Source organism: Myotis daubentonii, chromosome 6 (genome assembly GCF_963259705.1).
Source record: "Myotis daubentonii chromosome 6, mMyoDau2.1, whole genome shotgun sequence".
NCBI classification, from domain to species: Eukaryota; Metazoa; Chordata; class Mammalia; order Chiroptera; family Vespertilionidae; genus Myotis; species Myotis daubentonii.
Window position 1 is genome coordinate 59,766,126 of NC_081845.1, and position 62,876 is coordinate 59,829,001.

Below are 62,876 nucleotides of genomic sequence, written 5' to 3' on the forward strand. Positions count from 1 at the left end.
AGTAAAAAAACAAAATGGGAACAAATACAATATTTTTATTTGCATGTGGCCCGCGGACCGTAGTTTGAGGACCCCTGCACTAGACTTACCATCGCCTGCTTATATATGACCTTGAAGGGCTGTTGCCCTTCACCAATCAAAAGTAGTAAATATTTCTTTGTTAATCAGCTTAACAATAACCCACAACCGTCGGACCAACTGTAAATATTTCTTTGTTACAGACTATGCTCCTATCATAGAACTGCCCCTGCTTCACCTTCTCCCACCCTCCTTATCTGTAGCCAATGTAAATTCTTTCAAAACAACTTACATCTTTCTTCTCCAAAACATCTACACTAATAAAAGAGTAATATGCTAATTAGACCGGGAGACCTTCCAAGAGACCTTCTGGATGTCCTTCCGGACAAAGCCATGGTGGCAGGGCCAAGGCAGAGGTGGTTAGGGGCGATCAGGCCAGGAGGGGAGGGCAGTTGGGGGTGATCAGGCCTGTGGAGGGGGGGGCAGTTAGGGGCGATCAGACTGGCGGGGGGGGGGGGTAGTTGGGGATGAGCAGTTGGGTGCTAGCAGACCAGCAGCAGGGGGCAGTTGGGGGCGATCAGGCTGCCAGGCAGAGTAGTTAGGGGCAATCAGGCAGGAAGGCAGGTGAACAGTTATGAGCCAGCGGTCCCAGATTGTGAGAGGGATGTCTGATTGCCAGGTTAGGCCCGTCCCACAGGGGTCCCAGGGGTCCCAGATTGGAGAGGGTGCAGGCCAAGCTGAGGACAACCCCCCTGTGCACGAATTTCATGCACCGGGCCACTAGTCATGTGTAAAAGCACTTGCCAACTCCAGGATGGTGGATATCTTGCCTGCTCCATGTAGCCTTGCTGCTGGTGGTTTAGACGTCATGCCAAAGGATCTAGCCCTTTTCTGGCTAGCATATGGTTTAATAAAGTCTTTCTTTAAAGAGTTTTTCAGCCTGGCTGGTGTGGCTCAGTGGTTGAGCATTAACCCAGGCACCAAGAGGCTGCTGGTTCAATTCCCTGTCAGGGCATATGCCCCAGGTTGCCAGCCGTGGTGGGAGGCATGCAGCCAATCAATGTTAAAATTTCTCTCTCATTGATATTTCTATCACTCTCTCCCTATTCCTTCCTCTCTCTCTAAAATCAATAAAAACATTTTTTTTAATAAAGCTCACTTATAAAAAGGTTTTCAGCCATAGAAGTTATGCTTTTTGTTTAACATTTTCTTTTGTATTGGTCATTCATATGCTCTGATTCAACTTGGATTTTTTTGTGTGACCTACATTTGCAAAATGGTTGATCAGAAATAGGAGTTAGGGATTTAAAACATTGAACTTGACAAAATAAATCAACTAGCCAGTGATGTTTTCAGTAGTTTTGTGCATTACCAGTCCCAGGTGATCGCTATCTTGATGGTAACCAGCACAGACACCAATGCAGCACAGCACACTGCCATTCAGAACGGCTGGACCCAAGCTCAGCAGCCCCAGCTTCCAACTCAAGCAATGTCGCCACGTCCAAGGACCTACGTGTGAAAATCCTAGCCTGACCAAAGAAACATGATCCACTTTCCTGCTGTCCGATTAGGAGTACAGTTTAAAGTAGTGTTTTCAGGATCTTGACTTTAAATCATCATAAAACTGACTTTAACTTTCAAACATAGTCTAGGAACCATGCCAGAGTCGCCGGATAGTCAAGGCAACTCAGAGTGTGAAAGGCCTTGTTCTTAGTATGCCAGATGGCCAAGGCCACTCTGAACATGGGAATCTTAATCAGAATGTTCAAGGCTAAGATACCATAAGCAGGTGCAAGGACAACAATCTCACGGTACCCTGCCAACAAGCGCCTTTCTGTAGCCAAATGATTGATGTCACTGTTGGCTACTGGCCTCTTTGGTCTAAGTCATCTAATGCACGGTACTGACAAGCCAGTGTACCTGTGCTGCTGTGATGTGAAGCAAGGAGTGCAGGAAAGGCTGAGGAGAAAAGGCAGGCCCAGAGGATGTAGCTACCATGTGTGCAGGAGAAGCTAGAAAGGCTGGAGAAGCTTACTAAGGCAGAGAGCTCAGGTGCCGCTGCTATGTGAGGCTGTGAGTACAGAGGCAGCATGCAACTGCTCAGATAACAGCTGTGGGTACAGAGACTACTACTGCTTTATAGGGAGGATGTATTGGTTTATCAGCCGGTGTGCGGCTACCTGTATGGAACTTTGCTATGAAGGACTGTTTTGTCTGATGGCTACATGGTTTCTACAATAAAGGCTTTCTTATATACACCCACAACTTCTCATGGCTTCTCCGTCCACCACCTGGCAGAAGGTCCAGCCCCTGGCAGAGGGGCTCAGACCCTACAGTTAGTGCAATGGGCGAGGTCTGAGAAGGAACCTGCCCTGACGGTTGGCGTGGTCGAGCAGAATTCAGAAGAATATATGGACTCAGAGCAGCTGTGCTCTGGCTGTTTCTGACACACAGCTATTCCCAAGAGATAGTTACTTTTACATCTGGCTCCTTAGTTCACGCTGATCTCCTGTGTTCCTTATTCCTGTAAATCCTGCCCAAGCTGGAAACCTACAATTGCCCTTTTCCTTTTCCACCTTCCCCAATGAAAGTAACCATTTTATTGATTTACCTCTTAGCTATTGAATCCATTCTCTGCATCCCTAGTCCACTGTCATAGTTTAAGCCCTCACTATCCCACACCTAGCCTTTAACAATAATCTATTTGCTTGTGTTCCCACAATTCCATTTCTCTCAAAGAATGAAAGAGACATTTTAAAGAGGAGAGAGAGAGAGAGAGAGAGAGAGAGAGAGAGAGAGAGAGAGAGAGAGAGAGAAAGAGAGAGAGAGGAGAGTGTCTCTATCCTCTTTAAAACCTTCATGATTCCCAGTTGGTGGTAGGGTGGTAGAAAAAGAACCAGCGTCTTAGCATGATGTGCACAGTCCTGCCCATCCAGCCCTCCCTCCCCACTCCTGCTTCAGCTCCTGCTGTGCCCCGACCAGCTTGTCGGAGACAGGAACTGTCTCATTTATTTTTGCATTCCAGCACTTATCCCACTTCTGGATTTGATAAATGTGTGCACAATGAAGGATGCCTACATGCATAATAACAAGCATGAACTTTACTTTTTAAAAGTTTTAAGCTTTAGGTTTTCTATGAACGGTTCAAATTTATTTCAGATTGTGAGAGTGAAACTTCAACGTCCATTCAAAGCTCAATTTGGACACTTAGGAACTGAACATAGAAACCATCCTATCTAATAAAGAGGGGATATGCTAATTGACCCTCACACTGTCGCAAAGATGGCGATGCCCACAGCCAATAAGGAGGGAATATGCTAATTGACTGCCACGCCCTCAAAGATGGCGGTGCCCACAGCCACAAGATGGCAGCATCCAGTCTCTGCAACCTCACTGGGGCAGCAGTCACGCGGCAAGGCTGGGCCCACCCCAAGGCAGGCCAGGCTGCTATGTGTACCTGCCTCCAGAGTTCCCCAGTCCTCTCAGCCCCCCAGCCGCCCAGGGCCGGTCTGAGGTGCAGGCAAGCCTCGGATGGCAGCCGCCCAGCCACCCAGGGCCTCCCGAGGCTCAGGTAACCAGGGCCAGCCGAGGCCTGTGCTGCTGGCAGTGGCAGCAGCAGAGGTGTGATGAGGGTGTCGCCTTCCCCTGATCGCTGGGTCACCGCCCACCCCTGAGGGCTCCCGGACTGTGAGATGGGGCAGGCTGGGATGAGGGACCCCCCCATCCAGTGCATTAATTTTCATGCACCAGGCCTCTAGTATTTTATAATACATGTGTATACTAATATCGGTATACATATACCTGAATATATATGTCAGCATGTACACACACAGACATATTCCACAAAATATGAATATGTTTGTTTTAAAAATATAAGTATTTTAGTATGATAAATATGTTGATATTACATCTTTTTGTCAGATTTTTAAAAAGGTATGTTTTTTATTAAATGGTGGCAATTAAATGAACTTTTAAAGCAGGCATCTAGGCTTTGAGATCAGATAAGTTTCATCGTTAGGAAAATTGAGAATAAAGAGATCCAAAGTCAGATAAAAAAGAAAGTCAAGGAGCTGTTGCAACTGGCAGCCCAAAGAATAGGGATCTGGCCAAAAGATGTCACACATGATCAAGGTGTGGCTGTGACCTGGTGTAATGTCTTGTTGACCTATGCATGTGGCAACATATTGGACATCATTTCAACCAGCTGCACTGATTTTCATAGCTAAACTGAGTACCTACCATGTGCCAAGCACTGTTCTAGGCCACAGGAAGGCCTAGATAACCATGAAATAGATCTTGACTTAAGGAATTACCAATCTAGCAGGAGAGACAAATAAATAAGCCATTATTACAATGTGGTGGCATCCTCAAAATGCTATGAAACATTGGGAAGAAGCTCCTGATTGAGTGATGGGACCAACAAAGAGCCCAAATCAAGGGAAGTTTTTTAAAAGAGGTGACATAAACTGGACCTTTAAGGAGAAATAGTACGGGCGAATCCATCGGAGGACCCAGTGTGAGTATCAGCAAGAGAGTTTGTGACTGGTAGCATATAAGGTGCCAGGTGAGAAGTGGGGGTAATAGGAAATGAAGCTAGAGAAGTAAGTTGAGGACAGATGATCCAATGTGAAGGGCAATCTAAATAATGAATGGAGGACAGAAGTCACAAACATAAATGCTATTGTGCTCCAGAGTTTATTCTGTTTCTTCACTGCTCTGGAGATCTCAGCATGGTGGCCCATGGACAATCGGTCTATATCACTGACAGCACTTCTGGCACTTACTTCCCCATTTCCCCTTGCTGGACACCCAGATTGCCTCCAATTCCTTGCCCATAAATGTGTTGTCATCAACATTCTTAAATGTTACTGTGATTGTTTAGTCTCATAAGCCTTAGCAATAGTAATTATAATTATCAAGGAAAAATTTAAGTGAGAAATTCTCCTTGTAACAAAATAGATGGACTATGACCTTTACTATCTAAGATAGGAAGTAAGAGTAAAGAAAAAGTCAAAATTGTACACCTGAAACCTATGTAATTTTAGTAACCAGTGTCACCCCAATAAATTCAATGAAAAAGTTTTTAAAAAGGAAGATAATAGAAGAATTATCAATATACATGTGTGTCTGGAGAGTATAAGACAGGAAAGGGTATGGGGGGAAGTGCCTGAATTATAGGAATACCCATTTTTCTTTTTATATTTCTGAGGTATGGGTAGTGGGAAGTAAGGAAAATGAAAGATTGGCAAGATCCATGGTTGACTTCTGAAACTGATTTCTTAACTAAAGTATAAACCCTGTTTTATTTTCTCATACACTTGGCTCACCTACATCATTGGGTATCACAACTCACTCATACAGCAGTGACAGCCTTTCCTTTTCTCTTGCAACTAAGTATGTCAACAGCCAAGACTCCTACTTCTGCTCTGGGAACCCAGGACCTACTGGGCTTCCTTCCCCACTCTAGCAATGATTGGCCTCATGATATAATGTTCATGTCCTGATTTCTGAGTTTAGGAACATATTCAGCCTCCTCAAAAAGGGACATCTACTGTGCTAAATACGAGGCAAATTAACACAACTACAATATAATCATTACTTCCTCTGCATATCCATTTACACTTTGATTGAAAAGGAGCAGTGATTGCTCTTCTGAGCAAATTTCAATAGTTTGATGAATTTGAGCAAGTTGAGAGTCCTGTGGGATGCTGGTGTTTGGTTTAAGGTTTAGTGGTGACCAAGGCATTTCACACTTATTTTTCTTGCTTCCACAATTCCTCTTGCATTTATTGTGATTTTTCAAATAACAAGGAAAAAGTATGATTTAGAGAGCAAAGCCATTTACAGACGAGGAAAATAAGATTAGTCAAATTGTTGAGGTTATAACATCTACCCTACTGTCAAAAGTAGAATAGAGATGCCCCTCATTTCCCTTAGTCTTCGCTTTGGTTAATAGTTCGCATTCCCAGTGTTGATGCTGTGTCTCTCAAGTACGATGATGTGAAACTTTCTTGTAGATCCCCCTGGCAGGTACTCTCTTACCCGATTTTACTTGGGTTGGTCTTGAAAGTATTTCATATTGATATCTCCCTCTTTGTCACCTGATTCAAATCTCAGTGCAAGCAGAAGGAAAAAAGTAGGGGGATAGATGTATCCTCATCATTGAAATGACACATTCTGGGGTGAGAAGCTCACTTGTGTACATAAAAGTGCATCAAAGAGCAATAAAACTTTGGGTGAATCTTAGAATATTTCTGGGCTCCCGTTTACTCATTTGTACAATGAAAATATCAGTGAGATGTGTTTTTCAGATGGTGTGCAATAAATTGGGAATGTCTTGCATTGAGAGAGAGAGAGAGAGAGAGAGAGAGAGAGAGAGAGAGAGAGAGAGAGAGAGAGAGAGAGAGAACCAAAAATAAGTGAATAAAATAGTTCTTCTAAGTTGGGACTTTCTGGCCAGCTTCACAGAGGTAGTAGAACTGAAGGTAGGAGGTCTAGAGAAATGTTTTTCTCTAATTAGAATGAGGGTTTTTATATTATTTAGGATGCTTCCAACTACATATAAGACATGAGATGACATACAACTCAGCTTGGCTTAAATACAGGAGTGGGCAGAAAGTAGGTTTTCAGTTTTGAGCATGTGAAACACAGAGTTTATTCTTGTATTATTTACTAATTACTATATTATTTATTTGTATTACAACTGTAAATCTACTTTTGCCCACCTCTGTATTAAGGGAATCTCATGATCTCATATAACAAGAATTCCCAAGGTAAGATGGCTTCAGGATTAACCTCATGCTGGAGCATCACCAAGGACCCATGGTTATTTCGTCTCTACTGTCTGCCCTCCTAATCCTAGTTTACCTCATGGATGCAGGAAAGCTGTCGCAGTTGATGACATTAAATGCAGACATGACCATACCCAGAAGAATAGGCACTGATTTTTCCCATGAATTTATTTTTAAGAACAAGGATACATTTCCTAGAAGTCCCCAGCAGAGTTCCCTTCATGTTTCATTTGCCAGAATTAAGATGTGTGCCCAGGCCTAACCCAATCATTGGCAGACAATGAGAACACCAAGTTGGGCTTTGGCCAGTCAGGATTGATGCCCAGAGCTGGGAATGCAGCCCTTCTTTTCTGGGTTCCTTGGAGGAGGTGTGAACACCTCTGTAAAACCAGAGCCCTGCCATGAGGCAGAACTGGGGAAGGGTTGTGAGCAGAGCAAGCAGTTAGTGTGGCTGCAGTGCACACAAAGATAGGGAGGTGGAAATGCTGCACAAACTTGACACAGAGAGTACTAACGCGAACAGGATGGGATCAGTAGGTACATACACCAAATTGAGAATTTTTAGAAGTAATTGTTGAAAATACAGACGGTAGAAAGGAACAAATAAAAGAACTTATCTTTGGCAAACAGAAAGATATATTTTTGGCTATATTATTTTTTATACCAGGAAAATTGGGCTAATTTCAAGGGATTTTAGCATAGTTTCTATTTTGTCTAGAATTAACTAATTTTTTAATATCTCCTAAAATTTCCTCTAGTTTTTTTTCAGACTTGCTCTAAACATCTAACATATTGCCAGCTTCTTATTGTTCCTTTACTATTGATCATTTCCTTCATGCATAATTGGTTAATTTCTGATTATTGGGCAAAGGGCTCTTACAACCCTAAGAAGAAGAAAGGAAGAGATGAAATGACAGACTCAGAGGTATAGGCCAATAAAAATACACAGAAATAGACAAAAAGGAAAGTTCAGCCTTGGCCAGAGAAAAGGACCTTCTCTTCAAAATCAGAAAAATCTCAAGGTCAATAAGTACAGAAATATTTATATTAATATGTTAAGCTAATATTTATTGAGTATTTATGCTGTGCCATGCACTGTTACCAAACACTTTTCATGTATAAACTCATTCATTCCCCACAATGACCCTGCAAATCAGGTAGAGCATCTTCATCCATCATACGGGAGTAAGACCTGAAGCATGGAACAGTTCAATAACATTTCCAAGACCACACAAGTAGTTAAGTGCTGGGTCCAAGATTCAAACTCCAGCAGTTGGCTCAGATGCCACTCTCTTTCCATTACTGCCCCTTTAGGAGAGGGGGCAGATCAGACTAAAATTTTCTTGCAAATCAATAATAAAAATAACAAAATCACTAAGTACTTACTAAATAAATGTCTGGCATTGTGCTAAACACTTTCAAACACTGGTATGTTAACTCTTCACAACAATCATGCAAAGTATTATTCTTCCCATTTTATAGGTAGAGAAACTGAGGCTTAGAGAGATTAAACAATTTTGAACAAAATCACATAGTGCATGGCAGAGCCAAGATTCAAATTCAGATCTGAATAACTCCAAAGTCAATACACTTAATTATGCAACAATGGAAATGGATGAACTTTCAGGTGAGGATCTGAATTATAATTCAAAGACTAGAAGAATAGACAAGCATGAAAGGCCAGTCACTGTGACAGTTGCTTTTACATCATTATTTCAGTTTATCTCCGTTATTAACCTTTTGTTAAGGATTAGATCTCACTTCTGAAAATTTTGGATCAAATTAGGTATTATTCTTGTCTAGGAAAAATGAGACTTAGTGACTCTTAAAAATCAATACAATTATTTTTAAAAAGAGGCCTAGGATGATTGAGTCAGAAGGCCTACATCCTAGTTTCCACTCTGAAAATAAAAAGCAATACATTATTGGTCAAGTTGTTTACATTCTGGGATCAGTTTTTTCATCTAGAAAGTGACACAGATTGGCCTGAATGATATTCTAAAAAAGATCAACTTCTTGGCGATTCCTGGAATGTATGGTTCAAGGGGAAAGCAATTCCTGGCTTCTGGTGGTTCGCAAATGTCAAAATCACTCAGCTCACAGAGTGAGACACCATAAAAGGAACTTCTATTTGTTTTTTATCATTTTCTCCCTTTTATTTTGACTCACATGCCCACTTTCCCACTTGGAGTCCTACTCACCAGCTGGCACAGGGGTGGCACACTCCTTCCAAGAGAAGCAGGGTGTCATTTAAATCAGGCCGTTCAGTCCTGACCAGTGTGGCTCCGTTGACTGAGCATCGTCTAATGCCTGAAAGGTTGCTGGTTCAATTCCCGGTCAGAGCACATGCCCAGGTTGGACTCCATCCCTGGTCGGGGTGTGTGCAGGAGGCAGCCGATCAATGTTTCTCCCTCTCTTTCCTTCTCCCTCCCTCTCTATAAAAGAATAAAATCATATTTTTATAAATAAACAAACATATTTTTATAAATAAATAAATAGATCAGACTGTCCACTGGCACTGTTTTCCAGACTTTCCGCTTTCCCCTTGCTCGTATCTGACCCCCATTCGCCTTCCTTGATTGTCCCTCCAGTTTCCTCTGTAGATTCAGGCATTCAGCAAGTACTTATGTGCTCACAGGGTGTGTCTAACAAAGGCTCTTCCTTTCCTGTTTGTTTCTTTTAATCAATGAACAAAATAAACAAACAAATTGAAAGGGACTCATAGACACAGAGAGCAAACTGGTGGTTGCCAGAAGGGAGCGGGTTTGAGGGACTGAGTGAAAGAGGTGAAGGGATTAGGAATTACAAATTGGTAGTTGCAGAATAGTTCTGGGATGTAAAGTGCAGCATAGGGAATACAGTCAATAATATTGCGATAATTCTGTATGGTGCCAGGTGGGCACTAGAAATATCAGGGGGAACACTTTGTAAAGTATATGATTGTCTAACCACCATGTTGTACACCTGAAACCAATACAAAAGAACATTGTAAGTAAGTTATAATTGCAAAAGAAAAAAACGCAATAAAAATCATGTTTAAACATGTATTCAATCTATGGGTCCTCAGGACTCTCCCGTTTTCCAATCCAGAAGGTCTATGGTGAGGCTTTGAGAATCCTTTTGTTTTGTTTTCACAAATGCAATAGTGTTCTTATTACCAGACCATTTTTGGAAAGACTGATGTAAAGCATATAGAAAAAAATCAGGCATTGTGAATATGATGCCAGGAGGTTTAATATTATAAAACCTTAAGAAGCTTAAAATCTATTTGGGGAAACTGGATCCATGCATGTAAAACAATGGTTGTCAATACAAGGTGGGATAAATAAGTGCTAAATGAGCGCATTGGATGATGTAAGTGCACAAGAGCAGAATAAGTTTAGGAAGAAGCAGCTCTGGGCAGGCTCAGAAGACTTGGATTATGCCGCTGAAGACACAAAGGATCTGAGCACGTGTGGAGAGCGTGGAGAGAGGAGAGTGGACATGATGAATTGAACACAACAGAGTGAGGTGGGGATGGCTGAGGGCCACGGCAATGGTTTAAAAATAGGAGTGAAAGAATAGGCAGGAATCATGAAAGCAATTGCTGTGTAGTTGGAATATGTATGGGAAAAGAAGCAAAAAAGGGAGACAAAATTAGAGTTCAAATCTGTAGTGGACTGAAATGGCAAAAAGGGGAAAAAAGGAGCATGTCGCATGTAGAGCCATCTTAATTATCGGAAGGCCAAAATCGGTCTTCATCCTTATGAGTTGCTGCCTGAGTTGAATCATTCTTGCTTTGTTCCACATTGCCTCTAGTCCTAGAAGGTCAAGCAGTGAGGACAAGCTGGTGAGGACAAATGAATGCAGAGATTTACAGCAGTTCGAGGAAAGTGCTCTAAGCACTCGCCGGGTAGATTGGGTAAGTAGTGATGCACAATGTCTTCCAACCTGACCTGACCCATTTAGCAAGCCTGTCCCTGGCTGAGTCCCGTAGCTTTTTCAAATCAGTCATTTCTACAGACAGACACCCAAACCAGAAATTCCTGCTTAAAAAACTGGAACCAGTTTTGTCCCTGGCACTCTACACACAGCTGGAGGCAGTGAACCTTGACTCACTAGGCCTCCAGCTGCCAAGCTTCTGGGATAGGCAGCACCCTCAGTACTTCTCACTCTTACCACCAGAGGGCGCCTTCCAGACCTCTGAAGAATTTGGGCCAGTAAGAGAGTGTGGAAGGGGAGTCTCCAGCCTGAGATGGGGAGAATGTCTGGTTATGACAGTCAGACCTTGGGAAATCCCTGCCAGAGAAAGGAGCCAGCAACAGAGTGGGGAAGGACAGCACTCCTTGCATCCCACCCTCACTGGCCTCCCAAAGCTGTGGGCATGCACAGGCGCAATGCTTGTCCCTCCTGACTTGTCAACACTTCCATGCATTTGCTCTACCATGCATGGTATCAGCAAGAACTAGAAAGTCAATGCCAGGACATCTGGGCTAGAGCCAAGAATATGAAACTTCCCCCTCATCACATAGGAAGAGAAGAAACAGAAATAAGCACCTGGAGGGCAGGGGCTTCCATTTACTTCCTTTACTTGAACACAGAAATACTTCTGGGACCATGTATCATGTTATGCCTCTGTACAAAGGCAAAGCCCTCATTCTATATGTAACCCTCCCTGTCAGTCAAGAGCATGTCTGGAAAAGGTCTTCCTCTGTGAACACCCTCCATTCCTAAAATCCCAGTGCTGCAAGCTAGGTCACTTAAAACGGTGATACCCGTAACAGACATCTCGTTTTGTCCAGCACTCTATGGGCTTCATCAGTCTGCTGGGCTAGCAGTTTGTTAATATGCTAATATTGTTTCTCTGTAAGAAATACTTTATAATGCTCTTTCCAGCAAAAAATAAGCACTTTGTATTCATGTATTCAAGTGCTAACTATAAACTAGACATTATATTAGGCACTGGGAATAGTGAACAAAACCCATAAAAAGGTTTCCATTCTGGCAACTGGTAGTAAAACATAAAGTATAGATTGTTATAAGGATAAATCCTATAAAAATAAGCCAAAGGAGAGTATGGAGTACAGGGAGTAGTGGGAATATGATTTTAAATATGCTAAGGCCTCATTAGGAAAATGACATTTGAACAAACACAAGATGAGGAAACAAGCCTAATGACTATTCGGAAAAGATTCTGGAAGAGGGAACGGTAACCCCAAGGGCCATAAGGCAGGAGTGTGCCTAACATGTGCAAGAGATGGCAGCATTCAGCAGGAAAGGCCCGTGGGCAGGGACTCGAGCATTTAATCTCCATCTGATGGGACTCAGTTGGAAGGCACTGAGCAGAGGAGCGAAGTGCTTCTGAGATTCTTCTCCAGGGTAAAGCCATCTAGTCCACCACTGCTCCATGAACAATTATTACCCATACACTTTTTTAAAAGAGGATATTATATCCTTGGACTAAGTGGAGACTCTGCAACAGAGTTTGAGCTGGAGCCTCTGTTCCACATAATTGAATGCCAACTGTGTTCCTGCCTCACTTCGTTCTTGCAGTGAGAAGGCAAACAACCATCTACCATCTCCTACTCCTCACCTCACCGGTGCCCGCCGGGACCTTTCTGACCTAATTGCCAAATATGCTAATTTAATGTATTTCTAGTAACATAGCATGCAAAATAATTCCACATATATATATGTGTGTGTGTGTGTGTGTGTGTGTATGCCTCTACAAACACTGTAACACAAAAAACATTATGTATTACTTTATTAGCAACTAATTAATGTAATTACTAATACATTTTCCTCTTCAATGCAATACAGGTTCTTTGTAGAGGTCAAAGTGGAAAAGTTGAGCCAAAAGGAAGAAAAGAAACAGGAAGGGAGAATAATCATCGAGAGCATCCCACGGTTTTAACTATTTTAGGAAAGTAGCATTAAAAACCACTAAAATGGCATGGCAAGAAAAAAAAGCATATGTACTTTTATTCTCTCTACTCAGTATTCCTAGGGGGCTTGAACTATAGGGTTAGAACCCTTGATTGAAGCAATGTTAAGAAAGCAGTATCTTCTTTCTAATTTTAATTAGTGCTGTTCACCTTATACTTTGAGCTCTCTTCTCTAGACACAAGAGCATTACATAAAAACCATGTACCTTATTTAACCAATGAATTGTGAGAAGAGTGTTACTCTCAAACAGTAATTTTAAGTGATGGTGTATAATTTATCATGCTTCCCCTTTCTGTCTGCCAGGACAAGCAGATAGTGGGACACCAGGTAGCCTGGATTCAAGAGTGAGGTCAACCCAGAGCAGCTGTACTTCTCCCTCCCCCATACACATTAGTGAAAAATAGTATTTTGTTGTTTAAAGCTTTAGATGTCTTTTAGGCTTGCTTGTTACTATGGCTGGAGTCTGGGAAAGAAGAAATAAAACTCTTGTGTGCAGATAACATAAATATATATGTAGAAAATCCAACAGAATTTACTAAATTCTCCCATAATCCAATTTTTATTAAGAATTTTGTGTAAGACCAATACATTTGCTTGAAGAAAATAATTTGACAACTTTAACATTTTAGTGTCATTTTATACTACAAAGCTTTATTTACACAGTTCTTCAGAATATATTTCAGTTGTCCAACCATCGTTCCAAGTGTGAAATGATATCAAATAGGTTAGATTTATAGAAAAGCATAACACAGAAAACAATTCTATAATTAAATATATAGTGCCACTAGTGGTTATTATCTTTAGTTTTCTTTTGAAAATAATCCACTGAATTTTTCTGCCAATAACATTTCACACTGAAGCTGTCTTCAAGAGCAGATTTCCACAGAATCAAAAATATGACAGTCCAATGTACTGTGCAGGTGATATTTGACAGTTTCTGAGTAGCTGCAAATCACTGCTTTTCCCCCTTTTTTTCAAAAGTCTTGGATGATGAAGAGGAATCATGACTTTGATCACTACTATAGTGCTCATACAAAGTCTGAAATTAAAAACACAAATCTGTTTTATAACTTAAAAGTCAACATATTATCAGATTAATAGAGACAACTCGTCTTTTTAATATGTAATAAATTTCTCTCTTGTTCTTATAATTAGGAAATTATTTTACAAATGGTTGGAAATAATTAAGAATTTTAACACCTAGCTTGGCCTAAATATCAGCTATGAGATGCAGCTCAATTTCTCTATATGAGAAGTGAACCATACTATTAATAAGCATATTTGTGCATCTTCAAGGCCATCTTGATATTACTTTTTCTCAAATAAAGACAGTCTTAGATAAATTCCTATATTTTAAAATACATTCAACAGGAAACATACTTTCCAATAATATTTAAACTAATAAACAGAAGACATTTAAAAAATCATATAAATTAACTTAAGTATAATTAGCTATGTTAAAATCTATTATTTTTTAAAAGTGTTTAAGGCCAAGCCAACATCTAATTTATGAAGATGGTATCTTTACCATCAAGGAACACATAACCTTTTTGATAAAGGTAACTAATCCACCTCAATTTCATTTATAGAAGGCTTTAGACAACACAATGGTCGAAATTTAATATGGAGATATGAAATATAGAACAAAATTACAAAACAAACTTTGTCTAATGTTAATTTCTAAAGCCACTGATTAAGCCATCAGCACTTGAGAAAATTTAAGAAAAAATTTACCTTATATCATACAAATGCAAAGTAGTGAGTAAATAGTTAATTCTTCCAGTAATGTGTCCAACTTCTTAACATCTTTGATTGGCTTTACCATAGCCTAGAGCAAAAAGCTCCCATAATTGTATAATAATATTATAACTGAAATATGTAATTAGTAATTGCTTGGTAACTAAACAAGTTGGTCAATAAGCGCACATAAGGTTCTAGAAATGATCAGGTGTTTGATGGCAGTGAGATAAAAAATGATGGTATAGATATAAGCAGGCCTTGGGAAACGGAAAGGTTTGAGACATTTTTTCTGAGAAATGTACTGACTGCTACATGCATCTTCACATAAGTCATTATATGTGACAGATACTGTGATTATTCTGAGATTATTTAAGAAAGACATTGGGTAGAAGAAATGAATTCAAAAGCTGTTAAGAATTGTGTTGGTTTAAGACAAATTCCTCATTAAATTTATTCCAGTTGAGACTTGACAACAATCATTTGATTGCACTTTATATGACAATCCACTTTCAGTTATGCTATCTACACAATAAGAATGTAAACCAAATAAATCTATACGTCAAAAGCACATGTTAAGTATCTAAATATAGATAAATACTATTTCATAGTTGATCTGATGACTGGACTTTTATTTGAATTACCCATTTAAGTACTTAACACACTAAACTATATAAAACAATTAACATTAATGTAGATAGAAAATAGAAATATTTACTTTAGCAGCTTTCAAAATAGAATTAGGAGAATTCAGACTAACAAGTTGGCCCAGAACATGTTTCATTTCTTCAGAGGCTTTCTTATGGCTACCTGTAAAAACATATAATTGATAATACACTGGTACCAATAAGGAAAATATAACTTCATATATAAACACATTTGTTAAATAGTATAATAACTGGCATTCTTGTAATTTATCACTGATCATAGCCCCTTACCTAGGATAAGTAAAAATATATGCCAGCAAGTAAAGAAAGGCGATTTCATTTATTTTAGTATTTAGCTTAAAAAAAGAAGTTTTCTTGCCCTGGCCAGTCTGGCTCAGATGGTTGGAGTTTCGTTCAGTACACAGAAAGGTTGCGGGTTTGATTCCTGGTCAGGGCACATATCCAGGCTATGGGTTCAACCCCATTTGGGGCATGAGGAGGTAACTGATTGATGTTTCTCTCTCATAGTGATGTTTTTTCCTCTCTCTCTCTCTCTCCCTCTCCCTTCCTCTCTCTAAAATCAATAAAAACATATCCTTGAGTGAGGATTAGAAAGAAAAGAAAAAAGAATCAGGTAATACATTGATTTTTAAAGAAGTACCTGGATGAGTTTGAATATCAACATATGGGTGCGCCAGAAGCTCAGCAATGGATATCCTCTTTTTAGGGTCCCTTATTAAACAACACTATAAAAATAGACTATTATTATTTTTTTAAACAAAGCAAGTTCTCTTACATAATATTGATAAAATATTTTTTTCAGATTGAATCGTATTGCAGAGGTTGCTTTCGAGATAGCCTACTCAGAAATGAGATTATTTCACATCACATTTTGCAAAATCCCCAAGTATTTATTTTAAAACTAACACCCTCAAAGTGTACATAACATGCCTTATAAAGCAAATTCAGTCAGCAATTTTTTTCAATGGACCAGTTATAGCTAAGTCACTTAGATAATTCCAATAATTTCAGGAAACAATTAAGTCCAATTAACCATTGAACAGCATGGGTTTCAACTGTGTGGTCCACTTTTTCAATAAAAACTATAAATGTATTTTATTCCTTGATTTTCTTAATAACATTTTCTTTTTTCTAGCTTACTTTATTGTAAGAATACAGCATATAATACATATAGCATACAAAACATGTTAACCAACTCTTTATGTTATCATTAAGGCTTCTGGTCAAAGTAGGCTATTACTTGTTACGTTTTGGGGAAGTCAAAACTTATATGCAATTTTTGACTAGGGGGGATGGGCACTCCTACCCTCCAGGTTGTTTAGGGTTAACTATATATAATATATTGTTCTTCTATATCCATATATTATTAATGTTACCTTTAACACATCTTGAAGATCTTTCTCTGGAATATCAGGAAATTCGATTTCATGATTAGGGTCAATTATGGCATGTAATTTAGAAATCTGATTAATTATATGCTGAAATGGTGTTTTCCCATAAGTCATATAGTACAAAATGCATCCCAAAGACCAAACATCACTTTTGGGGCTTATCTAAGTAAAGAAACAAACAAAACAAAACAAAACAAAACAAAACAAAACAACAGAAATAAGTTGCCATTATTCTAATATAAAATTAAATGTAGAATATTATACTCACACATATATATCCAAATGCTCAAAATCATAACTTAAACTAAATTAAAGTTTAAGTACTATATTTTGTTTACATGACAAAACAGGTTTTTCTAGTTTTAATTATAATTGGTTATTTTACCAAGAGATGAGCTCCACTTTAAATCTTTCAACAAACTCATAATTAAAATATTTCAACTAAAACAAAATACTACAATCTTGTCAGTTTATGAAAATACAAAACTAAAAAATTTAACTGAAAAATTTAAATTTACTTGTTTTTCCCAAAGTTATTGAGTTGTAATAAATTATTTATAATACATTTTTGTATAAACTTATAATACATATAGATTTTTAAAAGGTTATTTAAGTTGAGCTATCTTAAACTCAAGACAAACTATAGAGCCACGCTGAGCTGAGCTTGAATCACTAGCTGGTAATTCTATGCATCTCTGTTTCCTCACTTCTTAAAATAAAAATAATAAAAGTACCCTGTTGGGCATTAAACAATATAGCTATGAGATATGAATAAGCAAGCATACAGAATAGTTTCTAGTTATAAGTACTTAATAAATATTACTTATTAAATGTTCTTTGTAAAATATCTCATTAGAAATAATGTGATATTATAACATAATTATCCTTTCTACATTACTAAAAATATAAATAACAATCTATACTAATAATAGACAAATATGTAAATTGACTATCCCTCTGCAATGCAAATTGACCCGACAAAGATGACGGGCCTGTTAGCAGCGCGCACGCGCACAGGCACCAAGTGGCCGGGGACAGGGTGGGACGCCTGCCCGCTCCGAGCCTGTGGGCAGCGTGCACACATGCCGGCATCGAGCAGCCGGGGTCCCGGGGACACCACTGGAGTGTCTGGTCCTGTCAGCCCGGCCTGGGGGGGTGGCTGAAGTTCCCAGTCCTTTTGGTTTCTGCAGCCCCTGGACCGGAAGCAGAAACCAAGAGTGCAGGGAGCACCAGGAATTCTGGGAATCGTAGTTCTGGTGGCACATGGATCTCCTAGACCCGTGGTCGGCAAACTGCGGTTCACAAGCCACATGCGACTCTTTGGCCCCTTGAGTGTGGCTCTTCCACAAAATACCACGTGCGGGTGCGCACTTACAGTGCGATTGAAACTTCATGGCCCATGTGCAGAAGTTGGTATTTTGTGGAAGAGCCACATTCAAGGGGCCAAAGAGCTGCATGTGGCTCGCGAGCCGCAGTTTGCCGAGCCGTAGTTTGCCGACCACTGTCCTAGACAGTAGAGCAAAGTGAGCCTGGAGCAAGTTACTGTTGCGGGTGGGGGATGGAGGGAAAGCAAAGGTGAGAGACATAAGTCAGAGTGTTGAGGAAAAATTAAAAGGAAGATATCCTGCAACTTCTAGGAAATCTCTACCAATGGAGCAAAGAAAAAAAAAAAAGACCTCTGTTATTCTGTGAGCACAAAACCAAACTGGGCTGGGGTCTCAGACAATTCGCTCATATGATTGCAAAGACAGACAGAAACTCCCGAATTGGAGAGGGCTCCCCTGAAGGCTCCCAGATTGGAGAGGGTGCAGGTCAGGCTAAGGGACCCACCCCCCTTGCACGAATTTCATGCACGGGGCCCCTGGTGGATATAATAAATGAGAATGGATAAATTCCTCTTTTAAAAATATATACTCAAATATACATGAAAACAAAATATATGCTCTCCACAAAAGATTGATCTAAACCAAATGACACAGAAAGATGAAAGGAAAAATGGCTAGAAATTGACATATATAACCAAATGCAAAACAGGTGAAAAAACAAAAACAGAAGAAAGCAGACAGCAATGTTAATATTAGAATAAGAGAACATGGCAAAATGTCTTTAACAGAAGAAACACTTTCTATAGTCATAAAAAGCACAACCAACTAAGAAGACATGATAGTTATGAGCTTCTATGCAGTGAAACCACATTTAATAGAACCAAATTAAGCAGAAACTATTAAATTATTTTGGGGAGGGGCAGAGATATTAATATGCCTTTCAGAAGATGACAGATAAAACAGACCACCTTATCTGAATAAACATTCAGAAAACTAAGTATTAACTAAAAAATAACCTCCTTTTCCTCTAACCACCTGGAAATTAATTCAACTTCTAATTTAATCACAGATTTAAAAGGATATCAGATAATGGGAAAATGGCAGTGGCAGCATAGTTTTTCAGTCTCTCCAAATCCCCAGCTAAGGTGGACAAAGTAGCAGCAAAACCATGAACATAGAAACTATTTATAACAAAACCAGGTGAAAAACTATACCCAGGAATGCCAGAATATAAGTGAACAGAGACAAACCACCAATAGCCACAAGTCCTGCACAGCAATATACCTGAGATCTTAAAACAGAAGCCTCCATATAGACAACAGATGTTCACTGGAAAGCAATGTGAGACAGAGCTACATTGGGAGGAGTTTTGAGCTCTTCAATAGCAGGAATAAACTCACATGTTGGGATAAAAATTTATCTTCTTTACAGAATCACTAAGGCCATTGGAAAACAGCAGGTGATTCAACTGAATTGATATTTACCAATATATATTAAAGCACTGGGTTGACAACTGAAAAATTCTGAATTTTGAATGTAATTCAAAATAAATTTTATTCTAAAGTGAAAAAGAATAAAATCATTTTAAAATTAAAATTACAAATTTTAGGAATTAATGAAAATAAGAAACACCAAAGTAAAACCTATAAATAGAAGCAAAAGTAAAACTCAGTGAAATTCAGTTTTAATATTTTAATTATAAGCAAGAATACTAAGATTAAATGAGCAATTATTTAAATCCAGAAGCTAGAAAAAAATAAACCTAAAGGGATACAAATAAAGATCAAAGTAGAAATTAGAGAGTACATGAGAAAAGTATTAATAAATGAAATCAAGACCTGTTTCTTTAAAGATATTTAGAAGCCACAATTTTTGGGGGGAGAAGGAAAATATAGTTTAGTAAATAAAAGCACATTTATTGATCAATTATTTTGAACTGGATAATGTACTAAGTGTTTTATATTCTTTCTCATTTAATTCTCAATTATTTTTAAAACAGGTACTGTTTGTAAGCCTAAGTTATAGATGAAGAAACAAGGCAAACTGAGTCGCAAAGACAGTTACTGAAGAGGCAGATCTATGACTTGAATGCAGTCCCTGGACAACAGCGTGAGCTTCCATCCAGTTGGTTACGCTGTCACGGAGAGCCGGTTAGCTTGGCAGCAGAGGCACCGTGGCAGGCGAAATGGGCCCAACAAAGGGCACTAGTGAGCGAGCACAAAGCTCCCTGAGGTGGTCAAATAAGATAAGTGGGAAAGTAGCCAGTGGCAGGCCAGGAAAAATCATATACTAGAGTTGTATTTGAAATTGTAGAATTCACAAATGAATAGTTGGTTAAGAAATAAAATGTAAGAATCAAAGAGGAAACAACAAAGATTTCAAAGGTTATCAATTCAATGTTATTTAAGGTGTCCAAAGCAGTGCTAATTTAGTCTTTATTTTTTTTCTTTAATGTTAAAACTTAAAAATACCCTAAGTGCATTTCTTGCAGGAGCACAATGTGTGGCATCACCGTATTAAAAGCACAATACTAAAGAACAATCTCAAATCAATGAATAAGGGTGAAATTAAATTCCATGACAACCTACTTAAAAAGGCAAGGTCTCTGCAATGGCCTAAAAAGTTTTAGAACTTAAACAAATAACTTTCAGTTATCTGTGTTAAGTTTATTCAGAGAATAGAACATTACCCATTAATGTTAGACAAATGACAGATAATGTTTATAGTACCTTTGATTTGGATTTCCCATTCTCTCTTGAGGAAGACATATCTTTGATGGCTTCTGGGGGCATATAATTAACCGTACCAACCTATTTGCCAAATCATAGAAAACACAAATCAATGAAAATACTACATTCTGCTTTCAATTTTTAAAAACATGAATGCCAAATTCATGGAAACTTAGGTAATTAAATTTCAGTAATATATCTGAAAAGCTTAAACAACCAACAACAATAATAAGACATAAATTTCTTCACAACTCCAGCAAAATAAATGGGGTTCATAATCAGCAAATTGACTCCTTTCAGAATGCTGAGCTTTTTCTATGATTATGGTGGGCAACTACCATAAAACTGTCCAGGCTAAAATTATATTAATGGCCATAAACTTAGAAGGAACTGATCAATCACACATTTCTGTGCTGAAATAGACTGAGAATGTTGTTTTATGCTTTTTTGTATTTTTTTAAATAAACCAACCAACAATGTAGCTTTTCTCCTAGCACTCCCTGGGCCTATGTCCAAACTGAGATTGGATGGGTATCTAAATCATGCAAGAATTTTCACAGTTGGATTATGCCAACCTTACACAGCATTCATTTTATTCTAAAATAAATGATTCTGCTTTCAAACATGGAATACTGTATATTTTTAGGGCATTGGCATAGAAGATATCTTCAAAGCGATTTATAACTAAACCGGTTTCGGCAAATGTTCAGTCATATTTTTAATATAAAATATTAAGGGAAGTGACTGTTCCAAAAAATGTTTGAAGGGAACACTGCTCATCTACTCTACCTACTAGGCTACAAAAGTCTAGTTTTACTCCTAGAATTAAAGCAGATCCACATCAGAAATCTGTGTAGTACATAGAACACATCATCTTGGCTCCAAGCAGGATTGTTTTTAGTTATTCTTTGCTGTCATCACTTTAGTTTTTATGGCAAGAATTTCTTTAAGTTTGCTATTGCATACCCTATTATAAAAACGCAGTTGAGAACAATATTTACTGTGGTGTTTCCAAAATACACGCTCCCTTAAGAATTTTCTTCTTTTTCAAATGTAAGTGATAAAAGCTTTATTTCTCTGGAATAAAATTAAATTATCTTGCTTCATGGACAATAAAAAACATGTAACTGCAACCCTTCTTTGGTTGCTAGCAGGAAATTTTGAGACCAAGTTTCAGGTGAATTTTAGATCATGACCAAGATGATTTCCAAGATAGGTATTACTGCCTTTCTACCGTGACTATAGGAAAATCACCCAAAATGGATGGATATACTTCTACCAGATTTTGACTTTCTATACAAAATTGTATTAGTCATGGCTTTGATTTGTTTTTTATAGTAATAGTATCTATTCTTATAAAAAGCCTTCAAATCCTTTTTATAAAAATAAAATTCCCATTAGCAAAATAACACTTCACAAGTGAAAAGGAATTGGACTCTACTGGGTGGTAACCAACCACTTATTAAGTCTTACCTGAGAGTCTTTAACAATACTTGTTGTATCTGGTTGCATTTGGTTTGCAATCCCAAAATCAATTAGCTTTAGCATTCCATCAACTATCAGAAAGTTAGCAGGTTTCAGATCACTGTGAACAATGCCTTCAAAATAAAAATCCTTTGTAATATCAGACAATGTAAAACATACTAAGTATAAAAAAAATTCAAATCTACTGGTTGTGTTGATTCCTTTAATTACTCAATCAAAATAAATATTCATTTTTAATATATTTTACCAACATATAGCGCCTGCTATGTGCCAGGCACTATTATTAGTTTATTGCTTGTATGGAATCATTTAATACATCCATGCTGAGGTAAGTATTATTATTAACCCCATTTTTAGGTGAGTAAACTAAGGCAAAGAGTTTAAATGATTTGTTTGATGTCACAGGCCTAAGTGACAGTGCCATGAGTTGAACCCAGGTGCTCTGGCTTCAGAGTTAATGCTTAACCAGTGTAATTCACCGCCCACTAGGAAGCATTGTAAATTACACTGCCATACAGTCAGACCCCTAATGCTACTGATGCCTCCATCCCTACAGCTTGATCTTGATCACTGATGAATTATCTTTAACTTACAGGAAGGAAGACATGAAGAGACAAATTACAATTATCTGGGTTAACAGTTTTGTGTGTTTCTTAAAGGATACAGTAAAGGCAGAGAAGCCCTAACAAGAACCAAGTCTAAGTAAAGTAAAAACCAACCAGAAGGTAGGGCTAAGAGCTAAAAAACAAAACAACAACAAACTAATTCCCACACAAGGCACACAATACAAAATGACTAGAATGAGTGAAATAAACATCTCAGATTTTTAGGATGCCTGAACCCAAAGATCTGCTATAATCCAAGTATTTGGAGACCTATGGTTATGACTATGTTGATACTGATAAAGATACATTTAGTATTTATTGATGCTATGTGGGACTTGAGTTCATGCCCTATATTATTTGGTTGACAGTGTTTTAGATAAATGGTTTTGTCCCTTCATCTTTAAGTAAACTTCCAAAATCTTTATTTTATCTAGTCTAAAGCTGCCAATAACAATAATTTAAAATTAAAGGAGTATGTCTCTAAGAAGACATTATTAATGGATATTTTAACTTTACATAATAAGAGATTTTAAAATACCATGTTGATGAATTGTGTTAACTGCCTCCAACATATTTTTCCAGTAACTCTTGCGTTCCCATGGATCAATGCATTTTTTCTTTTTAAGCCAACTATTAAGATCAATATTTCCACACTCCATTACCATGTAGATGTGCTGGTCTGTGATTTCACTGTCATTAAAAACAAACAAATAAAAACAACAAAACAATAAATGCTTAGGTTATACTATTAAGATCTACTAGGTACTGATCTCAAGAAGTATAGCAAAAAAAGGTTTTTTTTTCCTTTTTATTGTTTAAAGTATTACAAATAGTAGTATGTATGTCTCCTTTTTTCCCCCATTGACCTTCCCCTAGCCTCCCCTACCCCCCCAGCACATGCCCTCATTCCCCCCCACCCCCACCCCCCACCCCCGCTCAGTGCCTTGCATCCATTAGTTATGCTTATATGCATGTATACTAGTCCTTCGGTTGATCTCTTTTTAAATAAAAAATACTCTTACTAATCATAAAGTCGAATGATCTTATCACTGTGTTGTTGTAGTTTATTCAGATAAGCGATTTCATTCCGGTAACTATCAACTGTTTGGTGATCTGCTTCTTCTAAGTTAACATACTTTATAGCATGTATCTGTTTCTTTTCACTCAACACCTGAAATACCTAAATAATAGAACAAAGGGGAAAGTTTAGAATGTACTAACACAATCCTAAACTTATTAGACAGGTTAAGGAATACTGATATGAATAATTAAGTATTTGGCCTTGTTCTGAATACAGAAGAAAAAAAAAAACACATGTTAGGAGAGTAACAGTCCATTCTCAACTACCTATAACAACGGGCATTCAGTAACCCAAAGGCATAAACCCTAACAAGTTTCTATATCAACATGTAAGAAAAGTAATTTAAATTTCACATATGTCGTAAGACTCTGTTGAATGCCTTAAACTAGGGAAACAACCTAAGAAAGAAGATATTCAGAAATGTTTAGGAAGACTAAGGGTTATACTAAAGAGTCAATTCATTTCATGTATGGTGTTTTTTCCATTGTGCCTGGAGTTGACAATTTCATTCATGAGGTATAAAATATCTAAAAATATGAGAACAAAGGAAATACATACAAAAAAAGAAACTAATATTATTGAACAATTGCTACTTATGGTACTAATTGTTATCTATCAGTATATTCAGTTGTTAAAAGTGATTAGCTCTAATTTTCAAAGTCAAGTTTACAGAAACAAGATCCTGTAAACATGTTGTCAGGATTTCTGAGATCTAGGTGCTCCAGCTATGACAGTCAATTTCTAAGCAACATTGATAAGGCAGATAATACATTTCAAAAAGTACAAACACTACTCATGTGTCTAATCTGCAGCAGACATGCAACAGGAATGGGGCTTCTAAAACTCAATAACTCAAATATAAAGTGCCAGTGTAAGCAAGGAAGAATTATATTCATTTGCCCCTTTTGACACATTGAAGTAAACATCACTATTTAAAAGTCATTTAACCTTGTTTTCCAGTAGAAACTGGCAAGGAAGTGGCTGTCAGGTACAGATTAGTTACTTACAAAGTATTACTGGGTTTACTTGTGCGCACACAGCAAATTAGAGGGGGGAGGGGGCATAAATAGTGATAGGGCCAGAGGCAACAGAAAATAGCAAGAAAAAAGATAAAGGGAATTTTAAAAGAGCATAAAGCCATTTTGTATAAAGTAAACAGCCTTACAAATCTCAGAAAATTGAGTTATCTACTATTCTGGGTTTTCTTTTAAATATATTTTTACTAGAGGCCCAATGCACGAAATTCGTGCAAGAGTAGGCCTTCCTTCCCTTTGGCACCTGGGACCAGGGCTTCCCTCTGGTACCCGGGACCCAGGCTTCCCTCGTAGCCCCAGCTGTGTCTGGAAGGTAGTCCAAAAGGACATCCAGTCTAATTAGCATATTATGCTTTTATTATTATAGATTGATTTTGAGAATCATTGATGGGCTGCCTCTTGCACGCCCCACTCTGAGGATCGAGCCCACAACCCGGATATGTGCCCTGACCGGGAATCGAATTGTGATCTCCTGGTTCATAAGTCGATGCTCACCCACTGAGCCACTCTGGCTGGGCATCTACTATTCTGTTTTAACACAATGAATATGTTTTCAGTAGTTCCTACCACACAGGGTTCAAAGGATGACTGAGATGATGTGTTTGGAGTATAGCAAATGTTAGCTACCACCATTAAAGATCATTAGGACAGAATAAAATGGGCATTTTAAAACATTAAAGTTATCAGGTATATCAGAAAAAAGATTTGCAGGATATTAAAACTATATAATAAGTTCTCAAAAATTTTGAGCAAACAAAAACTTTTAAAACAATTTTTTGCACATATGTGGTTTTTACTCCCTCTATTGTCCCTGCTCTGGCAAAACTCTTGCCATAACTGATGAACTGGATTACATAGCCCTTATTTCTATTTCATAGTGTTCGAGTTATAACTTGTCAGTTTTAAGGAAAGTTAATGAAAGAATTAGAAAGGTCAGTGTCTTGACCATTCTGTTTAGCTCCATAACTTTTCTAAATGCTCTTAATAAGGTGGTCACTGTCTAAACTCTAGAATAAAAATCGCATAAACAGTATTAGTTTCATAAAGCATGTCTTTTTTCCTGAGGCATGTTGATTTTGCCAACTCTATAATTAAATAACAATATTTAATTGCACTAAGAAAATATGGGCCAGTCATGGCTTATCACTCTGTCCTTGACTTACCAAAGCTTACATCTTCATTAAACTCCAAGGAAAAACTGTTTAAACATTGTTAAGCTTATTCTACATCTTCTAAAAACATGCCACTAAATACATACTTCACTTTGACACTCTTAAAATATAGCTTAATAAGTAATAAATATTAACCAAAAAATTTCTATTAAAGCAACTAAATCAGGTAATTCAAATACTAGTATATTGATAAAAATCCACTGTATTATCCCTTAACTCCCATGCCTGAAATTTGAGGCAAAGGAAAGAACAAAGACAATGCATACAGAAGAGAAATAAATATTCCTGAACAATTGCTACTTATGGTAATGTACACACACAGTCGTAACCACATCTAATTATTATTAGTCGTTTTAGAAAATTACAGAAAAATTTAAGTTAAACTCAGGCTTTGCTTCATATATCATCCTTAACAACTTACATTAGCAAAACAGCTGAGAAGGGACAGTTCATTCACTCAACAAATACTTCTGTCCTGTTATGTTCTAGGTACTGCATAAATCAAACATCCCTGCGTTGATGGAAGCCACATTCAAGTGAGGACACATAAACAACAAACCAAGTAAATCACAGAACATGCTAGAAGATGAGCTACAGGGGAAAATAAAGCGGAAAGGGGGATTGGAGCTCACCAGCGATTGGAAGTGGGAGTTGCCGTTTTAAAGGATGTGACCAAGGGAGGCCTGAGTGAGAAGACACTTGAGCAAAGACGTGAGGATATCTGGAGGAAAATTTACTTACGTTAAAATAGACCAGGCGAGCAAGGGCTGAGTCAGTGACACTGGTTAGAGGCCACTGTAAGAATCCAGGTGAAAAGATGGAAGTTGCTTAGACCAAAGGGATAATAGTGGAGGTAGTGAGAAACAGTCAGATTCTGGAAATGCTTTGAGATAGAACCAACAAGATTTGCTGATTCGCTGGATGTATGCTCGAGAGTAAGTAGAGCCAATGATGACTCCAGGTTTTTGGCCTAGCAATTGGAAGAATGGAGTTGCCATTTACTGAAACAGGAAAGACTGTGAATCAAGAGTTATCTTTGGAATATATTAAGGTTTAAATATCTAGTAACCTTATCTAGCACGAAGAGGTGCTGAGCAGTCAAACTGAATATACAAGTCTAGAATTTAAGGAAGAAATCTGAGCTAGAAATAAAAATTTTGGAATTGTCAGCATATACCTAGTATTTAAAACCATGAGCCTGAATGAGAACACTAAGGGAGTGAGTCCCAGGACATTGCATCACTGAGATCAGGGACATGAGGAAGACAGAAAAGGAACAGCCAGTTGGAGAGGAAGAAAAACTGAGAGGCCACGTGAAAAAATAAAGAAGTTTCAATGAAAAAAGAAAAAGCAACTATCCCAAATAACGCCAAATCAGAGCTAAGAATTAGATTTGGCATAAATATGGAGCTCATTGGTAATTTTGATAATTATTTTGGTGGAGTAATAAAAGTAAAAACCTGACTTATGTGAATTTAAGAGAACAGAATGAGAAAAATTAAGGAAGTAAGTTAAAGACAACTCTTTTGAGATACCCTCCATCCAGATAATTAGAATTATAGAAATTCAGAACTAAGATAAATTTAGGAAACGATCTATCAATTCCAGAAATTCATTAGTTAACTAAACTCTGTTTCTAAAACGAAAAACTCAAAACAAAGCAAGATCCATTAGTCAAAAACCTTGAACCATCCTAAGCATATTAGTCATTTATATCAGGGTATTGACTGATTTCTAAAAACATTCTTTTGTGTTAATACATAGCTGTTGTTTGCCACCCCTAAGTCAATGTTAATGTTATTTAGAGAAGAAAACTGGAGGGAAGAGCAGGGTATTGGAATTAAGAGATGGGTTTAAAGAGATATGTCATTTGTTGGGAGGAGGAAATGGGAGCCGGGGATGGGAAGAATTTTTTGGCTCAAGGGTAATATGGGGCCCCAGAAGTGAAGAAACAGAGAGACCAAAAACGTAAGAAGCCAAAGAAAGGAAAATTTAAAATATTACATTTATCTTTGCAATTAAATGTTTTCAAATATTGGGGGCAGATACTTACCTTACTTGAACCTCCACTTCCTATCTGCTTCAAAATGGAATAAATTCTTCCTTTAACTGAAATACAATCGCTTGCAGAAGAAGATGCTGAAATCTAAATTAAAATACGTAAAGATGTGAAGGTTAAAAGAATATGCCTGAGAAACTAGCTTTCATTTAATGTAGTGAAATGCTTCTAATTTTGAAATGATTTTAAATCTTAAGTAATTAGATATTAGTAACAATTATTTTAAAGAGGAAATTTACATACTTTAGTCAAAAAAATAAACTTACTAAATTAATATACAAACTTCCAAGGTCCATCTTGCCTTTACTTCTTAACATAAGTAGAAGGTTTAAAGGGGGGAATGGGGAGTGGAGAACCACTTAATGTTCAACACACAAACTCATAAGCTATCACTTTCTTCTTTCTTACCTATTCTTTTTTCTTACACAAACCTCTTTACTTACATACATATACATATAAATGCACAAATTTTCCCATTTGGCATTACACTGTAAAGAAGCAATATGCTAAAGTGCTAAGAGTCAATCTGACAAATGCAAAGATCAGCAATGTCTCCTTTTTGCTGAAGAATGCTCAAGTTATTTAATTTTAACATCAGCACCGTCCTCAGCAAACTTTCAACTGATCTACTCTACAACTGGCCCTTCTTCCCTTCTCTTATACCAGAGCTCTCTGGGGGCCTATAAATGCTTTGAACAGTTGGAGTGGTGAGAGGACTTAGTCTGAGCTGACAAGGAAGCTGAAGACACAGAGCACCTGATTAGCTGGTTAAACAAGTTGAAACAAGGTCTAAATAAATCTCAATTTAACTAAGTCCTGCTTTAGATCACAAATGGTAGAATCTCTCTCGTATAACATCCTTCTACATTAATATAAAATACTAGAGGCCCAGTACATGAAATTCATGCATTTGGGGGGTGGGGCGAGTCCCTCAGCCTGGCCTGCACCCTCTCGCAGTCGGACATCTTTAGCACAGCCGTGGAGGTGGGAAGCTCCTGCCACTGCCGCTGCACTCGCCAGCCGTCAGTCCAGTTCAGGAATTCTGGCTGAGCAGCACTCCCCCTGTGGGAGTGCACTGACCACCAGGGGGCAGCTCCTGCGTTGAGTGTCTGCCCCTGGTGGTCAGTGCGCATCACAGCGACCTGTCATTCCACTGCTGGGTTGATTTGCATATTAGCCTTTTGTTATATAGGAGGATTAGGATTCTAATTTCTTTATCCTCTAGTGTTGAAAGACACTGATGAGCCATGATTTATGTTTTCTGTAAGAAAGTATTAGGCTTTGAAATATATATCTATCATCTTTCATTAAGTTGTGATTTTATACAGATACTTCACTATGGCCAACCCCCTTTTCTTCTGGAGCTTCCTCTCATACTTAAACTGAACATTTCTGAGAGGGAAGAAAGCAGTTCAATTCATTTTCTCCTAACAGCTGACAATTTTATTTTGTTATTGTTTTTTATAATAAAGTATTTCTGACTTATTTCTAATTCAATACTAATGTGAAGTTCAGTTTCCTACACAGGACATTCCACATTCCCCTTAGTTTTTCCTCCTCACTGTCACCAAAGTAGTTGTTTCAAAATGCAAATAAATTCACTTCCCTGCTCCAACCAGTTCCAACTGCTTCCTATCCTTCATGGGGTAAAACTTCAAGGGCCCAACAGGACACTAAGGATCACCCATCGCTCCTGTTCCTTCCTGAACGCCAGCCACATTCTGGCCTCTTTTCAGTTTCCTCCTGAAACGGAACTCTTCTAGAAGCCTCCCAGCCCCTTCACTTGAGCATGTTTGACAAGCCCTTAAGACTTTCCCTAACTACTAGATGCTGTAAAAATAAAATCTTTGAAAAATGAAATAAACTAGAATCTTTGAAATGGATCATACCTTAACATATACCATCATAGATAAAGCTTATCAAACCTGTAAATTCTGAAGTGGAGTAACAGGTATTTGTTGCTGGTGCTGCTGGAAATAGGCAGGTGGGCCATAGGGTGTTGACCACTGACAAGCAGGTGGAAAGTCATTCTTTATAACTGGAGTCCTAAAACTAAGAAAGATAAATTTTAGAAAACAAGATTCTGACTCAGTTTTTGTGTGTGATTTTAAAGGTGAATATAAACGTAAATGTGTTACATCAAACAGAATCAAAGTCAGTTTTCATAATATAGCTGAATTATTTATCCTAGACACATGAGAAATTTTATTTTGGGGAATTCTTTCTGAATTGCAAAATAAATAAGATGGCATTTAAAATATGGAGTTGGGTTTATTCCATAAGAATTTAGCCAAGGTAAAGGTCAGCCTATAGCTGATCATAGAGTTTATGAGTGCTTTTTAACATTAATGTTCTACAACAGCCTGCCACAAACAACTGAAAGCCAATTACATCAGAGAAGTTTGGCTTTTGAGCTGAAAGCCATTCAGTTTGCATTTGCGCTTTGCTTGTCTTATTCACTATTGCATCCTCAGTACCTAGAATGGTGTTTGGCACAAAGAGGTCTGCAAATATTTGTTGACTACTAAATAATCTAATTTCACAAGAAATAACCAAATCACTATCATAGTTAACAACAATTCTTTAAAATATACTAAGTATAATAAAATGAGATAATATATAGCAGAACTGTATTAAATAAGTAGGAGACTAGGTTCTAAGTACTCTAAGGCCAGCTCTAATTAACATCAAAGATGATATTATGCACATGAAAAGCAAAGGTACCATTAAGTTATCCTGTAATAAGACATTAAAAATATAGCCACTAATTTAAGAATATGATGTGTCACATCCTTTTATTTCCTTTCTTTGAATGCCATTAATTTGCTTTTGTAATATCTCCATGTTTCCTAACAGCACTGACTATCCAATTTCTTTACTCATCCCTCATTCCTATCCACTAAAGTCTTAACCTTCGAACACTCCCAGAACCATGTGACCTGTAAAACCAACCCCTCTCAGAAACTATCACATTCCAATTAACACCTCCTTTGCTATAAAGTGTATCCACCCTTTATCCACTCTAAGAATGTGACCTTTAAATATCTCTCTCAATTAGAGAGGTATCCATGTGGCAATGCATGATTATCAAGTTCTGCATACTTAGAGTAGTTATAGGTTGCAGGTACAGACTACAATATGACAGGGACCTTCACAACAATCCTTAAAAATATATTATAGCCATCTTTCCCTCCCCTTTTACAGGTGGGAAAAAAAAATGATGCTGAAAAAAATAATATGAATTTTAAAAGTCTTAAAGTAAGACAGCAGGATTCAACTCCAGATCTATTTGGCCCCAAAGCTCATGTTATTTCTACTATACCAAGCTAAGAGTCAAAAGTAATTACCAGCTCATGTAATCCTCCAAGGCCCTGCTACTGGGTGTCTGACAAACAGATTTTCGGTCAGTCCATTTTGGTACTGTTATTGGCGGTGACTGCTTTGAAACTAAAGAGGCAGGTTGCTCAAAAGTGGTTTGTTTCTGTTAAACCGAAAGAAAAAAAAAATCATTTCTAAAATAAAATAAAATCATACAAAAAGCATGCTAAAATAGGTAGACATATGTATGACAGCCTTTCGATAACTTTTTAATATGGTGTTTTCCAATCTAAATTCTGAAGCCTGTTATATTTTGCTCAAAGGTATTATAAGTCAAGGGAAGGTACACAGTTTTGTTTAACAAAACAAGATCTAATATCCTCTACCATCAGGTGTATTGTAACAAGTATTGAAATTTTATAATCTAAATAAGTACCCTGCCGTTCTCCTAAAAACTACTCTTTCTCTAATCAATAAAATCATACTCCCCACTTTATGTCTGGGGGCAAAATAGCCAAATAGTAATTATTTATCAAATTCTGAAAGAGCACACACACACTTACCTTCTCCCTCATAAGAGACATGTATTAACCTCCTACAAATCCCAAAGCAATGATAAATGACCATCCTCTACAGCAGAGATGGGCAAATTATAACCTGCAGACTGAATGTGCCTGCAGCCTGTTTTTGTAAATAAAGTTTTATTGGAACACAGCTATGCCCACTTGTTTACATATTGCCTAAGGTTGTTTTCATGCTACAGAGGCAGACTTGAGTAATTACAAGTGACCATCTGGTCTACAAAGCCTACTAACCTTTTACAGAAATTTGCCAACCCCTGTTCAACAGCATCTCAACCAAATAGAAAATCACATTTTGTTTGAACATTATTAACTGTGTACTCACTACTGTCTAAAGCAGTGATGGTGAACCTTTTGAGCTCGGCGTGTCAGCATTTTGAAAAACCCTAACTTAACTCTGGTGTCGTGTCACATATAGAAATTTTTTGATATTTGCAACCGTAGTAAAACAAAGACTTATATTTTTGATATTTATTTTATATATTTAAATGCCATTTAACAAAGAAAAATCAACAAAAAAATGAGTTCACCTGTCACCTCTGACATGCATGTCATAGGTTCGCCATCACTGGTCTAAAGAGATTCACTTCAATTTGGGGACAGACTTATAGTTATTAGGAAGCCTTCACAGATGTTTAGATTAAGTCAGCTTCTCTATTATAATTTTTAACCTACTGGTTCACATTATGCTCTTGAGAGCCACAATGCATAAATCTCTTCTACTCTCTATCCTTTAAGTTTGAAAATAGCTAGCATGGCCACTGTATCTCTTTTCCTGGATAAATTTTCCATTTCATTTAAGATTTTCTAAAATATATATTTGAATTAGTGGTCAGGGTGGTAGTGAGAAACTGATGGTACTGGAAAGGAGAATGTAAATATAGTCATAGAGTGGGATGTTTGCATTTCAGATTTTGGAGATCAGAACTAAGGATATAGGGAAGGGGTAGCTAATTAAAATTAAGACAATGGTCATGAAGGAGGAAGAAGTTATGAATTTGAAAGCCAGCTGTAGAACTAGTGACATAAAGTTATAGAAACCAACAACAAAAAGATGACAGTTGTTGGGTTTGAAGTAAATAAAAGTGATCCACAGCCTAATCTGTTTAAGGAATGATGGGGAATCCCCAGATTGTTCAGAGATGACAGCAATCAGCAAGGAACAGGATGGTATATCCAGAAGGCAGAGCCTCAAAAGGGCAAGACAGAGAAGAAATGACGTGGACATAGCAACAAGTAATTTGTAGTTCTCAGGTAAACTGCCTATTTTCTTTTTTTTTCCTATGTGGTTCAGTGGGGGTTTTTGTGTGTTTTTCTAAATCTTCACCGAGGACATATTTACTGAGAAAGAGAAACATCAATTGGTTACCTCTTACATGCATCCTGGTCAGGGATCGAACCTGCAACCTAGGTATGTGCCCTGACAAGTAATCAAACCTGCAGCCTTTTTGGTGTACGGGACGATGCTCAACCAACTGAGCTGGGGCAGCTCAATGGTTTTTAATATATTCACAAGAGTGTGCAATCATCACCACTTTAATCACATACCATTTTTAGTGTCCTAAGAAGAAACTCAGTATCCATTAGCATTCACACCCATTCTCCACACTTCCCAGTCTTAATGTCCAATCTACTAACCTATTTTCTATCTCTATGGATTTGCCTATTCTGAACATTTCTTATAAATGGGATCACGTAATATAAGGGTTCTTACACTTAGCATATTTTCAAGGTTCATCCACGTTATAGCATTTTTCAGTATTTCATTATTTTTTATTAATGAATAATAAAAAATTAACAAAATTAGAATATCACATTTTGTTTACCAATCTCTAGTTCATGGATATTTGGGTTATTTCCACTTTTTGGTAATTATGACTAAAGCTGCTATGAACACTCATGTACAAGTTTTTCTGTGATTACATATTTTCCGTTTTCTTAAGTATATACCTAGGAGTAGTACTGTTGGATCATACGGTAACTTTATGTTTAACGATGAGGAACCGCCATACCATTTTCCAAGTGACTGTACCATTTTATATTCTCACCAGTAGTATAGGAGGGTTCCATATCTTCATCAACACTTATCACTGTCTCTTTTTAATTATAGCCACCTTAGTGGTATACAGTGGTATCTCATTGTGGTTTTAATTTTTATTTCCCTAATGACAAATAAATGGTTTTGAGTTCCTTTACCAAACTAGAAGTTGTGGGTTCAATCCCCGAACAGGATGCACATGGGAGGCAGCCAATCAATATTTTTCTCTCACATAGATGTTCTTTTCTCTCTCTAAAATCAATAAAAACAAAAACATATCCTTGGGTGAGGATTAAGCAAAAATAAGTGGAACAACAAATAGATGCTCCCCCCCCCCCCCAATGGCCCTGCCTCTCTCTTCCTCCCTTCCTCTCTAAAAATCAGAAAATAAAAAATATGTATATATTGGAAGTCCTAGCCAGAGCAACTAGGCAAAAAATAAAATGCATCAAATCAGAAAGGAAAAAGTAAAACTGTCACTACTTGAAAGTGACGTATTAAATATAGAAAACCCTAAAGACTCTACCAAAAGACTGTTAGAACTAACAAATTCAGTAAAGTTTCAAAATACAAAATCTATATACAAAAATCTGTTGTGTTTCTACACACTAATAATGACCTATCAGAAAAAAATTAATAAAGCAATTCCATTTATAATTTTATCAAAAATAAAATAGCTAGGAATAAATTTAACCAAGGAGGTAAAAAAAACCTGTAAACTGAAAACAGGAAGACACTAATGAAAAAACTGAAAAAGACACAAATAAATGGAAAGATGATCCATGCATATAGATCATCTTAAAAAAAATAGTATTGTTGCCGAAGCCGGTTTGGCTCAGTGGATAGAGCGTTGGCCTGCGGACTGAGGGGCCCCGGGTTCGATTCTGGTCAAGGGCATGTACCTTGGTTGCGGGCACATCTCCAGTGGGAGGTGTGCAGGAGGCAGCTGATCGATGTTTCTCTCTCATCGATGTTTCTGGCTCTCTATCTCTCTCCCTTCCTCTCTGTAAAAAATCAATAAAATATATTTTAAAAAAAATAGTATTGTTGCCCAGCTGGTGTGGCTCAATGGTTGACCATTGAGCTATGAACCAGGAGGTCAAGGTTTAATTCCAAATCAGGACACATGCCCGGGTTGTAGAGTCGATCCCCTGTAGGGAGTGTGCAGGAGGCAGCCGATCAATGCTTCTCTCTCATCAATGATGCTTCTATCCTCCCTCTCCCTTCCTCTATGAAATCAATAAAAATAAATTAAGATATATATTGGTAAAATATCCATAATACACAAAGGGATTACATTCAAAGTAATCCCTATCAAACTTCCAATGACATTTTCCACAGAAATAGAACAATCCTAAAATTTTTATGGAACTAAAAAAGACCCCAAATGGCTAACACAATCTTGAGAGAGAAGAACAAAGCTGGAGGTATTACAAACATGATTTCAAACTATATTATAAAGCTATAGTAATCAAAACAGTATGGCATTAATGTAAAAACATACACCAATCACTGAAACACAACAGAGAGTATAGAAATAAACCCACAATATATGATCAATTAATTTAACGAAGGAGCCAAGAATGTACAATAAGGAAAGGACAGTCTTCAATAAATGGTCTTCTATAAATTCAATGCACTTCCCATTAAAATACCAACAGCATACTTCACAGATCTAGAACGAACTCTCCAAAAATTCATCTGGAATAAAAAAAGACCCTGAATAGCTGCAGCAATCCTGAAAAAGAACAAAGTAGGTGGGATCTCAATACCAGATATCAAGATGTATTACAAAGCCACTGTTCTCAAAACTGCCTGGTACTGGCATAAGAACAGGCATATAGATCAATGGAATAGAATAGAGAGCCCAGAAATCGGCCCGAACCAATATGCTCAATTAATATTTGACAAAGGAGGCAAGAACATACAATGGAGTCAAGATAGTCTCTTCAATAAATGGTGTTGGGAAAATTGGACAGATGCATGCAAAAAAATGAAACTAGACCACCAACTTACACCATACACAAAAATAAACTCAAAATGGATAAAGGACTTAAATGTACGACAGGAAACCATAAAAATTCTAGAAGAAGCCAAAGGTAACAAAATCTCAGACATATGCCAAAGCAATTTCTTCACTGATACAGCTCCTAGGGCACTTAAAACTAAAGAGAAAATGAACAAATGGGACTACATCAAAATAAAAAGCTTCTGCACAGAAAAAGAAACCATCAACAAAACAACAAGAAAACCCACTGCGTGGGAAAACATATTTGCCAATGTCATATCTGATAAGGGCCTAATCTCCAAAATTTATAGGGAACTCATACAACTTAACAAAAGGAAGATAAACAATCCAATCAAAAAATGGGCAAAGGACCTAAATAGACACCTTTCAAAAGAGGACATCCAGAAAGCCAAGAGACATATGAAAACATGCTCAAAGTCACTAATCATCCGAGAGATGCAAATCAAAACAGCAATGAGGTACCATCTCACACCTGTCAGACTGGCTATCATCAACAAATCAACAAACGACAAGTGCTGGAGAGGATGTGGAGAAAAAGGAACACTCGTGCACTGCTGGTGGGAATGCAGACTGGTGCAGCCACTATGGAAGACAGTATGGAGTTTCCTCAAAAAACTGAAAATGGAACTCCCATTTGACCCTGTGATTCCACTTCTAGGAATAGATCCCAAGAAACCAGAAACACCAATCAGAAAGGATATATGCACCCCTATGTTCATAGCAGCACAATTCACCAAAGCTAAGATCTGGAAACAGCCTAAGTGCCCATCAGTAGATGAACGGATTAGAAAACCGTGGTACATCTACAGGATGGAATACTATGCTGCTGTAAAAAGGAAGGAATTCTTACCATTTGCAACGGCATGGATGGAACTGGAGAGCATTATGCTAAGTGAAATAAGCCAGTCAATGAAGGAAAAATACCACATGATCTCACTCATTCATGGATAATAGAGACCATTATAAACTTTTGAACAATAATAGATACAGAGGCAGAGCTGCCTCAAACAGATTGTCAAACTGCAGCAGGAAGGCTGGGGAGGGTTGGGGGGCAGGAGGGAGGAGGGGGTAAGAGATCAACCGAAGGACTTGTATGCATGCATATAAGCATAACCAATGGACATAAGACACTGGGGGGTAGGGAGGCTAGGGGACTGTCAAGGGCAGGGGGAAAAAAAGGACACATATGTAATACCCTTTGTAATACTTTAAGCAATAAAAAAAAAGAAGAAGAAGAAGAAGACAGAAGCATAGAGAAGTTAAGTTGCCCAAGGTCACATAGCTAATATGTGGTAGAGCTGGGATTTGAACCCAGTGAAGCATAGTGAGAGACTTAACAAAGAGAGACTCTCCACTCCAGACAGTGGGACAATGGCAAAGGACTTCAACTTCCGGGGACTTTGCCAGTAGGACCTTAAAAGGGAGGGAAGCTTATTGGATAATTAGTTTGAACATGTTGGGGTATAAACTCCTGAAATGTGGTTTGCTGATTGCTTTTAAGATTCATTGCTCAAGGAATAAAAAACAACAACAACAACAAAAAAACCAAAAAAACTTCTGCACAGCAAAGAAAACCAGCAACTAAATGAAAAGGCAGCCTGAAGAATGGGGAAAATATTTGCAAATCATATTCTGGCAAGGGGTTAATATCCAAAATATATAAAGAACTCATAACTCAATAGCAAAAATAAAACAAAACAAAAAAACAATATGGTTAAAAAAATGGGCAAAAGATCTGAACAAATATTTTTCCAAAGAGGATATACAGATGCCCAACATATGAAAAGGTGCTCAACATCACTAATCATCAAGGAAAAGCAATAAAAACCACAATGAATTATCACCTCACACCTGTTAAATGGCTATTATCAAAAAGACAGGAAACACAAGTGTTGGCAAGGATTGTGGAGAAAAGAGAACCTTTGTGCCCTGTTAGTGAGAATGTAAACTGGTGCAGCCCCTATGGAAAAGAATATAGAAAAATTAAAACCAGAATTTCCATATAACCCAGCAATTCCATTCTGGGTATTTATTTGAAGAAAATGAAAACACTAACCCAAAAAGGTAATATGCACCCTTATGTTTATACTCATTGCAGCATTATTTACAATAGCCAAGATATGGAAACAACGTAAGTGTCCACTGATGGATGAATTCATTTTTAAAATGTGATATATATACACAACAAAATATTATTCAGCCTAAAGAATAAAATCTTGCCATTTGTCACAACATGGATGGACTTAAGGACATTATGCTAAGTGAAATATATCAGACAAAGAAAGACAATACTGCATAGTATCACTTATATGTAAAATCTTAACTTAAAAAAAAGTTACAGATTGGTGTCTGCCAGAGGTGGGGAGTGGGGTGTGAGAGTAACCATGGTAAAAAAGGGTTAGGGTTAGGGTCAAAAGGTACAAACTTCCAGTTATAAAATAAGTAAGTTCTGGGGATATAATGGACAGCATGGTGACTATAGTTAACACGACTGTACTGCATATGTGAAAGTTGTTTAAGTGAGTAGATCTTAAAATTCTCATCACGAGACAAAAAATTTTGTAGCTATGTATGGTGACAGATGTTAACTAGATTTATTGTGGTAGTCATTTCACGATATATACAAATATTGAATCGTTATATTGTACACCTGAGACTAATATAATGTTATATGTCATTGATACTGCAATAAAGCAAAACAAAATACTTATTTCTCATAAATGTGTATCTATATTCACATGTAATGGGTATATTGTTATTTTCAATATATTAACATTTTTTAAATTCTTGGTTTTACATTTAATACAGTAAATACAGGTAAATATAACCTATGTAAACAAAAGCTCTTTAGGTGTCTCAATAATTAAGAGAGTAAAAGGGGGGTCCTAAGACCAAAATATTCGAGAACCACTGAGTTAGACTATAACTGATAAGAAATGGTGAGTATGACCATGGACTAAAATAGGTATGGCTCTCAAGCAGTTTACCAGATCATTCCTTCTGAAATGGCCCCTAGCCACTGTTATAAATTCACATACATTTTCTATTTCATCCATTAGGATGACAACAGTAAACTGTCAAGTGCTTTTTGCACTGCACAAGTGCAAGGAGCAACATACTGTTTTCTGTAAAGGGCAAGGCCATAAACATTTTAGGATTTATTGACCAGATGACCTCTGTGGTAAACTATTCAACTCTGCTGTTATAGTTTCAAAGCAGCCATAGATAGTAAGTAAATGAGTGGGTGTGGCAGTGTTCCAATAAAACATTATTTGCACACACAGGCTGAGAAACAGCTTTGACTCATAGACTATAGTTTGCTGATCCTGCACCAGCCTACCAGCAATCTAGAAACACTACTGAAAATAGAAAAGAGTTCATCTTGACATATACTTTCACGGAACCTAAGACTTCTTAATTATTTTTTGAATAATGAAAACATTCTTTAAGTAAACTATTCTACTAAATATGGTACATAGGATTTAATAAAATAAGAAAACATTTAACACGGTCATCACATTTTCAACAATGGCCATGTTCACAAGGGGAAAAGAAAGTTACCTCTGTATCAACTTTTCGGGTTATCTCTGGAATCTGCCATTGATGTGAAGATGCATCAGGATTCTGGTTTACATATTGTGACTTTTTCTTAGATTGCCACTGTTTCTGGTTACTTTCCGGAACCTTTGGTTCTTGATCTTCTTTAGGTTCTGAAATGGTTTTTGTTATTATCATTAAAATGCAAGAATATTTCACTAGAACATGCTACAAACTATATTAGCATTTTGCTCTTAAAAGCAAAGAGAGAAACTAAAAACTTTAGGCCAGTTGTTGACAATTTGCTTTTTTAGCAAGTCAATTTTATAAACTTGTAATATGGCTATCTTATTAAGTAGTTAATTAGGGTTTTACATCAGACACCATTTTAAATTTAAATTCTTCTGGTCTTTACCAAAAAGCAAGCAAATAAATAAGTAAAAAATTATAAAAACATGTATATGCCATAAATTTTTACTAATAAAAAGAAACTAATTCACCACTTTTCACAGACTTCTACTTTTTAACAAAAATTTTACCTTAAAACTACCCTGCAATTTACTTTAAGGGTTTTTGAACAAGAGCCTTAACAACGTATTTTCTATTCTATGAATATCAATATTCCATTCCTATCATAATAGATGCAAAAATTCTAAACAAAATATTTGCAATTGATATACAAAAGGATAGCAAATTATGACCAAGTTGTATATGTTCCAAAATGCAAAGTTTGCTTAACATTTGTAAATCAATTTATCATAACAGAAAAAAGAAGAAAAAATATGACCAACTCAATAAACACAGAAGAGTTTAATAAAAAATCAGCACCCATGCCAGGCCAGCTTGGCTCATGACTCAGTGGTTGAGCGTCGACCTATGAACCAGAAGAAGGTCATTGGTTCAATTCCTGGTCAGGGCACATGCCCAGGTTGTGGGCTCGATCTGCAGTAGGGGATGTGCAAGAGGCAGCCAATCAATGATTCTCTCTCATCATTGATGTTTCTGTCTCTCTCTCTCCCTTTCCCTTCCACTCTGAAATCAATAAAAATATATATTTAAAAAAAAATCAACACCCAGTCACTTACAAAAAACTAATGATAATCCAGGTGTAAAGCAAAACCCACTGATTTGATACTTGGTAAAGAGTAGCTACAAAAAATCTACAGTAATTATCATACGAGGGTAACATTGAAAGCTTTTCCCTAAAATATAGAATGAGTCCGACTGGCATGGCTCAGTGGTTGATCGTTGGTCTATGAACCAGGAGGTCACTGATTCAATTCAGAGTCAGGGCACATGCCTGGGTTGCCCAGGCTCGATACCCAGTATGAGGCATGCAGGAGGCAGCCGATCAATAATTCTCTCTCATCATTGATGTTTCTAGCTCTCTCTCTTTCCCTTTCTCTCTGAAATCAATAAAATATATTTTAAAAAAATAAATAAAATATGCAATGAGACAATGCCACCTGTCATGCCTTCTATTCATCATTATACTGAAGGTGTTAAGTGCACACCTTAGAAAAGAAAGTTAAAAGATTTGGAAGGAAAAAAAATGTTACATGTTTTTCAAACAACAAGAATCCATAAGAAAATATTAAAATTATTCAGTGAATTTAGCAATGTCACTGTATCTAAGATCAATAATTAAAAATCAGTTGTATTTTTTATATACCAGCAACAAAGAATTAAAGGATACAAATTTCTTAAAGATCCCATTTATTTTAGTATTAAAAAATAGCAAATATTTAGGAATAATTCTATCAAGATAAGCAAAATGTCTATTCAGAAAAACGGTGCTCTCAATATTTTATTTTATTTATTTATTTTTTTAAATATATTTTATTGATTTCCCACAGAGAGGAAAGGAGAGGGACAGAGAGCTAGAAACATCGATGAGAGAGAAACATCGATCAGCTGCCTCCTGCACATTCCCCACTGGGGATGTGCCCGCAACCAAGGTACATGCCCTTGACCAGAATCGAACCTGGGACCCTTGACTCCGCAGGGCGATGTCAATATTTTAAAGACCACTTACATGAATGCGTCAGTAGACTAGAAAATTTATCTGTTAAGATCTGAGTTTTTCCCATTAGATCTCAATCAAAATCCCATTTAAAAAATGTAGTCCGATAGATTCTAATACCTATGTGGAAATCCAAAGACCCTGAACAGCTAAAATAGCCTTTAAGAAGAACAAAGTTGGAAGATTAATACAGATATGAAGGAGAACAAAGTTGGAAGACTTTCTGACAGATCTAAAGACTTATTGTAATAAATAAGATAGTACTGAATTAGCATGAAGATAAAAAGAACTACAGAACAGAAAAGAATCTAAAACCACACATCACACACATGATCACCTAATTTACAACAATTCAGTGAGAGAAAAGAGGGCCTTTTCAATAAACACTGATAGATCAACTAGATAAACATATTGGAAAATAGGATCTTGACACTTGATTGTACATAAAATATATAGAACTATGTTTTTGATCTTAGAGTAGGAAAAGATTTGTTTGAAGACACAAAAAACACACACCACAAAATAAAAGATTAATAAATTAAAATATATTATAACTAAGAACCTCTTTTCATCAAAATTCTTCACCACATGAGTGAAGTCACTTATTATGCATATATCCAACAAAAGGATCTGTATAGGTGATATAATATCTCCTAAAAATCAATGAGAGTGGACAAAAATCATGTACCTATGGATGAGGACAGTGGATGGGGAGTGAGGGAGGAGGGTAGGGTGGGAACTGGGTGGAGGGGAGTTATGGGGGGAAAAAAGAGGAACAAATGTAATAATCTGAACAATAAAGATTTAATTAATAAAAATAAATAAATAAATAAATAAGAGAAACATAAAAAAAAAAAAAAAATCAATGAGAAAAAGAAGGAAAACCCAACAGAAAAAAATGCCAAGAGACGCCAACAAGTACTTCACAAGAAGATATCCAAATAAAGATTTAAAAAAAAAAAGATGTTCAACATTATTAGACATCAAGGTGACATCCTTGGGACTCTGGTTCATTCATTTACATATCCTTAGAACATTTATCATAATACTCATATAGTGGAAAATCGATGTAATTACAGAGGAGAGAAGAATTGTCATTTAAAAACAGCTTCTGTGTCCTTTCCAGAAAGTATTTGTCAGGCCAACTGAGAAAAATAAATCAGCTCCATGGTACTTTCCCTGTCTTTACGCACCTTTTATATAAATAAATTTCCTTTGCCACAGAATTCAATACTTTTTATACACTCTTTATAATTCAACTGAAATACAAGGTCTTATTACCACCTATCACAATTAGGTGGCTGGTTAGCATTCACAAACAACAAAGTAGTTTTGCTTTCTTTTTAAATTTTATTTTACTTTTGAATGTGTGTGTGTGTTTTTTCCTTTTAATTGATCTTTAGAGAGAGGAAGGGAGAGGGAAAGAAACATTGATGTGAAATGAAAACATCAATCGGCTGCATCCTGCACGCCCCTTACCAAGGATTGAGCCCACAACTCCAGCATGTGCCTAGACTGGGCATCAAACTGGCAACCCTTCATTGCACAGGATGATGCCCAGCCAACTAAGCTATACTGGCCAGGGCCAAAGTATAGTTTTACTTAATTAAAGAAGTCTATTATATCACTCTTACCTTCTAATTTCCCTTGAGAACTTGATTCAGTTTTATTCTTCATGGTTACTGAATCAGTAGTAAGTTCAGAACTCTTCTCATCTGACACCAGAGGTTCCTTGGAGTGGATATTTTGAACAGGCTACATGAAAATAAGATATAAATAATAAAAGTCTCATAAGCAGTAGTAGTACTAATTTGTCTTAGTGTTCAATATACTAAAGTCTCATCTCTATGAAAATACTGCTAGGGAAGTAATCTGTTATAATCACATGCAGACTCTCAAACTCCTAGCAAAGATTAACTTCCTGAATTACTGACTATAGCAATAGGAATGACCCTAACCAAAAATTTGGCTAATCTGTTTTCTTTTTTTAATTTTAATTTTATTTTATTGTTTAAAGTATTACAAATAGTAGTACATATGTCTCCTTTTTTTCCCCATTGACCTTCCCCTGGCCTCCCCCCCCCCCCCCCAGTGTCTTGCATCCATTGGTAATGCTTATATGCATGTATACAAGTTCTTTGGTTGATCTCTTACCTCCCCTCAACCCTCCCCAGCCTTCCTGCTGTAGTTTGACAGTCTGTTCCATGTTTCTTTGCCTCTGTATCTATTTTTGTTCATCAGTTTATAATGGTCTTTATATTCCACAAATGAGTGAGATCATTTGGTATTTTTCTTTCACTGACTGGCTTATTTCACTGAGCATAATGCTCTCCAGTTCCATCCATGCTGTTGCAAATGGTAGGAGTTGCTTCCTTTTTACCCCAGCGTAGCATTCCATTGTATAGATGTACCACAGTTTTCTAATCCACTCATCTGCTGATGGACATTTAGACTGTTTCCATATCTTAGCTATTGTAAATTGTGCTGCTATGAACATAGGGGTGCATATATCCTTTCTGATTGGTGTTTCTAGTTTCTTGGGATATATTCCTAGAAGTGGTATTACTGGGTCAAATGGCAGTTCCATTTTTAATTTTTTGAGGAAACCCCATACTGTTTTCCACAGTGGTTGAACCAGTCTGCATTCCCACCAGCAGTGAAAGAGGGTTCCTTTTTCTCCACATCCTCTCCAGCACTTGTCATTTGTTGATTTGTTGATGATAGCCACTCTGACAGGTGTGAGATGGTATCTCATTGTTATTTTGATTTGCATCTCTCAGATGATTAGTGACTTTGAGCATGTTTTCATATGTCTCTTGGCTTTCTATATGTTCTTTTTTGAAAAGTGTCTATTTAGGTCCTTTGCCCATTTATTGATTGGATTGTTTATCTTCCTTTTGTTAAGTTGTATGAGTTCCCCGTAAATTTTGGAGATTAAACCCTTATCGGAGATAACATTGGCAAATATGTTCTCCCATGCAGTGGGCCTTCGGCCAATTTCATTTCAATGAGCATGTTAATCAATTGCTAAAATATGTTCACTTAAAGAGTGAGGTTAGAAAGTTTGAATCTAACATAAAATATGACTCACTATTTTGTTACTATGGTCATATTTTATCACCAAAAATAACAGCATTAGTCAAAATTAAGGTCTGTGTAAGTCCAAGATAGTTATTCTAAATCCAGAAAGTAAAATTTTAAATAAACTGCATTCTTCTCTAAGATAGTTGTGATTAGTTAAAATTACTCCCTCTGTCCCATAATAATAGTAGCAAGTGAATATTTTAAATGGGAATTATTGGCAAATACAGCTGTAAGTTATGTTGTAGCGCAAAATTGTGAAACCTTAAATCAAAATCAATGTTTCATGACATCTGTCATTTGTTTTGACACATCTTTCAATTTTTAGGTTAATCTAATTATTACGAATTATAACTATTTTTCTAATTTCATCCACTGATCGAAATCAATTGTTTTATTTCAGTTGAATATCAACCCATTGTAAAAGTAAGATGAAAAAAAGAGAGTTTTCAAGCAAAGATCGAGTTGCGATTGTCCAGTTCTTGATGCAGCAAAAGAAAAAGGAAAAGTTGCAGAAAGGTGCAATTACGTTAGCTGCAAAACAATTTAAGTGCAACAGAATGACCATATCAAGAATTTGGAAACATGCTTCGGAAAATAATTGTCAAGGAGAATCTTATGCTAATGTTGATTCTTTGAAAAAACAAAACTGTGGACGTAAATGCAAAGATTATGGAGAAAAACTTGAAAAACTTAGATATATTCCCCTTAGCAGAAGAGGCACCATATTAGCCTTTGATAATATTTCTCCCGAAATACTGGATAATATGTTTCTGTCACTTCAACAGGTTATGCTGGAAGCAATGAAGAACGATGGCTCCAATAACTTTAAGCTCACGCATATAAGGAAAGCAAAGCTTCGCAGCCAAGGGATCCTACCTACAAGTTTAAAATGCAGTAACGAAATTATTGAAAAATCCAGAAACTATCTGAACACTCAAAATAAAAATTAGGAGTACTATTTTTAATTTATTGTTTTATTTAATCTAGTTTTTTGATAATAAATGTTGCGTTCTATATTTATTTTCTTTTGCTACTATTATTATGGGACAGAGGGAGTATTATTTTAAAGCAAACACCATGAAAGAGAAGAGGTATAAAGAGTATACAATTGAAAAGACCTATGTAGTGGTGCCAGGGGCCTAACTCAAGTTCAATAAGGATAGTATAACCCCTAAAAGTCAGTGCACCACAGACTAACACTTCCTGTTGCTGAAGTCCACCAAGTTGCTCTGCCGTAACAGCGCATCAGACTAAGACCTCACCCTTCTCATCACAACTTATTCTCTCCTTTTTGTTGAAGATGTCCTGCAAGATCATATGATTAAACACACAAGAAACTGAAGCTGGGGGGAATGATTTCCCCCACCCATTCCCAAACACAGGCCACCGAGTCTGCTAAAGCACATGCATATGAAGTGTTACCTCATTTACCCCAGGAAATAGTTGATCTCCACCTCAATCTTGGAGAAAGACTGGGTACAGGACTTCTATGCCACTTCCCCTTAGTGATCCTACATCTCTAGGAGCTTCAGGAACAGTTACAGATATCATATAAACTATCAGTTGCCTTTCACAGAAAAAGCTCCGTGAACCCTGGCTCAGGAACCCTTGCTCCATATAAAAATTCAAAAAGGGAATTACCTTTAAATTTCTTAATTCACAGGAATCATTTTCACTTGATTTAGATCCAGGCACAATCACCTCTCGGTATTCTGTTCTAGTGGTCTGTCTATTACACACAAAACAAAATAATTTTAACATTTAATTTGAAGTCAATGTTTTCAATACTATATTATTTTTCCCCACTTTAAAGTTGGCTTTTTAACCATATATTTTTTAATTGGGAAAAAATCTCTTGGAAAGATATTTTTAAAAATAGCATGATTCTAGCACAAATGTGATTAAGTTAGGTGCTGAACAATGACAAAATTGATAAGAGATTGGCCCTGGCCTGTGTGGCTCAGTTGGTTGAGCATCGTCCCATACACCAAAGGTTGCCTGTTCTGCTTGTTTGATTCCCGGTCAGGGCATATGCCTGAGTTGTGGGCTGGATTCCCTGGTGGGGGATAGGCAGGAGGTAGCTGATCAATGTTCTGCTCTCATATTGATGATTTTCTCTCTGTGTCTCTCTCCCTTCCTCTCTCTCTAAAAATCAATAAAAATATATTTTTTAAAAGTGATAGATGACCCTGCCAGTGTGGCTCAATGGTTGAATGCTGACCTATGAACCAGTCCGATTCCTTTGGGGCACATGCCCGGGTTGCAGGCTTGATCACCAGTAGGGGGCATGCAGGAAGCATCTGATCGATGTTTTCTCTGATAATTGATGTTTCTATCTGTCTCTCCCTCTCTGAAATCAATAAAAAATATATTTTTAAAATAGTGATAGAGATTGGCAGGTAATTACATAATTCATTATGTAATAAGTAACAATTGAAATTATGATGTGACTGTGGGAAAGGAGAAAGGGACAGCAATAGGTAGAACTCCAGTTCAGATGGCAAATAGCTTAAGGATAGAAACTAGACTATAAACCCACTATGGTCCTCCATAGTGCCTAGCATACAGTCTATCATAACAAGCAAGAAGATAACTGGTTTGTTTTTGTTTTCTTGGGAGTATGAGCAATGCTCTATTCTTCAGCTAGATATCTGAAATGAAGATAACAAGATAATACATTCTGGAGCTTAACCTGACAACCAAAATGTTCTTTTAATATGTGTTGAGCCCTAAGAATAATAGAAGTTTTAGAAGATACCAACTAAAAACAATCAATTGTGTTTCTAAAGTTTACTTGCCAAGTGATTCTCTGGAATCCAAAGAGACTTTTCAAATAGAAATGTTGTTATATAGTGATTAGAGTTAGGAATAGTCCAGAAGAAGTCCCTTAGCTAAACTAGAAAGTAGATCCACATTTCTTTCAAGGGAATAAACATGCAAGCAGAAAGAAGAAGGATGTAATAAACAACATTTTATCTCTACCTACTCTGCTCCACTTCTTGATCCCCTAGCCTCTGAAGCAAATGAATGAATTCATCTTCCTTCCCAATGATGGCTGGAAAAGAAATCATTTCCAGGCTTCCTTCACTCCTGCTATGGAGACTTCTAAATACACACTAGGAAGAAACTCTTATCAGAAAGGCTACCGATTCAAGTGAGAAATGTTCAAACAACAGTTTGGGGATGTTTGCATAATCTTTTAAGCTTCAAGTGTCTTAACGATTTTTCCTTTATGTTTCCTGTATTTTAATAGTTCCTTTAATGAATATTTTTATTTTTTTAAATTATCCTTTTCATGTTGTTAACCCTCACCTGAGGATATTTTCTCCATTGATTTTTAGAGAGTGTAAGGGAGGAATGAACAGAGAGAAACATCAATGTGAGAGAGACACATTGATTGGTTGCCTCCCGCATGCACCCCGACTGGGGCCTGGAATCGAACCTGTAACCCAGTTATGTGCCCATGACTGGGAATCAAATCCACGACCCTTTGGTGGGTGGGCCGACACTCTAACCACTGAGATTACCTGCCAGGGCTAATGAATAATTTTTATAAGTGAAAAAGCAAAATAGTAATATTCTTCACTCATTTCTTTGTCTCTGACATTTAGAGATTTGGTGACCTTTCATACTAAATCAAATTTTAATCATAATTACTATTATGCAGTAAAAGACTTTAAGACCATGTTGCCATCCATCTTAAAAACAAAGTAAAAACTTAAAACCGAAACATACCTTTTTGTAAATCTTGGTACAAGTGAATCATCAGTCTCCTCATGACAATCTGGACTATTTAGAAGATTAACTGGGATTCTTCCAAATGGACATGACTAAAAATGTTTTGAAAGATTAAGTGACCAACTAGGAAATAAACAAAGACCTTACCACTACCAGCTTAATCAAAGTAAATTAAAACTCACCCGTTTAGCTTTGTTTGTTTGTCTTAAGGGATTTCGATGACCTATGTCTGCATCTGGAGGGGGCACGTTCTCTCTAAACAGAAAGAAAATACCCCCAATTTAAAAAAAAGTAACATTAAAATATGCATCTTCATTAACTGCTAAACACTGTTATCACTTTACATGAAAACATGTATGTAAACATATAAATAATATAAATGTATGATGAGCATTTAAAATACTGGTTCACGAAGGACTTGTATGCATGCATATAAGCATAACCAATGGACATAAGACACTGGGGGGGAAGGGAGGCCAGGGGATTGTCAAGGGCAGGGGAAAAAAAAAAGGACACATATGTAATACCCTTTGTAATACTTTAAGCAATAAAAAATATAAAAAAATAAAATAAAATAAAATAAATAAAATACTGGTTCAGTTTCCTCACCCGTACAAAAACCTGGCTTTTGTAGTCTGTCCTCTGGAATCACAGCTGATGTCTCTATTCTGTAAATGTCCAAGTGAATTGGGGAATGATTCTTGCGCACTTAATACTGGTAATGCTGTAAAATTTTTGAAATTGTGATTAAATTTGTAAAGACATATGGAATACACAAAAATGTAATCTCACAAGTAAGAATATTTAAAGTCAATTCAGAGATCTGTCCCTAAGTAAGATATGCAGATATGAAGACATTCTCAACTATATTTAATAACTGTTTCATAATCACATAATTGTTTCCCCAGGATAAAGACATGTCCTATTTCCAAACACAAAAAGTGATTCTCCTGCTTAGATTGAGTTGTTTTTAAAGTGTTTCCAGTGACAGTGTGATCAACAACAAAATATCCCACATAAAAGTAAACACTTCATTACTTCTAAATGCCTTACCTCCTTTAAATCTGAAATTTAAACTTATATTGTGACCATTCTACACAATATTTTTCTATAAAATACTAACCTTAATCCTTTCTCATAGGTAATCAGCTGCAGAAAAGTATCAGCATACATTAATACATTTACCTGATAAACTCTTCTTTTCCTCTTCTGGAAGCAGCTGCTTTTTTCCAAGGTTTAAATTCTGAATGGCAATTTCCAGCATTTGTAGTGGTACTGCCCCGCATTCTACAGCTTTATGAAGAAGTTGCTTACTTTTTTTGATATTACCTAACGAAGTAAAAAATGATTGTTATTTTAGTGCAGCCATCTTCACTCTCCAGATTCTTATTCGTCAGGACCTTGAAAAAAATTAAAAAGCTTTAGGCAAAAACACTCATTTCAAGTCTCTTGAGCTTCATTTCATAAGCAAATAAGCAACCTAACCTGATAAACAATTCATGTCAAATGGTTAACTTGTGTAATATGTGACTGGTGTAATTATGTATTAGTGTATAACCACTGTCCATTTTCAGAAGTAAAAGAAGTATAACAAAGCAGTTATAAAGTGGAGACACCTTAGGACCCTCAGGGAATTTAGGCAAAGGGAAAACTAAGCCCTAGAGATTATAATAGTCCCAAGAGCATCAATCTGTTACAATGCAGTATAATAGTGATCATTCATGACATTCCATCATTAAGAAAAAGTTGACATCTTTTGCTAAAGGGAATTTGCCGGGAGCCGGTCCATGCTTGCTGTTTCAAGGGACCTGGCATATATGGCATACTTTTCTTAATATGTTTGCTCACCTTCTTGGCACTATGTGTTTTAACCAAGGTCACCTCTGAGAAAGGTTGTTTCCCCAGGTAGGGATTTTCCCCTGAATTTAGGGAGGGAATAAAACCCCTCAACTAAGTGCCAGGCGGGTAATTAATCACTTTAACTACGAACAATCATGCTTAAGCTACATAATCTTTACTCCCTGGAATGGAGATAAGAAACGCCCTAACCTTTGGAATAGAGATTGATAGGATTGAATCAACTGGTATAAATACAGATGTAACAAGACAGAAAGAGACAGAACTTAGAACTCAGAACTTAGAACACAGGGCTTGGAAGACAGGACCAATAGAGACAGAGCCTAGGCACAGAACCTACACAGAACGTTCTCTAGAGACAGAAGAACTTCGCTGGAGAAAGCATGCCGGAGGATCCTGGACAGGGACTGGCCCCGGAGCCTGGAGGCAGAGCCTGGCGAGAGAGCATGGCAGGGGATCCTGGACTGAACCTGACTGCGGAGATTGGCAGGAGAGCCTGACTAGAACCTGGTGACTGAACCTGGCTGGAGAACCTAGCAAGAGAACATGGACACGGAACCTGGCTGGAGATCCTAACCAGAACCTCTCTGGAGATCGAGACCAGAACTTGGCTGGAGATCCTGGCTAGGCTGCTGATCAACTGAACACTGTCTCCGTGTCCTTCCTTCTTCGCCGACTCCGTCTACACCTTTGGGGACCCCTGGACCTGCTGGGGTTGGACCCCGGCAGGAATTCTCCATCAAAAGGATTCTTGTGGGGGAAAAAAAAGTAATGATAAAGTAATGATAGCTAATCTTTAGCTATCAGACCTAGCTACACCACCCCAAAAATGCAAAAATAACTACAGATAAATTACCAAAGAAATTTATTTCAGCTGAAAAATTACCCAATCTATTTAGTCAACTGTTTTGTTTATAAACACTACAATATATACATCATGTATCTTATAGAATGTGTTTTTAACATTTATGGGAGCCACTAAGCTATGCTATGAATTTGGCACTTAAGGTATTAACATGATTAAGAGATTGCCTCTAACTTCAGACAGTTTATAAGTTTTAAGAATATAAATATACTAAAGGCCCAGTGCACGAAATTTATGGGGGGGGGGGGGGGGGGTGGTCCCTCAGCCCGGCCTGCACTCTCTCCAACCCAGGACCCTTTGGGGGATGTCCGACTGCCTCTCACAATCTGGGACAGCTGGCTCCTAACCACTCACCTGCCTGCCTGCCTGATCGCCCCTAACTGCTCCCCTGCTGGCCTGATCGCCCCTAACCGCTTCTGCCTCACCCTGCACCCGGGACCCAGGATTCCCTCCTCCAGCTGGTCACAGGCACCCGGTAGCCCGGCTTCCCTCCCTCTGGCCGGCCACAGGCACCCAGGACCAGGGCCGGCTTCACCCGGGCCAGCTGCAGCCGCAGGGGACCGTGGGTGGGCAGCTTCACCTGGGCCGCAGCCACAGGCGCCCGGGAATGTGGGGCAGGCGGCTTATCCCTCTCTTGGGCCGCAGCCTGGCTGTTCCCCATTCCTCTCTCGCGAGCTCATTTGTGCCTGGCTGGTCCCCATTCCTCTCTTGTGAGCTCATTTGTGCCTGGCTGGTCCACATTCCTCTCCCCGCAGTGTTGAGTGTCTGAGCCGTTATGACCTTATAGCGTGAGGGTGTGACAACCATTTGCATATTAGCTCTTTATTATATAGGATTTCATAGTGGTTAAGTCTACATTTATTGAGAGTAGTGACAGAATTTCATGTACTGAACATTTTAGGATAGCAAACAAAAAAGGCTTAGATAACTAGTAATTAGAGAGCTCATAGACCCATATGACAATCTGATAAAAACTACTGAATGTCCTCCACTCCTATGAACACCAAACTACACACGATATTTCAGAGATGTTGCATTATTTCCTGAAAGCCTATTCATTAAGCCTGTTCAAAATAATCACAATTTTTACCTTGAGGTTATTACTATATTGCAGTGGTATAGGTAAAGTGTATTTCTTTTTTACAGATCAAAATCTGGGATTTTCAATATTTACTAGAGGCCCCGAGTGGGCCTAAGCTGGCAGTCAGACATTCCCCTAAGGGGTCCTTAGCACTTGCAGCGGAGGCAGGAGAAGCTCCTGCCACCACCCTGCACCTGCCAGCTGTGAGCCCAGCTTCTGGCTGAGTGACGCTCCCCCTGTGGGAGTGCACTGACCACCAGGGGGCAGCTCCTGCGTTGAGCGTCTGCCTCCTAGTGGCCAGTGCGCGTCATAGCGATTGGTCGTTCTGCCATTCGGTCAATTTGCATATTAGCCTTTTATTATATAGAATGTGTTCTGAAGATGTAAAATTTATAGTTGCTACTGATAGGCCATAATATCTCAAAAATTATTTAGGTAGCATGAAGGAAAGATACAGGTTTTAAAGGCCTGACCAAACTTTCTTTAATAAGCATGGCGTTTGCACAGTCCTTTTCTCCAACCTCAACCCTAGAGAACACTCTCCAGTTATTGAGCACTGCTTTGGGAACTATCATGGAGATTCTGGTTGAGCCAAACCAATAGTGATAATGTGTGTATCTGGCAATAAAAGGGATCAGGGATGGAGCAAAAAGAAGGCTGAGGGAAAATAGGAACATATGGCCAAAAGGATAGACTAAGGGTAGATCCAGAAGCCCCAGAAAATGAGAGACTGAATGGCCAGGCTAAAAATGTCTGAGGAAGAGATTACCCCTGGTCCTATTTATATGAAGAGGCAGGTGAGCAAAAAATATAAGCTTTTACAGCAGTTTACAATTTTTTTTCTAAAGGGGAACTACCAATTAATGTTACAATTATAGTTTGATGTATATTTCAGTGCTATGAAACCATAACATAAGAAAAGCTTATCTAAGCTATAGCTTAAATATCTTGTATCCTTCATCCCACAAATACTCAGTGAAGAAGCCACTTTCCTTTAGACTTTTCCTGAATCTAAATAAACACAAAGATGATGCTCATGCTTATTTCCCTGGATTACTCCTTACAAGTGGAAGACCTAGTATAACAAATATTCTCCGCATTTCCACTTAGGTGGGATTCTTCCCCCATAATCTCATCTGATCAACTTTCGTATCTTTTGCCTCAAATTCCTACTTCATATATATGATGTAATATTAGGATGCGTTATAAAAGAAGTTATCTTTTACTTAAAATTTGGACTAGATATTTCAAATTACCTTGTGATAGTTCATATTGTGCAAAAGATATATGCACAAAAGCAAATTTCTTGCAGTTTGCTCTGGCCATTTGAAAGTAGTCACGTGCATCATCTGGCTCTTGAATACTGTAATAAAGATTCCAGAGTAAAATTTTAAGAAAAAGGACACAGCTACCTAAGTTTGATGATTCTTCATTTTATTTGCCAAAAGCCATGGAGTATTATGTTTCCTGTATGTAAGATTAAATACTAATAGGTTATTTTTAAAAATCTTTTTAGGCAGTTAAGAATAGGAAACTTGTTGAGATATGTACATAGTAAAGAGAGTTTACATTATTCACTTGCTAATTATAAGCAAAACAATATATTAATTTTCTTCCAAGTAATCCTGATGTGCTTTCATTTTACTTTTTTCTAATATAGCTATGTAATGTAGTTAGTTAAATATAGTTAAAATATTAATACTTACGCTTTCAATTCAGCAAATCTGACTTGAATTCGAGCAAAACTCTCATTTTGACCATATTTATCTGGAGGAAGTGCTTCAATTGCTTGACTGTAACGACCAATCAATTTATTTAAAAGGACATCATTTAGCGGGAAACTGTTTTTCTCTAGTTTGAGCAACAAATTCAACCAGTCCTCTGGGTTATTCGCCATCATCATAATTTGGTTAACAGTTCCTGAATTATCTGAATAACAGAAACAAAATATGCCATATCAAAAGAAAGACATAAAAACAAATGCCAAATTGCACTTTTCCTTCAAATTACAGTTATACTCTCAATATCAATGTACATAAACTCCTTAAAACTCTTTTTAAAAACTTTAACAATTGGTGTAAATATCAGCAACTTATTTATTGCATTGATATCTTTAATGAGGTTATATTGTACCCTAAAAAGTTAGGTATTTTGAAGGAAAAAAGTGGAAATAAATGTTATTTATAAGTAATTTTAAAAAACCATATGTAATCTAAGAAAATTTTATGCTATAGCATAATTCTACTTTAAAATCCTAACTATTCAAAGATAACCTAAGGCTCTCCCACCACCACCTGTACCAACTTGCTTAGAAAATTCATTACTTATTCATTAAAAACTTAGAAACTTATTACCCCATTTCTATTGTAACCTTTTTTAATCCAACATTATCTCCAGAGACACAAAAGCATGGAACAGAGTATGGAATCTCAGAGGGAAGGTGGGAAGTGGGAGGTAATCAACCAAAGACCTTATATACATATATGCATAACCCATGGACATAGACAATAGGGTGCTGAAGGCCTAAGAGGAGAAGAAGGGGTGACTGGAGGGGGTCAATGGGGGAAAACAGAGGGACATATATAATACTTTCAACAATAAATTATTAAAAAAAAATTGGATTGTCAGTCTCCCGTTTACAATACTTTAATCACTAGTGAACATGATTAAATTCTAGGAAACTATCTTTCCTTCCATCAGTTTCAGTTACCTTTGACAAGGACTAACTCTTTACTTTTGCTAACAAAATTACTGTTTTTGCTTTCTATTAAAACATAGCACATTCATAATTTTGCTTTATTTTTAATTTAATCTGATCTGCTCTTAACTTCATTTTCTAGTTTTGCCTCCCATTGCTTTCCTAACAAATTAGTTTGCAAATTAGAGGCAGTCCTCATGCCTCTGAGTATCCCATTCTACCTCCATTCCGCACTTGAAGCATTGTATTTATTGTGCTAGTATTTATTTGTTGCCAAAAACATTACATACAGCATAGTGCTTTAATAAGTTCTCATCTAGAAACCATGGTTTTAAGCATCTTTGAGTCTGCCTCAATCCTTAATCTAATGTTGTACATCCCAATTATCAATATATGTTAAGTATTTACAAGTTTGAGTAAGCTGAGGGTTTTAAATAAGAACTCATCTAATTTGGTGTACAAGCTTTGATAGCTCTTTTTAAACACACATAATAAAATATGGTGGTATTCCACTAAGAATTTGCTTAACACCAAAACGATTAGTTTCGGGGTTGTTTCAAGTAAATATGATCTGCTATCATGAAGAGATTACAGGTTCTTCCATTTATTTTCAATCCTTCATCCATGTAACATTTGGAATAGATATGACAAACTTAACTAAAGGTCAGTTTTCAAATGACCTCAACAATCTGAATGTAGTAAATTAGGCTTGTGAGCTAATACTTTTCATAATGGTTGGGTATTAAAATCTGGGCACTTTCACTCACTCATCAGTCAGTAAATATTTAAGTGCCTACTATGTGCCAGGCACCATTTTAAGCTGTGTAAATATAACAAAACAGATAAAAACCATGTCCTCGGCGAGCTCACACTCTAGTGGAGAGACACAATAAACACACGAGTAAGTCAGATATAAGGTGGTTAGTGCTAGGAAGAAAAATAACAGGAAAGGGAGAAAGAGGACACATTCCCACCCCTGCAGGTTACTATTTTAAATGGGAGAGTTGACATTTGAACAAGGACCTAAAGGAGTTCAGAATAAGCAGATATTGGGGGAGTGGTGTTCATTTATGGCAGAGGGTAAGAGAAAAGGGACTGGAATAAGAGCTGGTCTAGCATATGGGAGAGATAGCAGGGAAGCCAGGAGAAAGGAAAAAGGAAAAGGTCAAGGGAGTAATAGGAAGACTCTCCAAATCAAAAACTGGGTGTTTGATTTTAAATTATACACAACTTTATTAAGATTGGTGAGACTTTTGTTTGCAGCAAAAAAGGAATGAAAACAAAAATAGTACATCAATTGATAGCAAGTATATCAGCAGAAATAACAGCTGACAATAATTGGGGAGTTAAGAAAACTACCTCTGGGTACACTGTAATAAAGGATAAGTTGTGTTGTTTTTTTTTTAATATTGTGGGAGTATGTCCAGACAAAAGGGTTAAAATATAGAGTATTTGTACAGTACTCTATTTGGTAAGTATCAATTACTGAGAAAAGTACATTATGTGAACATACAGTAGTTAACTTTTTATTCCTTTACCTTAGAGGGCACTCTAAAAAATAAACTCACCTGTGGTATCAGAAGAGGAAGATATTTTATTCAAGCTTAACTCATCAGTAAGGTCTTCATTTTTAAATTTATTTTTAAAATCTCTCACTTTGTTGATTATTGAATCAATTGTCAGTTCTCTGCCACTTAAATCCTCGGCCTCCATATCTAAGAAAAAAAATTGAACTAGTCATAATTCCTGTATTAACTAGCATTAAAGAGAAGAAAACGCTGCAACTAGACTTTTAGAACCTAGAAGACTAAAGTATTACTCTGTGAACACATGTTAACACCAATGGAGGTAGTATTTGTGAAGCTATGTGCATAAAAATGCATTTATTTGACATTTGTCAGCAAGGTTATCCATAGGCTAATTACTGTTTTCTTCCTAACAGAACTTCCACTGCACAACACAGAAATTGCTGCCCCTCCTTACAAACATTACATTTTTTTCCTTCTATATACTGAATGCCTTCCTTTAAGTCTTTTTCCAGAATTATTTTCTCTGGGCCATTTGCAAATGCTGACATTTAAGAAAATGGGATGGACTGTTTGTTTGGATTCTGGTAGCGACATATAGACATGCGAAGACTCCTTTTGGTAATGTGAATAACCATTATTTAAGTCACCTGCTTTATGTGAGCGACCCTGCACACGGCATGGGCTCCAACATCACAGCCCTTTATTGATAAATGGGATATCAGCAGGCTTGTTCTTGTGCATTTCTGGCAGAGTCCTGATTTGCTCATTTAGTCACTCTAATATCAAGAACCTACTATATTCATACAATACTGAGCACTTGCTCATCTGCATGGTGGTGATGTTTGGTCAACAAAGTTATCTGCTGTCTTCCCGTCGATCTCATCTTTGTCGTTCTCAAACATCAACCCACTAACCCCGGGTCATTGATACCAATGCCGCCAGTGACCTCGAGTTTAATAGGGAAAGGGGGCGATTAACTGAGCCTCTAGGTATCACCTCTTCAAGTCAGGTTCAAGAGGTAACTGTCAGAACACAGCCACCATCTCCTCTCCCTGTTCTAAAACACAACACGGGAAAGGAAGTGTCTTTTGGGAGACGATCTCGGGCGACCAAACTCTCCCCAAGCCGGGGCCCCGCCGGGCCCTCTTCCCAGCGAGGTCCACACCCACCTCTGGCTTCCGGGACTGAACTAATTCTCCGGCAACACCCTGCGGACTGGCGGAGGCAGCAAGGCCTCCCGTCCCCCTCCAGCTCCTCCAGCCGCGCCCTACGTGGTCTACCCCGCTGAGCTGCTTCCGCCTCGCCCCCATCACTTACCGACCCGCCCTATTCACAGGCCGCCGCCGTTCCCCGGTGCATTCGCGAGGCCGAACTCCCCGCCCGAAAGCCGAGGCCGGGAGAAAAGGACTCCAAATCCCACTCCGTAAACACGTTTGAATTTCCCCGCTGCTAATGCCACGACCGCCTATTGGTCGATGGTGGTCACGTGGAAGCGTCTGTCGTGATTGGTTCGTGTGCGTCGGCACCGCCCCTTCCTCTACGATCCGTGCGTCCTGGCCAGGGAGGGTCCTTGCGGGAACGCCTCCGCTGCTGCGCTGGGTTCTTAGTTGCTGGTTGTCCGCAGGCGCCTGGTGGCCGGCTTTCCTGCACCTTCCGGCTTAATCAGCCAGATTTTTGTCCCGGCGGGAGCCACCCCTGGGCGGAGATACCCGGGGAGAGGAAAACAGGGGCGGGGATGCTGCTCCCCGCGGGTGCACCTCAAAGGTGCCCTGAGAGCAAGTCCTTCTCTCTGACCGCCACCCCATTCCTGCGTCCGCGGCGCTCCTCACTGCCGGGCTTAGGGAGGAGGTGGCTAGAAAGGATGGTTCACTGCGCAGCCCTGCTGCCAGCTCAAGATCTCAGTGCCTGTGTCAGCTCCCACTGGTGCCCTTCTACTACCCTTAGTGATTCCATGCTTGCCTCCAAGCCACGGCCTGTCCTTTGTCAGAATTGTGCGCAGAACTCGCCCTTCACGATTGCTCATCAGCCCCTCATCCTCCGAGCCTGTCTCACTTACGGGCTCAAGAATCATCAGAGAAAGGTCACTTTTCGAGTAATCTACCCCCGTGCGGGGCTCTGCTAAGTGGCTTTGCGATCTAAGACAAAGAGAAGTCTGTTGTACCAGCATCGTGACATGCGCGCTGGTAGGACAGTTGTTGGGTTTTGTGTGTGTGTGTGTGTGTGTGTGCTGGAAACTAGCTGCAGCTGTCCCTTGGTAACTCCAAAGCTGCTGTTAGAACCCTCGCCTTCCCAGCTCTGGCTAGCCACCATGAAAGCCCTCCCTTACTTAATAAATGTTTCCATACCTGCTGGCTATGTATTTTTACCTGAGCAGAGCAAAATGATTGGCTAATCACCACCTTTGCACCACTGCATATAACACTGCCTTTAGTAGGAAGGAATTTACTATCCCACCAATTCTTTTTTCTACAAATAATATTCTTCAGGTCTCCTTTCTTTCCTTTGAAAACTCTGAAATCAATAAAAGACATGTATATATGTAAAAAAGAAAAGTTACAAATTATATATGTGGCTCACATTTTATATCTTGGATGGTGTTGCTAGAAACTGTAAAGCAGCCACTAAAAAGCAAAAACAAAACAAAAGTTATAGCTAATCATTGAAAATAGGAAAAATTAAAATGTTCAATAAATCCAAAATGAAGCAGAAAATCACAAATGAGGAAAAAAGAACAGATAAGAAAAACAGAAAAAATAGAAAATGAAATTTAAATCCAATTATATAAATCACATTAATTGTACATGATCAAAAAACACTTCCTAAAAGGATAGAGATTTTTGTATTTAATAAAAAATCCCAAGTATCAACTATCTTCTGCCTGCAATAAACCCACTTTAAGTATGAAGACAAATAAGATAAAAGTAAAAGAATGTAAAAAGATATGCCATGCTAACACTACTAAATAGTGTTAAATTTGTTTTTCTGCTTTATGTGAGCGAACCTGCACACTGCAAGGGCTCCAACATCACAGCCCTTTATTGATAAATGGGATATCAGCAGGCTTGTTCTTGTGCATTTCTGGCAGAGTCCTGATTTGCTAATTTAGCCACCCTAATATCAAGAACCTAAATACAGAACAAGGAAGACCTAACTTGGCAGAGGTCAATGAAAACAGACTTAAGAGTTTTTGATCATCTAGTTAAGTGATCTTCCATCTCTGATGTAGGATATTTTTTTAATGTATCCTCAGACATGGCTCCAGATTGAAAACTTGTCAGAAGTTAAGTGCATCTGCTGGAAATCTACATCAAATGCTTTAAAGTTCAGTCCCAGATTCTAAGTCACAGGTACTGAGAGAGCTGTGAAAATAAGCACTGTTTCTTTCCAATGACCAAGAGAAGTTTTGACACATTACATAGCAATGACTAGAACACAAAATCTGTGAAAACAGGCTAGAGCGTTCCAAAACCCCCAATGGGTGTCTGAAACCATGGATAATATTGTATTCTATTTGTACACAACATTTTTGTCTATCCATACGCACCTCTGATAAAGTTTAATTTACAAATTAGGCACATTAAGGGATTAACAGTAACTAATAAAATATAACAATATATTGTAATAAAAAGTTATGTGAATGTGGTCTCTCTCAAAATATCTTGTAGTACTGTACTCATCTTTCTTCTTGTAATGATTTAAGATGATAAAATGCCTATGTAATGAGAGGTGAGGTGATGACATAGGCACTGTGACTTAGCTTTAGGCTACTATTGCCCTGATGGCATATTATAAAGAGGATCATCTGCTAGGGGTGACCCTGGATCTTTAAATCATGACGATGTCAATGGTTGAATGTCAGGAGCAGATGGTGTCCATGGTTGAGCTTGTCAATGGTCGATGATTGAGGAAATTTAATATTTTGGGGTCTTGGTTGACTGCAGGTAACTGAAACTGCAGAAAGTGAAACCACAGAGAGCAGCATCCCCCATCTGTGGGTACATCCACCTGCACCTAGCTCTGAAGGGCCCAGGAAAATGCTAGCTGTATGCAAGTTTTCCCAAGACCTCATGAGCCTCTAGGTGCATTCGGTCACCTAAAGACTACTAAGATTTCCCCATCGGCATAATGCTGATCCTCAGCCTGAGTTTTCCCTTTGGAGTTTTCTGAGAGTCACAGGGGGTTTCTTACTTGTGATCAAAAACAAGTCTAGCCTCAGTGGATACCACATTTCTCCTCCAAGGATCCCCACTGCTCTCCCAGACTCTGTTTTCTCCGAGCATCTCATTCTTCCACAAACCCTTGCTAAGCACAAACAACTTTACCACACTCTGCCTGATTCTTAAAAGTTCACAGTTGTAAACCTTGGTGGTCTGTGGCAAATTGGGTTTACCTCTCCTTTATAACTTCCAATCTGAGAAGTCAAAAGCAATGCAGTATGTGTAGGTGCCTTAATGTTCTATGGAGTGTGCTGTGAATGCTCTTTCAGTTTTTGCTCATAGCCTCACGTGGCCTAGCACGTAGATACTGATGTATGGACTGGTCTGGGAACAACAATGCTATACTCAGAACCTCTTTCCTGCTCTAATGACTAAGGGTTTGTTACTGGGGAGCTCATTGCACCTTCCTCCTTCCACCCTTAAAATGAATTCTCTCTCAGGGGATTCTATAGCCCTCTTTCAGCTTGACTTCTGTCAGAGAATCTCATAATGTACCTCAATTGCCCAGTAACCCAAACAGGAAACAAAGCTCGTGTTCCTTCCCAAGGTTCTTCAGGTCCCAGGAAATTAGGTTGGCTTCACAAGTTCCCAGACGTGCTTAGACAGGCCTGAACCTGCAGGAATTGCAACCCAGATTCAAGCTGGAACTTTGCTATCCTGATGCACAGCAAAATCTTCAAATGAACTCAGCCGTGACAAACCTCTACATCACACAAAGCTGCTCCACACCCCTAGCAATAAAGGCAGCCAGTAGTAACAGGGGACATAGGTGGCAGCAAAAACAATGGAAAGGCCACCTAGGGAACACAGAAGCCAATCACCATACAGGACATTCTGCCAAGGGCAGGAAGGAATTTGGGCTTTCAATACTTCTGCTGAAATTCTCCCATAATACTCCTCAAACTGGGGGCACAGGTTACATATTTTTAAAAATATGTTTTTATTGATTTTAGAGAAGAAGGGAGAGGGAGAGAGAGTGAATCATTGACCGGCTGCCTCCTGCACAATCCCTACTGGAAATCAACCCAGGTATGAGCCCTGACCAGGAATCCAACCAGCAATCTCTCAGTGCACGGGACCATGCTCAGCCAACTGAGCAACACTGGCCAAGGCATTACTTGTTAATATATAGGTACATAGACTGGAAGGATAAAAATAGCATTAAAATAGTTACTATTTTGGATAATGGAATTGTGGCACTTTTTCTAAATAAAGTTTAGTTTTTATATTTTCTTACTCTATTTTCCCAATGAAAAGCCAAGGAAAAAAGTGAAGGTTGCTATTATATACATCTGTGAGTCTAACTATTCTAAGATCCTCAGCACAGCAACAACTCTTGCTCAAACCAAGAATTAATCACTAATTCTCTCTAATTTCTTATTTAATTTGTGAGTGTATATGTTAAAAGCCATAACACAGGAATAGCAGAAGCTTAGTTCACAAATTAAAAGAACCATCATATTTACTTATAATCTATTAGAGGCTCAGTGCACAAAATTCGAGCACAAGTAGGGTTCCTAGGCCTGGCCAGCGATCAGGGCCAATCTGTGAGGCAACTGGTGGGGCAATCGGAGGGCCACCATTGGCACCCCCATTGGCTGGCCTGGTGCCACCTGCTTGCCGGCCCCTGACATGGGTTGGGGCTTGCGAGCTGGGGGCAGCTCCTGCATTGAGGGCCTGCCCCCTGGTGGTCAGTGCGCATCATAGCGACCGGTTGTTCTGCTGTTCAGGCAATTTGCATATTAGGCTTTTATTATATAGGATAAATCACTTGAAACCCAACTCCATGCCCCATTCTTAGAGAGTGTGGGAAATTCAGTAATAGTTGGGATTCCACCTACTCAAGACTGTACCTTGTGTCTTGTGTATCACTAAGACTTTGGAGGGCCTTAGTCATCAATCATTTACTCACACTGGTTACTGCCAAAATGCCAGGGTATTTCCAGGGAATCTCCTGCTTTGGTCCACAGACAGGTTCCTGGATACATCAGGAAGGCTGATAGCAATGGTGCTAAAGGTGCAGCCTTCTGAGTGTCCCCAGAAAGAAGCCAGCTCCTTTAGGGGTCTTGCTGTTTTTTGTTTCTGAGGCAAGGAAATACTATACTAAGGGTCTAGCCACCTGTTTGGAATACATAAGTTTTTTTTTTAAAGCCCTCAACATTTATTTGTGGAGAACATTTATAACAATTAAAACACAAACCAGTTAACTTGGTGACAGAGCTATGATAATAAACATAATAAGCAGTTTTCTGGAATTCTGA

General features: G+C 37.9%; 1 protein-coding gene across 1 annotated transcript; it reads right to left on the bottom strand.

The window, feature by feature from the left end:
- Nucleotides 1-13,274: 13,274 nt before the first annotated feature.
- TTK (TTK protein kinase) lies at nt 13,275-57,872 on the bottom strand. Its single transcript, XM_059701123.1, has 22 exons — nt 57,716-57,872; nt 56,438-56,584; nt 53,878-54,100; nt 53,428-53,534; nt 49,554-49,697; nt 48,978-49,092; nt 48,551-48,623; nt 48,366-48,460; nt 46,272-46,359; nt 43,181-43,301; nt 39,548-39,696; nt 31,368-31,501; nt 29,946-30,072; nt 28,015-28,107; nt 23,697-23,854; nt 23,213-23,364; nt 22,058-22,182; nt 20,585-20,665; nt 16,516-16,692; nt 15,780-15,864; nt 15,190-15,281; nt 13,275-13,773 (listed from the first exon to the last, which is right to left on the bottom strand). The coding sequence occupies exons 2-22, from the start codon at nt 56,580-56,582 to the stop codon at nt 13,687-13,689; spliced, it is 2,571 nt and encodes an 856-aa protein (XP_059557106.1). The 5' UTR covers nt 56,583-56,584; nt 57,716-57,872; the 3' UTR covers nt 13,275-13,686.
- Between the last annotated feature and the right edge of the window lie 5,004 nt (nt 57,873-62,876).

What these genes read in the sequence shown, in the direction of transcription:
- TTK (XM_059701123.1), bottom strand. Translation starts at nt 56,582, where the DNA reads ATGGAGGCCGAGGATTTAAGTGGCAGAGAACTGACAATTGATTCAATA. An exon ending in TTGGAGGATTACATGAGCTG is followed by an intron (nt 30,073 to 31,367) that starts GTAATTACTTTT and finishes TATCTTTCTTAG; the next exon opens with TTTTAGGACTCCAGTTATAA. An exon ending in ATCATTCGACTTTATGATTA is followed by an intron (nt 23,365 to 23,696) that starts GTAAGAGTATTT and finishes TTTTAATGACAG; the next exon opens with TGAAATCACAGACCAGCACA.